We start from the raw sequence: 72,089 nt of genomic DNA, 5'->3' as shown, positions 1-72,089 counted from the left end.
AGTCGGATAACACCCTCCATCAATAATAAAAATGACGGAATTTCTGCGCAAAACTGTTATCACATTTGCACACACTAACATACACTAACATAATAATAGATAAATTCACAATAACAGAAAGTACAAAGTGTCTAAATAACAAGTCAAAGGCAAAGTTCTATAAAAAGTCAAAATAAAATGCATATACAGAAATGAACTACGGCGCTGGCAGACGTAGGCTCATCATGCCATAAAACTGCGCCGTCCGAGGAGTCACCTCTCCACCAGCTCCGGCCTCAGCACCAGCTCCAGTCTCCGTAGGAGGAGGGAAACTCAAAACAGGACCGCTCCAGCCAAGGTCAACCTGAGGCTGAGACCGCGGAGGCTGCTGCGATGACGAGCCAACCTCGTACATCCCACCACCTCTGAAAGCCGAGGTAGCCTCTCCTACCGGTGCAGCAGGAGCATCCTCAGAAGAAGATCCTGAGCCCTCAGCAACATCGGCTCGAGCAGCCTTAGAACGACCACCTCTACCTCCGGACGAAGTGCGACGACGTCTCGAGCTAGACCTCGCCGGCTCTCTCCGCCCCTCAGGCCTCGTACGGGTGTGAGAAGCAATCGGCTGACCCTGCAAAAAGGATTAAATCAGAAACAAGGCAAAAACAAGCGTAGTGCAGAAATAATAAGTAAAGAAAAGTTACCTCTCGGACGGCGTCGTCTCGACGACAGGTAGCCGCATTCCTCATCCGAACGAGTTGGCTCCGGAAGGCATCTATGCATCGTGCCATAGCCGAAACCACTTCGCGTGAGAACTGTCAAGGAAGGTTAAGTCAGTAAAAATGCATGATAACTGAATGCAAAATTCTGAATTAGAACTAGACTTACCCTAGTCTGGTGACGAGGAATCGACCGCTCCACGAAGCGCTCGCCCTCAGGAGCCAGAGAAATCATCTCCTCAGTCGGCCCGTACATCCCCTGGTAGTGGATGGACATACGAGGTGGCACAAACTCAGTGGGACCATCTTGATGAAACAGAAAGAAATCAGCAAAGCATTACTTGGGGGCTACTTAGCGAAAAACAAAAAGTTAAGGATTTTACTCTCACATCCTCGGCCGGCACAGGGGCTGGAGCTAACAAAGGAAGTAGCTCCTCAGCATAACTCCGCCCAAGGATCACATGGGACCGCCAAAGGGAACCAGACTCCTCGGCCATGCTCGATAACTCTCTCTCGTCGAACATGTGACGTGGTGGAGGAGCAGGAACAACAAAAATATCGGAAGAGTGCTGTCTAGCAACTCTCTCTCCTAAGTACACAACCGCTCCGTAGGTCCCCAAAAAGTAGCGACGCTCAGCAGAGTACTGTGTGGCTAATCCAGGGACTGTCCAACCACCCCATGGTCGGTATACTACCTCAGGTCCCTACAAAAGCACCAATCACATAAAAACATGTTTAAGACATCGCAGAAGAGCAAGATAAACGCTAAAAGTCGTACCGAGATGATTCGACTCCGGACACGTGCAGTAGACAGGTCCACATGGTGGCCGCCCCAAGAGGCGCTCACCGGATACCCCCTCGGCGATGGTCTCGCCGGCGCAATGGAAGGAAAGTACTCATAGAACCAGATCTACAAAAAAGGCTAAAGTATGAGTAAATGCTGCCTAACATATAGGGCTAGACTTTATAGGGAATAATGTTTACCTCTACGACTTTCCAGAAAGCAGACAGAGCAACATTCGTTCTAAAGGACCGGTGGCGACACGAGTCCCTCAGCGCGCGAACGAAGTCAGTATAGGCCAAGCTGGCCCAGTCATAAGTCCCGATCCACCGGAGATCGCGAACAGCAGGGAGGTAATAAAGCAACGCCCTACTACCCCTGTCAGGGGAGAATGTCCCTAACAACAACATCAGCACAAAGATGCGCACCCGCTGCTCTCGGGTGGTCGCATTGTCATCAAGAGCCGCTGCCAGCGTCGAGCGGCGAATCCCCCTAGCACTGAACTGAGTTGTCTCGACCTCAGCTCGGGCCCGAACAACAATCGGCCCCAATAGCTCCTCGACCTCTGGAGAAAATACATCGATACTACCGTCGAATGGCAGCGGCACAGAAGAGAACTCCAGTCCTGTGATGAGACTGAAGTCTGTAGGAGTGACCATCATGTCAACCTCTCAGAAATGTGGTGGACAGGGGAAAAGAACAAGGTCTGCTCATCCCACTCTGGGAATTGACCAAGCGAAGTGGACGGTGTAGTGTCGTCCTCCACAGGCTCATGCTCTCGTCTAGTGTTTCGGGACCGTGAACCTGAGCCTCTTTGTCTAGCCATGCTACATTGTGCAGAATCGTCATAAATTGAGGTTCTATAATATCTCAAGGTTCGCCTAGCCGCATGATACTATGTTCGCAAAAAAAAAAACAGAGTACGTAGTACAAAAACAGGGCACAAATTCAGATTGAGCATGACAGCATTTTTTCAAGCAATCAAATAATTTCTTGCAATACTATAGTGATTATTGTGACAAATTGAACAAGAATTGCTAGCAAAAACAACAAGAACGGGTCACATTGTTCTTCACGACCTTAAGAGGTTCAACAATGGTGGATTGCTCATTTCTTCACCAAATTGAGTCAAACAAGTCTCAAATTACTCCCAAGGCAATATACAAACATAAACAAGCAATTTCATGGCATAAAATTTGATAAACAAAGCAAATTGAGCATCATAAGTTTCGAATTTTCATGAAATTCGTGAATGAACATGCCAATAATTCATAAAAACCGGTGTGAGTTGGAGGAAAACTTACATAGATCGGGAATATGGATGAGAAGAGCTTTGATTTGCAACAAATTTGAGCGAATTCGGTTGAGAAACGAATGAGCAACGATCAATTGAAGTTTTCGGACTTTTCTCGGGCTGTTTCGTGACGAACAGAGCACGAAATAAAACGGAAAACCGTTTTTAAAGAAGAATCCGTGCTGGCGCCAGTCCCTAGGCATTGGCGTCACATTCTGTGTTTGACGCCAGACACCAATTTCAGCGCATGGAGCTAGTGCAATAAAGCTGGCGCTGATTGATTTTCAGCGACGCCAAAGCAGCCAGCCACCTGTTGGGGTTGTGCTAGCTTTCTGCAACATATTTTGGGTTCCTTGGTACGCCAGTTAGCCCTTCTAAGAAATTTGACATGATTAAGTGATCGGCTTGATTACATAAAGTGATCGACTTGATGAAAAGATCGTCTCACTTAGCACCGACATACAGGTTCAAGAGCATAAAGCACTGACATACAGGTTCAAAGCAAAGAGCGCCGACGTACAGGCATAACAAAGGCAAGGTTCAGGCGAACTTTTAAAGATCGACAGGCGTGGATCTTCGGTATTTTCCTTTGGGAGATTATCGCATCAAGTGAGGATGACTTCAAGAGAAGATGTCTTCAGCATCATTCCCTAGCTTGCGGAAAGTTGTCACAAACAACTGAAGGTAATTTCAGGGCGAAATTGTCTTCGATCATAATTCCTGAGGCATGGAAGATGATCATAATGCGGATGAGAATTATTTCAAGAGAAAAAATTTTCGATGATATTCCCTTGGACGTGGAATATTATCATAGCGGAGAGGATAGTTTCAGGCGAAGCAATCTTCTAATTGGAAGCAGTTACAAGGCGTAGCGGTTTTCAAGCGGGATGACATTCTCTAGCTTGCAGGAGGTCATCAAAACAAAAACAGCAACAATCGGTTACTTTCAGAGACGTGTGCTCGACGGTGCAAGATACGCGTTTCTTAACTCTTTTATCTGTTTAACTAATGCTAGTTTTGCAGGTATCGGCGTTACAAGATTGATTTAGGATCGCAGAACGTTCTGAATCATTCTCCGTCCCTATCGATACTTTGGCTTTCGTTTTCGAAACTTGCGTTTCTGCAAACTCAGTCAAAGTGGGGGCTTCTGTAGACACCCATTTGTGTCTCCCCAAAACCAAACCCAGTGATGAGTGCCTTTCACGTCGAATCATAATCGAATGAAACGAAAGTGTGGAAAGGTCTAGTGTTGCGGAAAGTTTTATTTCTTTTCTTTTCTCTTCTCTCTGTTTTTGAAAACTTTATTTTTAAGAAAACAGCCAATCCAGTTTGGTTGGTCCATAATATGGGTCCAATAGTGGTGTAGTTGGATGGGGTTTGCAAAGACCTTTCCAACGATATATTATAAGCCCAATTCCGATGAATATTGAGGAAGTTATGGCCAATTTACTAAACTGGGCCCGGTTTGAGCTTTAAGTACGGCCCAATGATCTAGGGGAGGGCCTAATATGATTTATCATTCCTAATGTAATTAGGAATGGTTTTGGTCTTCTAGACCATTCTAGAAGGTTTTATCATTCTTAATTCAATTAGGATTCTTCAGAGTTTTAATTAGATCAAATAGCATTTTCGACTGAAATTATATTATTTTATCTTCCAGTACGGGAAATTTATCAGATTTTTGAAAACGCGTTGAAAGCCGGTTTGGCGTCCAACCCCAGGCCTTGGCGCCTGGAATCAGGATTGGCGCCAGACGCCAGCATTGGCGCCTGGCGCTAGCCATTGGTCCTGGCGCCAATGAGCCAGGGCTGGCGCCAATGTGTTTTTGTGGTCTTCAGACTCTGTTTTGATAAATTATCTTTTTTGGATGATTTTCTCTATAAATATCGTATCAAAAACTCCGGTTTCATGGATGAATATTCACGGATTGTCCATATTCATTCATCTACAATTATCATTCATCAATTTTCAATAACATTCATGCATTCTTTCTTCTTTGCTTTTTAATACAAAATTCCGCATTCGCAAGATCTAGAAATAACTAGCCATATTCGAAGTTGCCTTCGCCCTAGACGTGAAAGGTTTTAATTTCTGAGGGTTTGGTCCCAAATCTCTCTTTCAATTATTTTAATTGCTTTGATTATTATTTTTCCTTGAAGTTACTAACGTGTGTATTTTGTAATTAGAAAGAGGTACGAGGCATCCAAGTAAGTACTTTAATTGGTTTTATTGATTTATGATGTAGATATCATGCTTAGATTGTTATGATTCCTAGTATCATGTCTAGGGTATTTTTAATATTAAATATGATTGCTATGATGCCTCTTATTTTCTTCCTAATATTAATTCATGTTAGTATCATGTTAGGGTTAAAGATTTGATTTTTATTGCTTAGCGACATGCTAGGGTTTGTTATTAATCTTGTTAGTATCATGCCTAAGATATTGCTATGCTTTAACATGATTATGATTATTATGATTATAATTGTTATAATTTATGGTTATTATTATTATGATTATTATTGTTGCTTGATGTTTATTTATTTATTGCTTGATCACCTTTATTGCATGTTTAAAGGGAATTGGTATTTGCAATCACGCTTAATAAGATAATTAATAATCTTGTTAGGTTAATTGTGATTATAATTCAAGTGATCGCCAATAATAGTTTATTTGTGCATTAAATTCAACCAACAAAGATTAAACAGGTTTAGGGTTAATCCTATTGATTGTATGTTAGTCAGAAAGCGCACATGAATACGAGCAGAATAAAGTAGAGGCCTATTATTAGGGCAGGTTCAATCTCTTTTAGGTTGGATTTGTACCATCATCCCCGAACCCTTATTTGGTTCATGACCTTATGGAGTTGACGATCTCTTGGATCGTTAAGGGGTGTAACCTTCACCTCGTGATGGTTTACAAGTTCCTTAAAAACTTGTTGGCGACTCTTTTGCTCTATCTTCTTCCCTTTTGGACGCCACCGTACTTTAGTGTATGATCACAGTGGGGTTCAAGCTAGTGGGATTTTAAAGGCTTGAAATTATTCCCTACAGGTAGGTGGTCTTGCCACACGCTAGGGTGTGTCCCCATTATACACCAGTGAGAACGGAAGGTAAAGAGTTACCGAATGTTTTGTTGTAGAAATTAATCTTACTTCTTCTTTAACTTGGGTATTCGATACCGGTTGTGGTTCTCTCATTGTTAATAACATGCAGGGCCTAGAAGGGAGTAGGAAGTTAGCAAAAGGGGAAGTCACACTTCAAGTAGAAAATGGAGAAAAAGTTGCTGCACTTGCTATTGGAAACTATCATTTGAGACTTCCATCTTGTCTTATTTTGGTGCTTAATAATTGTTATTATGTTCCAACAATTACCAAAAACATTATTTTAGTTCCAGTTTTAGATACTAAAGGTTTTTCTTTTGAAATAAGAGACAAGTGTTGTTTTATTTCCAAAGAAAATATGTTATATGCTAAAGCAAAATTGTTTAATGGTTTGTATGTCTTTGATTATACAAATCATGTCTACAAAATATTTCATGCATATAATTTATTTGTTTATTTTTTTTACAATAGCAAAGTAAAACCCTCTAACTCCTATCCATAATCAGAGAGGGAAAGCTGACATCTCCTTGCCATGTCATTTGCCCTCTTTACCTGATCTAGTTGGACCTTTAAGATTGTGCACCTGATGAAAGAATCGCCTACCTCCCGTATTTCCTTTAAAATCCAAGCGATTAAAATATCCTTACCTTGTCTATCCTTTAGGTTGCTAAGCAGAGAAACCGAGTGTGAGAGAATAAGAATCCCTTGCTTGCCTTTATCCCGAGCCCATTTTATTGCTTCCAAGAATGCCCATGCTTCACAATGCAAAGCTGAAGAAGCTACCCCATGTCTCCCATAATCTTCGCCTGTCCCCGGAACTGCCCAACCTACTCCTGCCCTCTTTGTCTTCTTATCCCATGAGTCGTCCACTTCTACGATGAAGTTGTCATAGCCACCCAATTCTTTTCCCAATTGCACATTATTAAACCCTGGTGGTAAGGTCGGGCCTTCCCTGCTATCACCCTCTACATCCTCATACCTGTCATTTTGGGTATAAGTACTATGATCCTCCATTGATTTGCTGATGAATTCCCTCACCAAGCTTGCAGTCCCAGTTGCCCCATTAAAACTTCTGGCATGTTTGGTTTTCCACAATCCCCAGAGTGTGGATGTAAACAGGACCCCATGAGTCCCTTGTATACCATCCTTGCTATAAAAGAGCGAGATATAATGTTGGATCCAACCACTCAGAGAGTTGAAACCAGTAGAGTCAGAGCAAATTGCTAAGGAGCCATTCTCCCAAACTTCCTTTCCTAGAGTACATAACCTAAACATATGTTGGTTGTCTTCCCATTCCACTCCACAGAAGCCACACGTTGCATCTAAATGTAAGCCCTTGTTAGCTAGATTAAGCTTAACTGCAATCCCATCATGAAAGAGCCTCCATAAGAACAATTTCCATTTGGGTTGGATCTTCATCCTCCAAATAATCTTTACCAACTCTTGCTCGCTGTTATCAATATTGAGCCTTTCTAATCCCTATTCTCTCGAACAAAAGTAGTAACCATTTTTTACTGTATATCTGCCCGACGGGTGGAACTTCCAGTATAGGAAGTCATATTCCTGGGAAGAAGAGATTTCCATTTCCAAGATTGACCTTGCACTATTCCAATCGAAACACTCCTTTACCTTCCCTGCTTTCCACTGTAAAGAGTTACTATCTATAAAATCCAACTGACCTTCCAAGCTAAGGCGGCCCCCAGAGTTTGATTTGAATTAACTAAAGGGGTTTCACCATTAACCCAGGGCATGCTGATGGCCTTTATATCCTTTCCATTGCCAACTTTCCACACAAAACCATCCTTGAAGGTTTCTGTAACCTTCTGAAGGTTTGCCCTTCCCATCGAGGGATTCTCGGTTCTAACATAAGGTCTTGACATATTGCAAATCCCGCTAGCCTAAAACCCATTATATACTCTGGAAAGCAGGAGTTGCGGGTTGAGGTGTATCCTAGTTGCTTGCTTGAACAGAAGAGCATTGTTAAGGTTTGAAGCACCTCTTATACCTAGACCTCCCATGCTTTTGGGAAGTTGAATGACAGCTCTGTTTACCCAGTGCATATAATTATTGAAAACTACTTGTAACTAACAATAACGAATTACAAATAATTAACCACCATTGGATTCATCGTACACTATATATCAATGTTTCATCTTTATACTTGGTCAAATTTACAAAATGGACAACTCAAGAACATAAAATTAAAGGAGTAAAATTCAAACAATTAATTGAATATCCACATCTAGGGATGACAACGGGTCGGATTTGGACCGGATCTGACTGGATCCAGATCCAGATCCGTTTTTTCGCCCTGGATCCAGATCTGATCCGGATCCATCGGGTATGAAAAAGCAGGATCCATATCCGTTGGATCCTACGGATTCGGGTCTAAAACGGATCCTGCACATTGTACCTTATTTTTTAGCAAAAAGACTAGTTTCCAATTTCCATAAGGCTGAAATATATATTAAAAAGAATAACAATTTAAACTAATTTTCATTAACAATTTACAATCAATTTCAAAACTTTTTAAAGCAAGTTCATGTACCTACACAACATAAGTCACATAACCAACATAGCAAACCACAATTTAAAATAATTAAATGACAAAATGAAAATTAAAATGCAAAAGAATTGCAGACTAGTTGCAAATCTTACAATTAGCTAAAACGACAACATGAAAATTAATACTCCGTATATAAATCCACTCATTATACTAAATGAACAGCAAACATATAAATTATTAAGCATGCAACTAGTGACAAAATCAACAGCAAACATATAAATCCACTCATTATACTAACAAATTATTAAATATTTACATGAAAAAAATTAATCGAAGTTAAGAATTTGAAAATTAATTAAACTACTGCTGGAGTGTTTGACTGACGGTCGCCAGAGAGATTAGGCTGACGGAGTTACTTGCGAAGTTGTGAGTTGCAGATTGAAGGTGCCGTTAGAGTTAGAGAGTGTGAAATTATAGAGTTTGGTAGAATTAATCAGAAACTCAAAATCATATCTGATGTGTGCTGGGTTGTATTTTAAAAATATTTTTCTTAAAAATAAAAGGATTTGGATACGGATATTTGGGTCAGACCCATATCCAGATCCGTTTTTCAGGACAGGATCCGTATCCGACCAGGATCCGTCGGGTCCAATTTTACAAGATCCATATCCGTGAAAACGGATATGGATCCACATATCTGGGTCGGATACGGATCTATTGCCATCCCTATCCACATCCATTTGGTAGTCTACTAGTGTATAATTGGCTAAAGATAAGGGGTACACTTGGGTGTGAATAGGAACGTACCAAACTAAGGCCCCGTACTTTAGAGCTGCTCTGCTTTGCTTTGCTCTGCTGTGCCCTGCTCTGCTCTACTTTGCTTAAAAATAATACTTAATATTGAATTATTATTATAATAATAATAAATATATATTTAACATTAATAATAAATAATTAATTTTTAAAACATAGTAATAATTAATATTTCATAATTATAATAAATAATAAATATTTAATAATAATATTATTATTAAAAATTAATATTTAATAATAATAATAATTATTAATAATAATAATTAATATTTAATAATAATAATAACATTAATGATAATGATTCTAATATTAATAATAATAATTAATATTTAATAATAATAATAATAATAATAATAATAATAATAATAATAATAATAATAGTAATAATACTACTTATAATTAATAATATTAATTATAATAATAGTAATAATTGATTTTTTATGATAAAAATTAATATTTAAAGATAAAAACTAATATTTAAAGATAATACTAATTATTAATTTTAATATTAATAATAATAATAATTATATTTATTAATTTTTAATAATAATAAAAATAATAATTAAATAAGATTTAATAATACTACTAATAATAATTATAATTAATATAGTAATAATAACTAATATAATAATAATAATTAATATTTTATAATTAAATTTAATGATTATAATAATAATGTGATAATATTAATAATATTAATAATAGTAGTAGTAGTAATAATAATAATCATAATCATAATAAATAATATTTAATAATAATAAAAAAAAATTACTATTATTATTATAGTAGTAGTAGTAGTAGTAGTAGTAGTAGTAGAGTAGTAGTAGGAGTAGTAGTAGTAGTAGTAGTAGTAGTAGTAGTAGTAGTAGTAGTAGTAGTAGTAGTAGCTCAAAAGAACAGAGCAGATTTCTTTTAAGTAGAGCAGAACAGCTCTAAAGAACGGGGCCGTAGTGAGTTTGGAAAGTCATACACGAAGCATAATGATTCGACGTAGCTAGAAGCTTCTTAATTTGCAATAAAAATAATAATAATAATTCTTTTTAAAAATAAGGCCTTATGTATGTGAGTTATAGTGAATGTGAATGTTGGGTTCGAGACATAGCTCACTATACCAGCTGCAGTGAATTAATCCGTTGAGTTCGGGCCTGTTCTCATTAACTGAAATGAGCTGAACTGAACTGAATTGAAAATAATCTGATGAGAACAAGCCCTTTCTATGAAGTTTTTGTCAAGTATCCTTGTTTGTATACTTTACTTATTAGTTTAAAATTTAATATTAACGTTCAACTCAACCTAACACACTCTGGGATTTGTGACTAATTAAGCTCCAAAATTTGTTCAAGTTAGTTCAATTTCCCTAGCTACCATATCTCTAACATGTTATGATAATATCGGTGTAGGGAATAAATTTCAAGCTTTAATCCCCTAGCTTGAACCCCACGGTGATCATACACTAAAGTACGGTGGCGTCCAAAAGGGAAGAAGATAGAGAAAAAGAGTCGCCAACAAGTTTTAGGAACTTGTAAACCGTTCACAGGGTGAAGGTTACACCCCTTAACGATCCAAGAGATCGTCAACTCCATAAGGTCTAGAACCAAATAAGGGTTCGGGGATGAAGGTACAAATCCAACCTAAAAGAGATTGAACCTGCCCTAATAATAGGCCTCTACCTTATTCTGCTCGTATTCATGTGCGCTTTTTAATTAACATGCAATCAATAGGATTAACCCTAAACCTGCTTAATCTATGTTGGTTGAATATTAATGCACAAATAAAACTATTATTGGCGATCACTTGAAATTATAATCAAAATTAACCCTAAACAAGATTATTAATTATCTTATTAAGCGTGATTACAAGTACCAATTCCCTTTAAACATGCATAAAAGGTGTGATCAAGCAATAAATAAAATATCAAGCAACATAATAATCAATATCATGAATAATAAAATTATAATAATAATCATAATCATCATAAATAAAATAATAATCATCAAAATAATAATAATAATTATAAAATTATAATCATAATCAAAACAATTATAACAATAATCATAAATCATGTTAAAGCATAATAAAAATAGCGAGATCCTAGGCATGATACGTACAAGATTAATAACAAACCCTAGCATGTCACTAAGCATTAAAAATCAAATCTTTAGCAATAACATGATACTAACAATCATAAATATTAGGAAGAGAATAAAAGACATCGCAGCAATCATACTTAATATTAAAATTACCCTAGACATGATACTAGGAATATCACAATAACAACATAAACATGATTTCTACATCATAATATCAATTAATCAATTAAAGTACTTACTTTGATGCCTCGTACCTCTTTCTAATAACAAAATACACACGTTAGTAACTTCAAGGAAAATAATAAACAAACAATTAAATTAAATAATTGAAAGAGAGATTTGGGACCAAACCCTAAGAAATTAAACCTTTCACGTCTAGGGCGAAGGCAACTTCGAATATGGCTAGGTGTTTCTAGATCTTGTGAATGCGGAATTTTGTATATGAAAACAAGGTTTGTTAAGAGAGATGAATGAATTAAGAGAAAATTAAAGAATTAAAGATTGCGAATGAAACTGATTGTAGGTGAGAATTCGTGAGAATTGGTGAATTGTAGATGAATGAAAACGGAGTTTTTACGACGTTGTTTATAGAGAAAATCAGCCAAAAAGATAAAATAAACAAAACAAATTCTGACGCACAAAAAACAGAGCTGGCGCAAACCCTGGCTAACTGGCGCCAGGCACCAACACTAGCGCCAGGCGCCAATGGCTAGCGCCAGGCGTCAGGCCTAGTTCCAGGCGTCAATGCCTTGAGTCAGGCGCCAAGCCTGGTTTTAACGCGTTTTTGAAAATCAGATAAGTTTGCCGTATTGGAGGATAAAATCATATATTTTCCTCGAAAATGCTATTTGATTTTAATTAAAACTCTGAAAAGTCAACAAAAGTCAATTTATCAATGCTAATTGAATTAGGAATGAAAAGAACCTTCTAGAAGAATCTAGAAGACTAAAACTATTCCTAATTGCATTAGGAATGATAAATCATATTAGGCCCTCCTCAAGATCATTGGGCCGCATATAAAGCTCAAACCGGGCCCAGTTTAGTAAATTGGCCATAATTTCCTCAATATTCATCGGAATTGGGCTTATAATATATCGTTGGAAAGTTCTTGTCAAGCCCCATCCAACTACACTACTATTGGACGTGAAAGGTACTCATCACCGGGTTTGGTTTTGGGGAGACACATTTGGGTGTCTACAGAAGCCCCCACTTTGACTGAGTTTGGAGAAACGCACGTTTCGAAAACAAAAGTCAAAGTATCGATAGGGACGGAGAATGATTCAGAACGTTTTGCGATCCTAAACCACTCTTGTAACACCGATACCTGCAAACTAGCGCTAGTTAAACAGATAAAAGAGTTAAGAAACGCGTATCTTGCACCGTCGAGCACACGTCTCTAAAAGTAACCGATTTGCTGCCGCTGTACTGTTCTGATGACCTCCTGCAAGCTAGAGAATGCCATCCCGCTTGAAATCCGCTACGCCCGTAACTGCTTCCAAATTAGAAGATTGCTTCGCCTGAAACGATCCTCCTCCGCTATGATAATATTCCACGTCCAAGGGAATATCATCGAAGATTATTTCTCTTGAAATCACCTTCAGCTGTTTGTGACAACTCTCCGCAAGCTAGGGAATGTCGTCGAAGATATCCTTGCTTGAAGTCATCCTCATTTGATGCGATAATTTTCCTAAAGAAATTACCGAAGACCTCCATCTGTTGATCTTTAAAAGTTCGCTTGAACTTTGCTTCCACTATGCCTGTACGTCGGTGCTTCTGCTGCTTTGAACCTGTATGTCGGTGCTTTTTGCGAATGAACCATTATGTCGGTGCTTTTTTGTTAATGAGCCAATGCTTAGGCGCTTTAAGCTAAGTGAGACGATCTTTCATCAGGTCGATCACTTTACGTAATCAAGCCGATTACTAAATCATGTCAAATTGCTTAGAGGGGCTAACTGGCGTACCAAGGAACCCAAAAATATGTTGCAGAAAGGTAGAACAACCTCACCAAGTGGCTGGGTGTTCTGGCGCCGTTGAAAAACCGTCAGCGCCACATAATTAGCCTTAGCGCCTGGCGCTGAGATTGGCGCCAGGCGCCAAGCCTAATTTTTGACGCCAATGCTTAGGGCTTGGCGCCAGCACGGGTATTTCCTTAAATACCCCTTTCCTCTTCATTTTGCTTCTTGCTCGTCGCGAAACTGCTCGAAAAAAACAGAAAATATCATTTGCTTCGTTCTTGCTCGTTTCTCAACCGAATTCACTCAAATTCGTTGCAAATCAAAGCTCTTTTCATCTACTTTCCCGATCTATGTAAGTTTTCTTCAAACTCACATCAGTTTTCATGAATTTTTGGCATGTTTATTCACGAATTTCATGTAAATTCAAAATTAAAAATGCTCAATTTGCTTTGTTTATCAAGTTTAATGCCATGAAATTGCTTGATTATGTTTATATATTGCCTTGCGAGTAATTTAAGACTTGTTTGACTCAATTTGGTGAAGAAATGAGCAATTCGCCATTGTTGGACCTTCTAAGGTCGTGAAGAACAATGTGACTTGTTCTTGGTGTTTTTGCTAGCAATTCTTGTCCAATTTGTCACAATAATCACTATAGTGTTGCAAGAAATTGTGTGATTGCTTGAAAAATGCCGTATATGCTCAATCTGAATTTGTGCTCTGTTTTAGTACTATGTACTCTGTTTTTTGCGAACATAGTATCATGCGGCTAGGCGAACCTTAGATACTATAGAACCTTAATTTATGATGATTTTGCACAATGTAGTATGGCTAGACAGCGAGGCTCGGGTTCATGGTCCCGAAACACCCGACAGGAGCATGAACCCGTAGAGGATGACGTCACACCTTCTACTTCGCTTGGTCGACTTCCCGAGTGGGATGAGCGGACCCTGTTCTTCGCCCCCGTCCACCACATTTCTGAGAGGGTGAGACGGGGCATCACGGTCGGGAGGACGCGCTATCACGGTTCCGGCTGTGATGGTTTGGGCGATTTGTACAAGATGTACATCGCCAGGGATTGGGAGACGAGACTCCTATGGGAGTCTTGCGGACTGGCTACCCTGTTCGAGACTTCTGAGGCTATGGTTGCCTCTAGTGGGGGTCACCATATAGTGCGTGCTCTGGTGGAGTTCTTCTGGGACACCACCAACACTTTCCACTTCCCCTGGGGCGAGATGATGGTCACCCCTACGGACTTCAGTCTCATTACGGGACTGGAGTTCAACTCTGTGCCACTGCCGTTTGACAATGGAATCGACGTCTTTTCTGCGGAGGTGGAGGAGCTGTTGGGGCCGATCGCTATTCGGGCCCGAGCTGAGGTCGAGACGACTCAGTTTAGTGCTAGGGGGATTCGCCGCTCGACGCTGGCAGCGACTTTTGATGACGATGCGACTACCCGAGAGAAGCGGGTGCGCATCTTTGCACTGATGTTGTTGTCAGGGACATTCTCTCCTGACAAGGGTAGTAGGGCGTTGCTTTACTACCTTCCTGCTGTTCGCGATCTTCACCGGATCGGGACTTATGATTGGGCCAGCTTGGCCTATGCTGACTTCGTTCGTGCACTGAGGGACTCGTGTCGACACCGGTCCTTTAGGACGAATGTTGCTTTGTCTGCTTTTTGGAAGGTCGTAGAGGTAAACATTATTCCCTATAAAGTTTAGCTCTACATATTAGCTAGCATTTTACTCACACTTTTTACTCCTTGCAGATCTGGTTCTACGAGCACTTCCCCTCTGCTGCGCCGGCGAGACCATCGCCGCGCGGATTTCCAGTGAGCGCCTTTTGGGGCGGCCGCCATGTGGATATTTCTACCTCACATTTTCGGAACTGGATCATCGCGGTACGACTTTTTATTATTTATTTACGTTTTCACGATGCTTTAGGTACACTCTCGCCTGATTGATGTTCTTTGTAGAGGCCTGAGGTGGTGTACCGGTCGTGGGGCGGCTGGACAGTCCATGGGTTAGCCTCACAGTATTCTGCTGAGCGTCGTTATTTTCTGGGGACTTATGTGGCGATCGCGTACTTAGGAGAGAGGGTTGCTAGACAGCATTCCTCTGATGTCTTTGTTGTTCCTGCTGCTCCACCACGTCACATGTTCGACGATGCGCGACTATTAAGCATGTCCGAGGGAGCTGGTACCCCTTGGCGGTCCTACGCGATCCCTGGGCAGTGCTATGCTGAGGAGCTACTGCCGTTATTAGCCCCAGCCCCTGTACCGGCTGAGGATGTGAGCGTAAGATTTTTCAGCTTTTACTTTCCATTAGGTAGCCCCCAAGTAATGTTTTACTAACTTTTTGCTTTATCAGGACGGTGCTGCTGAGTTCGTGCCACCCTGTATGTCCATCCATTACCAGGGGACATATGGGCCGACTGAGGAGATGATTCCTCCGGCTCCCGAGGGCGAGCGCTTCGTAGAGCGGTCGATTCCTCGCCACCAGACTCGAGTAAGCCTAGTTATTCACAATTTTTTGTCCATATATCATGCATATTTACTGACTTATTTCTCTGACAGTTTTCGCGCGTGGTGGTTTCAGCGATGGCACGATGTATAGATGCCTTCCGGAGCCAGCTCGTCCGGATGAGGAATGCAGCCACCTGCCGTCGGGACGACGTCATCCGAGAGGTAGTCTTTCTTTATATATTTTTTGCATTACCGCTTCGATTTTGCCTTATTTCTGATTTCATTCTTTTTACAGGGCCAACCTATTGCTTCTCACACCCGCACGAGACCTGAGGTGCGGAGGGATCCGGCGCGGTCTAGCTCGAGACGTCGTCGTACTACGTCAGGGGGTAGAGGTGGTCGCTCTAAGGCTGCTCGTGCTGACGTTGCAGAGGGCTCGGGATCTTCTTCTGAGGGTGCTCATGTTGCACCGATAGGCGAGGGAGAGGCTACCTCAGCTTTCAGAGGTGGTGGGATGTACGAGGTAGGCTCGTCATCGCAGAAGCCTCCGCAGCCTCGGCCTCAGGTTGACCTGGGTGGAGTGGACCTACATTGAGTTTTCCTGCTCCTGCGGAGACTGGAGCTGGAGCTGGAGTTGGAGTTGGCTGAGAGGTGACTCCTCGTACGGCGCAATTTTACGATATGATGGGTATACGTACTCCGGCGCCGTAGTTTGTTCCTATGATTTTTTATTTTAACTTTTTATAGAACTTTGCCTTAGACTCACTATTTTTAGACATATTTGTATATTTATGCGCTATTATGAGTTTATTTTGTTTGCTATTATTATGTGTATGTTTGTGTGTGCAAGAGAAGTGTGACAAACATTTTTTGCGCAAAAATTCCGTCATTTTTTATTATTGATGGAGGGTATCCGACTCTCTCCCCCAAAAAGAAAAAATAAAAAAAGGAAAAAATCCACTATAAGGTTGTGTGTATAAAAATTTGGAAAATAAATCCAAAAAGGACTAATATAATTAATATAATAGCTATTTTAATTAACTTAAAAAAGGATAAAAAAGAAGATGTTTAGAAAAGATAAACAGAGCCGTAAAGTCATTAGCCGACTCGAGTTTAAGATAAAAACGCAATTTAAGCAAGCGCGCCTGATGTGGAAACTTGGCGCTAGCTGGCGCCACGCAATGGCGCATAGCGCCAGGCGCTACACTTGGCGTGTGGCACCAAGCGCCAATTACGGAGTTTGACGCCAATTGACGCTGATTCGGTATTTCATTCTGATTAAAACTTCTCGCAATTTGTGTATAAATAGCCCCCTGCCCAGCCGATTCTTCTCATAATTCCAGCAAGTAAAATAATTCTTTGCCTTAGAAAAAATAATACCATGTCTTTAGTCACCAAAACTTTCACCCAATACACCCACGAATGGTGTCGATCTCTTAATGCTAGAGAAAGAAAAAAATTAGATTTGTTCCACTTGGGGGGAATTTATGGCATCAAAGGGGTAGATCTTGACTTAGATTTCATACATACCGCTCTAGAATTTTGGAATGTTGATACTCATTGCTTTAGAATAGGGTATGATGAGATTAGCCCTTTGCCAGAAGAATTTGGTTCTATTTTAGGGTTCCCTGCAATAGACCTCATAGTAATCCCTAGAGTAGATGCGTATTATTATAAGGATTTTGAGCGCTTCTTTAATTTAAAAGAAAGGGATTTATAAAAAATAGTAGATGGCAACATAGTTAATTTAAAAGAATTTGCACGCCATTATTTTGATAAACCTCTTTCTGAATCTTTTCATATATATAGAAGAAGGGCGTTCTTATTTTGCTTACTTAATCAATTTTTTCTTAGTAGTAGTAAAAATAATGAAGGTCAATCAATTATAACCACCATACTAGAACAAATTGAATCAGGGAGGAATCCTATGCCATTCATAGTTGGAGAGACTATGATTGGTCTTGATGAATTGAAAAGGGACCCAAAAGCACCTTTTCGTGGCTCTCCAATTTTATTACAGGTAGAAAAACAATATTTTTAATTACAGAAATCAAAAATATATTTTTGTATTGTAATAATAATTTATTTGCATTGCAATTTTTTTACAGATGTGGCTAATGGAAAGGCTAGGATTAATTAGCCCTCCGGACATATTGAGAAGTATACCCCCAATTGCTTCGTGAGAAGGAAGAAACGTTTTCCTAAAATTGGGCGCCATGGGTGGAGAAAGTTCTTCGAATCTCGTGATTTTGCTATCAAGTGGGTCGTCCCGTGGTGGAAAATAGAAAGGATGGTTGGTGTCAACAAGCAACCTTTCTGCCGCCTTCCAAGCTTGTCTCGTATGACTTATTAATACCCCTGCAGGGTAAAAAGACAATACGGCTTGCTTTAGAATATTTCTTCCGGGGATCTTCGTCCTCCCTATGAGTATCCTGTTTCTTAAGAAGTAGACAGATTTGATGCTTACAGGAGTGCTAGACCTTTATGGGAAGTGATTACCCAAAAGGTTCCTCTTTCTTTGCCCAATGATGTGAAGAAGTGGTTGCTGAAGAAGCCTTCGAAGGATTCGAAGAAAGATCAGGGTAAAACTGATGTGAAGAGTCGTCTAGGTGACAGGGTAATTCCTGCCAAGGAACGCTTAGGTGCAAGAGTTGAATTCAAAACACCTGCAATGCCTAGGAAGAAAGGTGTCACCAAAGATAAAGGGAAAAGGAAAGCTGACACCACAGATAAGAAGACTTGGGTGGAAAAGAAACACGGAGTACTAGCTGAAGGGGGGACTATCTATTCTGAGATTGAATGTAGGTCCTCTAAAGGATGCCTCATAGCTAAAGTTATGGATGAGGAGGAGGAAACAGACAAAAATTGGAAAAGAGCTAGAAAAGAAAAGAAAGATTATGAGCATTTCTTAGCTTTCAAATTATTAGACTTAGTTTATTTTTCATTTAAAGTTAATTTATTTCAGCTTTATTTAAATTCCACCAATAATGTAATTTTATTTTATTAATGAAATTTCAGCTTTTAATTAAATTATTTACTTTAAATTTATTTTATTAAAGCAATGAAAACCGAAAAAAATTAATTTTATAGAAATTCTTCGAGTACGGAAGTCGAAAATTTTCCGAAAAACACCGAGATTTGCTCAGAATTTATTTTCAAATTGGCGTCGCTTATTTGCAATTGGCGCCTGCTAGTGCGGTCTGGCGCCAGGCGCCAATTTCATCGGCTGGCGCTGATGGTTTTTGGCTGGCGCCAGGTTCTACTCTGCGACGCCGATATTTCGCCGATTTTTTTTTAATTAATTCTGGGACACGGGGATGTCGAAAAATAAGGTGGCCGCACCCGTAAGGGGTTGCCTACGTATCCTTTCTTAAGGAATCAGGCCGAACGTAGCTCTCTTGAATATCCTACTCAAATAATTATGGGTAGTATTTCTTAAGTTGGTCAAGATTTGTCATGTTCGAGAATTCATTGCCATCCATATCAGTTAGTTTTGCTGCACCTCCTGACAAGATTTTTTTGACAATGTAGGGTCAAGACCAATTAGGTCTAAATTTACCCCTCTGATCTAAAATATTTTTCCTTAGTGCTTTTAACACCAAGTCTCCTACTTTGATATTTCTTCTCTTGACCTTCTTATTAAAATGCCTAGCCATACGAGTTTGGTAACACCGAGTGTGATGTAGAGCTTCTAGTCGTTTCTCATCGAGTATAATTAATTCTTCATATCTTGCCCTAGTCCATTCAACTTCATCGAGTTTACTCTCTAATGCAATGCGTAGAGATGGTATTTCTAGTTCGACAGGTTGTACGACATCCATTCCATATACCTAGGAAAATGGCGTATTTCCTGTTGATGTACGGATTGACGTGTAGTAACCCTACAATGCGAAGTGAAGTTTGTCAGGCCAATCCTTATAATTTTCCGTCATTTTTTCGATGATAGTCTTTAAATTTTTATTAGCTGCCTCGACTGCTCCATTTTCTTGAGGTCTATAAGGGGAATAATGATGATGTTGAATGCCGTATTTCTGTAGCAATTCTTCACATTCGGCTTGAAAGTGAGTTCCATTGTCACTTATCATTTCATGTGGGACTCCGTATCGACAAATAATATTTCTCTCGACAAATAGTGCTACATGTTTTGCAGTGAGTTTAGAGTATGATTGCGCTTCGACCCACTTTGTGAAGTAATCGATTGCTACTAGGATATATTCGTGGCCTCCTGTTTCTGGGGGAGTGATTTTGCCTATGATGTCAATTCCCCATGTAGAGAATGGCCATGGCGATGTGTAGGTGTAGAGCAAAGATAAAGGAACATGTTGTAAATTGGCATAAATTTGGCATTTAGGGCATCTTTTTACGTATTGATGGCAATCCCTATTCGTTGTAGTCCAATAATATCCTTCTCGCATTATTTTCTAGACTAACATTTTGCCATTTATATGTGTTCCACAGATTCCTTCGTGGACTATCCTCATTGCACTTTGTGCGTCCTTCTTTCCTACACATAAGAGAGCTCGACCCTTAGGTACCCTTTTATGTAGCTCGTTGTCTATGAGTACATATTGGGAAGCCAAAAGCCTTAATGCTCGTTTTGCTCTTTTGTCAGCATGAGGAGGGTATTCTCCTTTGGTGACATAATTGAGTATGTCCGTGTACCACGGTTCTTCTTCTTCTTCTTCTTCTTCGCCTTGGACTACTTCGTCGTCTTCTATAGTCTGGATGTATGCTGGTTTGTGTCTTTTTTCTATAGTTAGAGGCATTTGCTCGATTTCCGTGGGAATCCTAACCATTGAGGCTAGTCTTGCCAGGGCATCAGCAAATTGGTTTTCTTCCCTAGGTAGATATGTGTATTCTACCTTCTCTAACTGATCGGTAAGAGTTTTCAGATAGGTTTGGTAAGGGGCTAGGCTTTTGCTCCTTACTTTCCACCTTTTAGATATCTGATTGATGATCAAAGAAGAGTCTCTGAATATCCTTAACTTTTTTACTCCCAATGCCAAAGCTGTTTCAAGGCCTACCACGCATGCTTCATATTCGGCAGCATTGTTGGTGACGTCGAAATCAAGCTTTATGGAGATTGGAACATGCTCTTCTTTAGGTGATACTAGTAATACCCCAACGCCACATCCCTTTTGGTTCGAGGCTCCGTCGAAGTACAAGGTCCAAGTATCATCTTCAGTGACCATTAAGTCTTCATCTGGAAATTCATTGTCTTGTATTGGCGTCGAGTCTTTTATTGGAAAATCTGCTAGAAAGTCTGACACCACGGATCCTTTGATAGCTTTTTGTGGCATGAACCTTACATCAAACTGGGCTAGATTGACTATCCATTTCGATATGCGTCCATTGAGTGTAGATTTCTCAAATAGATACTTGAGTGGATCTAATCGGGAGACTACGAAGACGGTATGTACTAGCATGTAATTTCTTAACTTAGTTGTGGCCCACACCAAGGCGAGGCACAACTTCTCGAGCGGTGTATAGCGTGCTTTGTATTCGAGCATCTTCTTGCTTAGGTAGTAGATTGCGTTCTCTTTACCTTCTACTTCTTGTGCTAGCATAGCTCCCATTGTCTCTTTGGTAACCTTCAAATATAACCTAAGAGGTATTCCGGGAAGTGCTGGTGCTAATACGGGAGGATTTGCGAGATAGGCTTTGATCTTTTCAAAGGCTTTTTGACACTCGTCATCCCATATTACTGGTACATTCTTCTTGAGCTTCTTGAATATTGGTTCACATATTGTCGCCAGTTTTGATATGAACCTACTTATGTATTGCAACCGGCCAATAAATCCTCGAATCTGTTTCTCAGTCTTGGGCGGTGGCATTGACATGATTGCTTTGATCTTGGTTGGGTCTACCTCTATTCCTCTAGAGCTTATGACGTAACCCAAGAGCTTGCCTGAGGTGACTCCGAAAGCACACTTAGATGGATTCAACCTCATATTATATTTTCTTAGCCTTTCGAAAAATTTCCTTAAGGCTACTTGATGGCCTGGACGGTCTTTTGACTTTACAATCATGTCGTCGACATATACTTCGACTTCTTTATGCATCATGTCATGGAGTAAGGCAGTTGCTGCACGTTGGTAAGTAGCACCCGCGTTTTTCAACCCGAATGGCATTACCGTGTAGCAGTAAGTGCCCCATGGTGTTATAAAAGTTGTTTTCTCCATGTCTTCTTCTGCCATGAGAATCTGGTTGTAACCTGCGTATCCATCCATGAACGAGAGGAGCGCGTGATTAGCCGTGTTATCTACCAGAATATCGATGTGTGGCAAAGGGAAGTCGTCCTTTGGACTTGCCTTATTTAGATCTCGATAGTCGACACACATTCTTACCCTTCCGTCTTTCTTCGGAACTGGGACGACGTTGGCAACCCATTCGGGGTATTTGGATACCTTGATGAAACCTGGAGTTATTTGTTTTTGAACTTCTTCTTTTATCTTAAGAGCTACGTCAGGTTTCATTCGACGTAACTTTTGTTTTACAGGTTTCATTCCTGGAATTAGTAGTATAGTGTGTTGAGCTATTTCTCTATTAATGCTAGGCATATCTTCATATGACCAAGCAAATACATTGATAAATTCTTTAAGTAAGTTAATTAAATCGGTTCTTTCTTGTTTATTCAATGTTAATTCGATTTTAACTTCTCTTTTATGAGTTGAATCATTTGAGATATCAACCGTTTCAGTTTCTTTAATTACCGGTGTTTTCTTTTCGAGTGTTTCCATTGCTTTAATAATTTCTTTGTCTTTTTCATTGTTAGTTAAGCAATGCTCGTCATCTTGGGTTAGAGAAGAACACGAGAAGTAAGGAGAATGAGAAATATAATTATACTCTGAGATCATTACATCAAAGAGTGATATGTCCTCAGGGACTGGATCACTAACTATCCTAGGAGGAGAAATAGGAGTGGGAGGTGTTACTACTAAAGACTTAGAAGACTCTAGGGGGAAAGACTCAGACTCAGACTCAGACGACTCTTCAAACATCGGTCCTTGCCCTGTCGTGATGGATATCTTCCTTCCGCTTGGAGTAGTCACCTTGATAGTCTTGCGCCACCCTTGTAGGGATCCTTCAGCTGGAGTGATTAACTTCGAGGGATCGAAGCTTTCGCTTTGTAGGACTGTTTGAATGAGCGAGGAGTTATCCTCTTTATAAGTCGGCTCATTCTTTTCTCGCCCAAACAGTAATCCCATGACGTTAAAGTCAAAGCATGGGGGTGCTTTCTCCTTGTATACAGGAGTTGGGATTTCATCAGTGAAGTAGCAATCCAAGAAAATCTCGAATCCTGGTTGTCTTATGCCGTTTACAACAAATGGCTCGGGAAATTCATGGCATGGATAGTCCTCTCCTTCTTTTATAAATTGACCATTAAGCGTAAGAGGGTATTGATCCATTGGGATTGCTTTCTTTTGAATGTGAGCGTCCTTACGTGCTTTTGACTTTTCCTGGGCTCGCTTGAGATCTTTCCGAGTCGGTTCGAAACCAAGTCCGAAAGTGTCTAACTTAGGGAGGCCAGGTGACTCCAGCGGTTTTGCCATTCCTTTCTTCTTTCCTAGGGTCATCCCAGGAAAATGTCCTTGTTTCTTCAGCATGGCATTGACAATCATGTTGGAATGGGGGTCATGGCAAAGAGGGGTCCTTTCATCCTCCTAGATTAAGGAGACTTCTTCATTAAAGCCCCATAAATCTTCATTGTCCTCATCGTGCTCCACATTAATGATCGAATTCTCTATAGATTTGATCCTCATAGGCGAAGCATCGATGGTGATTTGAATTCCCCTAACTATAGCTTTTACTTGTTGGTGGAGAGATGAAGGGACGGCCTTTAGATCATGAAGCCAAGGGCGTCCCAACAACAAGTTGAATGAAGCTTTAATGTCTACTACTTGGAAAGTAGTAGCATGTTCTATTGCTCCTGCCGTTACATTTAGGGTAATCTTGCCAAGAGCTTGACGACGAGTGTTGTCGTAGGCCCTTATTCCTTGTGTAGATAGAGTTAAATCTTCGTCTCTTATGCCGAGCATCCTCGCAGTTCTAAGTGGACAGACGTTGATGGCCGATCCATTGTCTACAAGAGTCATGGGAACATTCATCCTCTTGCAAACTACTGTGAGGTTTAATGCCTTGTAATGTTTGTCACCTTCTGGGGGTAAATCTTTGTCAGAAAAAGTGATCAAATTAATCGGAATAGGAAGGTCACTTGTGAGGAAGTTGGCTAATCCTTCAGGAGCAGTGTCAGAATCTATCCCAATTTTGTCCAAGGCATTCATTACAGCCAATCTATGTTCTCGAGATGTTGCCAGAAGTTTCCATACATTCATCTCAACTTTTGTCTTCTTAAACTGCTTAACAATATCGTTGTCTTCAACGATAGGTATGGGAACTTGTTGTGTGGTTGGCATACGTTGTGTTGAAACGGGAGGTTGCATTCTCCCGGATCTTGTGAGGACGTCTATCGATAAGTCTTCTTCAGCCCAAATGTCATCTGTGGTATATGACACAGAAGGTGAAGGTCCTACTATGTCCTTTAGATAGACATCTTCTTCATCACTGTCCCAAACTCCATTAATTTTTGCATCCTCTTCTTGTTGAGTTTGGACTAGTTTCTTTTCATCAATCATCTTCTGAACCAAATCCTTGAATTTGAAACAGTTTTCTATAGTGTGACCCCCTGATTGATGATACTGACAGTAATATCTATCTGTTCTTTTCAACGATTCAAATGGTCTTGGTTCGAGAGGTTTGACCTCGCCACTCTCGGAGAGCATTTCGAACATTTGTGCGTATGGGATCCCGATTGGAATGTAAATCCTATTGCTCTTCTTGGGTTTTTCAGTGACCTGTAAGGGAAAATTCTTTGCCTCATAAGTCGTTCTCACTGGTGTGAATTCCCTTTTAGGTTCATATTTCGGAAGTGGAACCTCATCACATTTCTTTTGGGATTCCTTTATAGCCTTGAGAGCTTCACGTAGTAGATGCGATACCTCCATCATAGATAGTGTGAGCAATTGTATATCTTCCTTACTTGCCGGTTCTGGAAGGTTATCCTTGACATCGAAAAAGATTTCCTCTTCCTTTTCTGCAGCATGGATTTCTTTGACGGGTCTAATGAGAGATAAGGGGTCAACCTCGTTTTCCTCATCAGAGATAGCCAGGGTATGAGCGAGAGGTGCATTGTCAATGCTTGGCTTCTTACTGGCAGGGGGCAACGGCAGCTTGTTGTTATCGATTAAGTCTTGGATAGACAGTTTTCGGTGAGATGGCCCCTACCTTGGTGATACTTGCAGTGTGCATTAGGGTTCCAATTAACCGACCTCTTCTCAACTGGTGGGTCTCCAAATGGTCCAATAGGAGTTATAAGACCTTTTGCATTTAATCGATCAAATGCGGTGTCATAACTCATGCCAATAGGAGTGAAGTTCCTCCTGAATGGTTTCTTCTGTCCTTGATTGTTCATAGCAAGGACTTCTCCTAAATTAAAAGTGTTAACGTTGTTTGAGTGGGCGGTTTTGGAAGAAGAAGGATTGTCGTTCTTCTTTCCTTTCCAGCCACTGTTGGAGTTATTGTTGGCAGCTTTTAACTTAGCCAAGTCGTCTTCAATATTGATCCCAATGTCATAAACGGCCTTGAAGGTATGGAGATTATTTTGATATTTGAGATGCTTGAAATATTTTTCTTGAAGATTTTTGATGAATAGCCTCACAGATTCTTTTTCACTTGGCACATCAATCATCTTAGCTAAGGTTTCCCTCCATTTGTTAAAGAAAGAGGTGAAGCCTTCATTCTCTTTCTGCTTGAGGATTTCAAGTTCCCTATGGTCAGTCTCGACTTGAATGTTGCACTTATAACTATCAACGAAAGCGTTTGCTATGGACTCCCAGGTAGAGGTCTTTTCTTTCTCGAGAGGAAAGAACCATTGTTGGCAAACGGTCTCGAGAGATAGTGAGAACAGAGAAGGGAAAACCTTCTTATCAATACCCTTAATACTCATTATTGTTTCGAATGCTCTTAAATGAAAGTAAGGGTTGTCAGTTGCTCTGAATTTTGGGATGTCGTTGGCATTGAACTTCTGCGGAAGAAGATCTTTGTCCACCGAGACCCCTTGTGGTGTAAGCCCTTGAAATTTGTAGTCGCTAGACAACTTGCTTAGACTCTCTTGCATGAGGTCCATTTGTTGTTGCTTCACGGGATCATCGATCTTGAGTGCGAGAAGCTTCAGTGTCTCAGTCACGGTAACCAGTTGGTTCCTAAGATCATTGACTTCTTCTTGTGTTGCCATTATAGTCTTAGCTTTCCTCTTACGAGCTATGGGTTTGTCAAAAAGTTGGACTTGTGCGAAAAGGTTGTCTTTGATTAACCGTCCTTCCTTTCTTGACCACGCACTGTAAATTAAACCATTTTGCGTTTTAATTACTTGACTCGAATCAACTTGACTTTACGGTTTATTTTAAGGAAGAAGAATACAGTAAAAAAGGGTGCATATTTTTGGCAAAAATAATGTATATATTTTTAGGAAACTAAGTATAGTTTTTTTTTTATTGGAGGATTAATATCCGACTTACCCCCTTAAAAAAATGACAGAAAAAACGCGCACACAAGACTCTCTTAAACATGGTCAAAGTATGTGTATTGGTGTGTGCGTTGAGTGTAAGTGACATGCTTGGACTCTTGTGTAAGTCCATGGGACTTAGTGCCTAAACTCGATCATCGACTCAAATAAGTACTATTGACAGCAAAACTTAACCGAATTAGTTAGCAAACTGATTAATTAGACTCTAGGTGATGACTCGACCAATAATCCGAACCGTCAGCCAAACGACAGGACTGGCGTCGCACTGTGGAGCTTGGCGCCAGACGACAGAGCTGTCGTCATTGTCAGGCGCTACACTCCATAGTGTAGCGCTACAGCTCAGACCTAGGCGCCAATATTGGAGCTTCGATCTGGAACTGTTTTCGGTGTTATTAGTCAATTGGGGAATGCATAAAGTCGTACTAGGTCAATTCCGATTAAAACATTAGACTTTATTGACTCTAATTAATTAATTAATTAATTAATTAATTAGGCAAAGTTCTTTAAGTCATTAATTTATTTAATCTCAACACAAGTCAAACAAACGGTTAAGAGAAATCATAACATATATGCACGACAAATAATGCACACTTAGTCAAGTAGGCACAATATGATGCAATGCGTTTGCAACCTAACCATGGCTCTAGTTCTCTAAAGTTCGGGATATGGTTTAGTCAATAGAGGGTCCATGGTTAATTGTCCGGAAGCACCGCGCGGAAGCCTAACCGGGAAGGGTTGGCGCGAGTGGATGGGACACCGGGAGTTTAGAAAAACTCGCTTCCATGGTTTGGTGAATTCAACATCTCGGATGTACCCTTTGTTGCACGGAGCGTTCAATCGGGTAGATGGAGCATGAATTCCCAGAGGGTTTTAGAAAAGTGAGAAAAAATTCAATCAGGAAGTAGGATCGAGCAAACAATACGAAAAACCGGTCGAAATTAGAACGCATATTTCTGGCTCGGTATTGGGGGAAATTGACGCCAGCAAACAGAGACTGGCGCCAGCTTTTAACTGTAGCGCCTGGCGCCAATACTGGCGTCTGGCTCTACGAATAAAATGCTGGCGCCAAGCTCTGGCCCCTGACGCTACTTCCCACATGCCTCAGCAGCTTTCTGTGCTTGATAAAATTTTCCAGTTTCGCGCGGTGTTATTTCAGTCCTAGTTGTGAAAGATATTTCTCAAATTTCCTACGTGTAAAATCCTATGTTTTTAACTCAATACGGATGGTCTTTCCAATGGGATCTTTTTTATGCATATGACAATAATGTTAATCAAAATTACGCACATGAAATACTTAGAACGTTTCAAGTCTCATCCACTCATTCTAAATCATTGCCGAAACAAATTCAGGAATTAAAATAGAAATCCTCCCCAGTGGAGTCGCCAAAAACTGTAGGGAATAAATTTCAAGCTTTAATCCCCTAGCTTGAACCCCACGGTGATCATACACTAAAGTACGGTGGCGTCCAAAAGGGAAGAAGATAGAGCAAAAGAGTCGCCAACAAGTTTTAGGAACTTGTAAACCGTTCACAGGGTGAAGGTTACACCCCTTAACGATCCAAGAGATCGTCAACTCCATAAGGTCTTGAACCAAATAAGGGTTCGGGGATTAAGGTACAAATCCAACCTAAAAGAGATTGAACCTGCCCTAATAATAGGCCTCTACTTTATTCTGATCGTATTCATGTGCGCTTTTCAATTAACATGCAATCAATAGGATTAACCCTAAACCTGTTTAATCTATGCTGGTTGAATATTAATGCACAAATAAAACTATTATTGGCGATCACTTGAAATTATAATCAAAATTAACCCTAAACAAGATTATTAATTATCTTATTAAGCGTGATTACAAGTACTAATTCCCTTTAAACATGCATAAAAGGTGTGATCAAGCAATAAATAAAATATCAAGCAACATAATAATCAATATCATGAATAATAAAATTATAATAATAATCATAATCATCATAAATAAAATAATCATCATCAAAATAATAATAATAATTATAAAATTATAATCATAATCAAAACAATTATAACAATAATCATAAATCATGTTAAATCATAATAAAAATAGCGAGATCCTAGGCATGATACTATCAAGATTAATAACAAACCCTAGCATGTCACTAAGCATTAAAAATCAAATCTTTAGCCCTAACATGATACTAACAATCATAAATATTAGGAAGAGAATAAAAGACATTGCATCAATCATACTTAATATTAAAATTACCCTATACATGATAATAGGAATATCACAATAACAACATAAACATGATTTCTACATCATAATATCAATTAATCAATTAAAGTACTTACTTTGATGCCTCGTACCTCTTTCTAATAACAAAATACACACGTTAGTAACTTCAAGGAAAATAATAAACAAACAATTAAATTAAATAATTGAAAGAGAGATTTGGGACCAAACCCTCAGAAATTAAACCTTTCACGTCTAGAGCGAAGGCAACTTCGAATATGGCTAGGTGTCTCTAGATCTTGTGAATGCGGAATTTTGTATATGAAAACAAGGTTTGTTAAGAGAGATGAATGAATTAAGAGAAAATTAAAGAATTAAAGATTGCGAATGAAAACTGGTTGTAGGTGAGAATTCGTGAGAATTGGTGAATTGTAGATGAATGAAAACGGAGTTTTTACGACGTTGTTTATAGAGAAAATCAGCCGAAAAGATAAAATAAACAAAACAGAGTCTGACGCACAAAAAACAGAGCTGGCGCAAACCCTGGCTAACTGGCGCCAGGCACCAACACTAGCGCCAGGCGCCAATGGCTAGCGTCAGGCGTCAGTCCTGGTTCCAGGCGTCAATGCCTGGAGTCAGGCGCCAAGCCTGGTTTTAACGCGTTTTCGAAAATCAGTTAAGTTTGCCGTACTGGAGGATAAAATCATATATTTTCCTCGAAAATGATATTTAATTTTAATTAAAACTCTGAAAAGTCAACAAAAGTCAATTTATCAATGCTAATTGAATTAGGAATGAAAAGAACCTTCTAGAAGAATCTAGAAGACTAAAACCATTCCTAATTGCATTTGGAACGATAAATCATATTAGGCCCTCCTCAAGATCATTGGGCCGCATATAAAGCTCAAACCGGACCCAGTTTAGTAAATTGGCCATAATTTCCTCAATATTCATCGGAATTGGGCTTATAATATATCGTTGGAAAGCTCTTGTCAAGCCCCATCCAACTACACTACTATTGGACCCATACATGGACCAACCAAACTGGATTGGCTATTTTCTTAAAATAAGTTTTCAAAAACAGAGAGAAGAGAAAAGAAATTAAAACTATCCGCAACACTAGATTTTCCACACTTTCGCTTCATTCGATTATGATTCAACGTGAAAGGTACTCATCACCGGGTTTGGTTTTGGGGAGGCACATTTGGGTGTCTACAATCGAAAAACGACTTGTTAACATAACGTGTTAGAGATATGAGATATCGGAAAATATAATTGATATATTTTCTGATATCTCATATATCTCACATACTAGTTAATTATTAAGCCAAGTTCATAACTTTTTTATAATTGTACATTTATTTCTCGTATATTATACTCCGTATATGTGCTTTTGACTTTTGAAAATATAAAAAACTAGGCAAAAAAAAAAAAAAAATCAAAGTCCAATAATTGTAAGATATAATAATATTGTAAATATATTAAGTAATATGTAAACAAGCATCGTGATTTTATTAATCAAAATAAATCACCTTTTTGTAGCTACACAAATACAATAAACGAGTAATTCATGAACGACTTTGTACCTTTATTATTGTTAAAACTCATTTCCTAATCAAGTTTCAAACTTGTTCAGGTTAACTTCAAAATCCTCCATTCTTTTTATAAATGAACATAAAAGAGCTTTAGATAAGCTTGCACTTAATTAATTGAATAGTTCATTGATTGTTTAAACTCATTTTTATCTTTTTATTTTTTTATTTTTTGGTTGATGAGTTTAAAACCTTAAATTCCACTAAAATATTAAGGTTATCTGTGCTAGATAATCTTACAGTTGGAATGTTGGATAGATGAAAGAAAAAAACATACTCTCAAAGTTTTTATTATTTGACGAGTCAATACACCTTTCCAAAACAAATTTTTAGTTAAAAAGAAGAAAAAGAAATAACTTGTCGTTGTCATCATTAAATCGTGAAACCATTATACGTACTATTTCACAAGACAAATAATTCTCTACGTTCAAACTTGCCAAATATACGTACGTAGTATTGACGTGGTATTTCCGAAGTATTATACGTAGATTTTCTACTCATCAACTTACTATAAATAGCTCCTTAAACTTGATCATACACATCATTCAACCAAACAACAAATTATACACTCTCTATATACAAAACCCTAGTAATTAAGCTAAGTGATAATACATCCTTAAAATTTACTACACTTCCCTAGCTACTCTTTTAAACAAAATGGAAAGAGGTGGTTATGGTTCCGAAAACACCGGCTATGGTGCCACTGAAGGCAACCGCTATGGCTCTGGAGGCTATGGTGAGACTGAAGGCAACCGTTATGGCTCTGGTGGTGGTGGTAGTGGCTATGGTGAGTCAGAAGGCAACCGCTATGGCTCTGGAGGTGGTGGTGGTGGCTATGGTGAGTCAGAAGGCAACCGCTATGGCTCTGGTGGTGGTGGTGGCTATGGTGGTGAGACAAAAGGCAACCACTATTGTTCCTCAGACTACAACACTGGTACCGGTGGTGTTGGTGGTGGTGGGTATGGGTCCACTGAGGGTAACCGGTATGGATCCGACAACACCACCGGTGGTGAGACGAAGAAGTATGGAGAGGAAGGTGGCTACAAAAATAGTGATGAGATGAGTAGTGAAGAGCCAGCTAGGGATTATGATAAGGAAGAGAAGAAACATAAGCATCTTGAACAATTTGGTGGCCTTGGTGCTGTTGCTTCCGGTGCCTATGCTATGGTAATTTTTTCTTTACCATGTTTTTTTTTTTTTTTTTAAATTATTTTTTTTAAAAAAAAAATTTCTACAATAACTTCTTTTGGGTTAATATTTTCAATTAAAATGTTATAAATATTTGTGAATGGTATAAATAGATTATGGTTGTGTACATTATCCCGTTGACTTCACCTTAATAAAAAAAATATTTAGTAAAATAAATGTCATTCCACTAAAAATATATCAGTAATAACCTCACCTAAGAAAATTGGTAATCATTACCACTCTTATTAAAAAACGTACTTTTTTTTTTGAGAAATATTAAAAAACGTACTTATTTTAGTTTATTTATTTGAACTTCTGAATTTCTGAATTTTTTATTTTTTTTTTTTGAAGCAACTTAAAAATGTATTTTAGTTTATAATTAAAATTGGTAATTATTATCACTCTTATAAGAAATTTATCAACCTAAGCAAATTTTTCCCGAGTTTATTTGGATTAATAATGTAAATTTATTAACCCTTATAATATCATCGTGATCAAAACAATGATCAAATTAATAGTCATATGTAAGAGGAAAAATTTTAAATTGTCTTATTATGTTATAATTTTAACTAAATATGCTTCCCTATTATCAATAACTAAAAATAATATTTAGTAAAAGGAAATTTTGTCAATAACTACCAAGTAAAGTACGTGTTTTGAAAACAACTACTTATTAATTTTTTTTTAAAGAACTACCACAAAGATATAAAAAGTTTAACTAGCACTACCACTTTAACAATTTTGGCTAAAATCTCCGGTATTTGGGTCTCACTTTTTATCACTTTTTACCTTTATGAAGGGTAATTTAGTTAATTTTGATTATGATTTTATGAGATAAAGGTAAAAAGTAGAACCTACATGCCGAATATTCTAGTTGGAATTATTAAAGTGGTAGTGCTACTTAAACTTTTTACAACTTTGTGTTAGTTCTTTTAATTTTTTTTTTTTTAAATTTATTAACTCTTATATCATCAATTCATCATGATCAAAACAATGATCAAATTAATATTCATATTTAAGAGGTAAAATTAAAAGCTGTCTTATTATGTTATCATTTTAACTAAATATATGCTTCCCTATTATCATGTGATGATTAGTAGTTAAAATATGATTATTGATGCACAAATTAATTATTGTTATATTTGTTTTGGATGAAAATCATAGTATGAGAAGCACCAAGCAAAGAAGGACCCAGAGAATGCACACAAGCACAGGATAGCTGAAGAAGTGGCAGCTGTTGGCGCGGTCGCGTCCGGGGGTTTTGCTTTCCATGAGCATCACGAGAAGAAGGGTGTTAAGGAGGACCGAGAGGAGGCCGAAGAGGCGGAGGGCAAGGAAAAGAAGCACCATTTCTTCTAATTTTAATCAACCCCTTTAAAGTTTAATATACTATGCTTTTTTTATAAAAAAAAAATGTTTTAATTTTCCCTTAAATACACCAACACCCTTTATGTTGTCATGGGGAAAATTAAAACAATTATGTTACTGGTGTATTTAAGTGATAAGCCTCATGTTATTATCTTAATTAGTTACAATATTATTTGTTGTAATTAAGTTTGTGAATGATATGTTTGGCTTGTATCTTAAGTTCCTTATCACCAAACAAGTTATATCCGGTTGATTGTAATTAGTGATGTGTTAATAATATTACTATTGTTATTACTCGTATTTATTATTGAAAGTTACTTGTGGGACATAGGTTTTTTTTTTTTTTTTTTTTTAAATATAGATGTATAATTGTATGTTTGATTAAAAGATTGTGTTTGACAATTTCACTATTTTTTGTGGGACATGTACTCATAAGAAGTAACTCTTAATTTATACTCTTTAAATATTTCAATAATAATAATTTCCTTTCATGCTACAATTACCCAATATATCCGAATTATACAGCTTAAAGTTCATTGTTCACATGATTTTGTGTATTAAATTATTAATTCATTGAAGACTTTGCCAAAACATAATTAAAGCCACGAGTTCTTGATATTTTAGGTACCTTTACTTTTTTCTTCTTTTTTTTTTTGGTCTCGTGACATGATAAAAACCTTAACAATTCTACTTCATGTAAGTTGAACATCTCTACTCCCATTTATGTGGTGATTTTACTTTTAAATTTTAATTGTCACAAACAAGAGTGCCAAAATTCTCAATAATGACCAAGGTCCAAAGTACTAGCATTCTAGCATAATCAAATAGAAGAATGATTGACAAGTATGATTTTACACAATTGCTCTATATTTAATAGTTAGTCAATTTTTATTAGTTATTGAAAATGATCTTTATTTTAAGGGATCTTCAATAATCATGGAACATTGTTCCTAACTTCCAATCACTTAATTTAACTTGCTAGCTCTATCTATACTCCAAACTACAATAATTTCTTTTTTTGGAATTATTCTTACCAATCTTTTAAATTTGCAATCAACAAAATATTTGATTGATAAATTAAAAACCTATTAAGAGTAAACCCTAAACAGTTACCAATTACTTGTATAATTTTAGTACGGAAAACATCAAGATAAGGATATTTAATCCAAGAAAACAGCTATCCAATCCATTTTTATTACATTTAGATATTTCAAATTAGATATTCAAATTTTCAAGATTGAACTTTCCTAAATATAAATATGTTTAGTTATACATCAAATAGTTAGAATCGAATCAGATTAGATCAGATCTGATATTTGTAAGGCCATCATGCATGGCTATAATAGTTAGGGAAAAACTGAAAAATGGCCTTAAGGTACACAACTTAATTGAGGACCTTAGAAAATAAGTTTAATATTTAATTAATTAGTAGGGACTCAGGCCACAAATATTGTACCCGACTACTGGGAGCCAATGGTCCCTTGGATCGGACCCCATACAAATTAAATTAGAGCGAGGTGCACAGAGCACTAATAATAGTCTACTACTATTCGTCAATACTATATTTTCTTTTATAGATAATACCACCTTTTGTTTTTTACTCCGTAGTTGATACTTTTTTTAAACTTTATCACACTTCTTGCTAATGCATAATTTTAACGATTAATATATCTAAATATTAACATTGTAAATTTAAATAATTAAAATAAAAAGTCATATGACTATGTTTTATCATAGTTATAACTCATAAAATCTAGTCAAATTGTTGTTTGTGAATAATGCAGAAGTTAAATTGTCAACTTAAAAAAAGAGGAAGTTAAGTATAAAATGAGATCGAAAAGTTGATAATGCGGAATAAAATAGTAGCCTGAAACAGACCACCAATTAACTAATAAGGCAATAATTTATATCAAATGATGCAAAAGAATGTAATAATTAATAATTAAACAATCATATAATATATATAAATTACAACACATAATCAATCAAATAAAATTATAACATGAATTATACAAATGACCATATAATTAATAATAGATATATATACTATATGTAATATGTGTGTTCATAAGCTAGGGCTTTTAATTTGATATAACTAGTGTTTATGCTGATGGTGCTTGTGTTTCTTAAGTTCTTCCTTGGCTTCCTTCTTCTTGTGATGTTCATGGAATGAAAATCCAGCAGCCCCAACTGCAACCGCGGCGGCAACCCCTTCTTTCACCTTGTGCTTGTGGGCATGCTCCATATCTTTTTTAGCTTGACGCTTCTCATGCTATACATATATTTAAAGGGCAAACACAGTACATTAATTTCTATAAAATAATACAAGTAATATTTCATTTATCCAATATAGGTAATATTTGTTGTAATGAAAAGATTTTTAAAAAAATAAAAAATAAAAAATAATACAGTTTGAAGGTTGATAAAATTATGGAAAATTAATAGCAGTTTAATATCTTACAGAAATCAAATATTCCGGATGATAAAAAGGGTTATTATTATGTATAATCTATCTATATATTATATTATACTAAAAGACAAGCGCCTCAATGTGAGGATGACAAATGTCACTCTCTCATTGGCTTATCTTAAGTATTAAATATATCTATATAATTACTGTTTACATATTCAAACATAGTTATTTTTGTTAAACTTCAAACAATAAAAGCAAGTTTCTATACATGCATAAGATTTTCAAACAAATATTTCGTATTTTGAAAGGCTAATATTGTTTTTTTTTTTATGAAAATTAAATAAAATCGATAAGAATTTAGTTTGACGTCAATTATGAAATCAATACAAACATTTAAAAAAAATCAGATGTACAATAAAAAATTGTGCACCTATTATAAAAGCTACCATGTAATGAATGGAAGTTATTTATGTTTTATTGATAAAAGTTACCCAAAATAGTCTACAAGTTATTCTAAATTCAATTCAAGTAATCGGATGAATACAAAAGTTTTTGATAAAGATACAAAATAGTGTAAAAATTACTTTTATCGTTTGTTGTACTCCTTAACAAATATTGAATGCTGAGCCGAAATGTTGTCTTGGAAAAAAAATACATAATCGTGAACATAAATTTAATTTTAATCGGCTTTTCATTTTCTATACAATGTCTTTTACAATGACCTTTTGTTTTTCTTGCATAAAAAAAAATGAACCAATAACCAATCAAACAAGAAGAATAAAAGTTAAATTGAATTAGACATTTGACGGAAAAGGGATAGATATAAAATGTATTATAACTATTACTCGTGTTTTAAATTGTAATATTCGTATTAACAATGCTATTACTTATGAATTTTTTTTGGAAAAACTAACATTTTATTAACATTATTTGCATGTAATCATTAAATGTGTTGGATGTTGTGTAGCTATGCAATATCCAAAACTTTAGTTGAGCGACTTTGATTTAGTGATTGTACGGTAAAAAGATATTGACTTCGATCTTGAAACCTAATAGTCTAATAAATTCTAAATAGAAAAATTAAAACAAAAGGAAATGAAAATAGTAAATGGCTTTAAATATTGAAATAAACATAACCTTTTAAATCAATTTAGCGAATTCAAGAGACAATTTTAAGGTTTTTAAAATTAAATGGGGGAAAATATATGTAAAAAGAACATTTTTAGATATATAAATGTCCATGCACTATTATAAGAGTTTTGTTAACCATTTTATAATTAAGGTAGGGATAAATCTTAGTAATATATACTCCGTATATTTTACTTATATAAAACTATTAGTATCCATACCTATATACGAAGTATTTGTGTTGTATACTATATTTAATCAGTTGTTGGTTATATATATGGCTATTATATAATATATAGTTTTTGGCACAATGCTTAACTTAGGAAAATATAAGGTTATTATTGTGTCTATAGATTTAATGACTGCGACGGGTAAATAAAACATGTATATATTAGATTGATTGTAGCTACTGATGTGGATGGTATGATAAGAAAATTTTAGTTTTTTCTCAACGGGAGATATAAATAAATTAGTCCACTTCTTATATAGCTATGTGGTGTATTATTCAATTATTTTTCAATTAATAAAATAACATTATAAAAAATTAAAAGAAATTCAAATAACATAAAATACTATTCAAATAACGTTCCTTTAATTTTTTTTTTTTTTTATTGACCATTAGTAACCAAGTCCTTTAATAGTAAATGAATTACCTTTGTTTTTATTTTTATTTTTCCTACGGGTTTAATAGTTTGATTTATAAACCGTGCTTCGCACGGGCAATATGCTAGTTTACATATATAAGTGAAGCGAATGTCATTAAAATAAATTATTAGATGTAGTCTTTAGGTATATCTTATATAAATGAGCAAGCCTAACTATAAAAACCAGATTATATTGATCACCAAAAAAAAAAAATTGAATTTAACTTAATATAATTACGTAGCTAACAATTATTGCTCATTGGCAAATAGATAGCGACACTTACTAGGGCATAAGCACCAACGGCAATGGTAGTAGCTTGGCCGAGATGTTGAAGGTGTTTATGGTGCTTCATTTCCTTCTTCGGGTCTTTAGGTGCCTCCTCCTTGTGATTGTTGTGACGGTGGAGACCAGTCATGTTGCTAATAACAAATTGTTCGTAGAGTAAAGATGGATTGAGAAGTTGAAAGATATAAAGATCGAGTTTAATTTGTTACGATTATAAATGAGAAACAATTATATCTATGTACAATTTTTGTGATCTATATATAGGAAAGAAATATTCATTTTCTTCTCAGCTAAGTATACATTTACGTGTGATATAAAGATGTAAATTCAACAAATTTGGAAGCTAATATAATACTTGACGCGTTGAAAATTACATACGTAAATGTTCATGTTTAAGAAACTACCATGCACCTTCACATGCATAGACAACATTATCCTTAAGTTTTTGTAGAATAATTTTTTTTTTTTTTTTTTTTTTTTTTTTTTTTGACGGGAAGTTTTTGTAGAATAATTAAATGACGTAATTGGTCATCAAATTGTACTCATCTAGATTAAATGTAAATTATCCGCGTGACAGGAGCGAAGTCAGGATTTTCAAGTTTCGAGGGCCGGACTTATTAGACAACAGATTGATGGAAAAAATTAAAGTGTACTAATATTTTATTGTCACAAAAAAACATTAGTTAAATCATACTCGATGATTTTTCAGAGTAGCAAAATCATCAATCAACGATTAAACACCATAATCTACGACAATAAAAAAAATAATAAAAAAAAAATCTAGTGCTAGAAACCCAAGTTGAATAAGAAGTTTTAATAGATTGATGGAAAAAATTAAAGTGTACTATTATTTTATTGTCACCAAAAAACATTAGTTAAATCATACTCGATGATTTTTCATAGTAGCAAAATCATCAATCAAAGATTAAACACTAAAATCTACGACAATAAAAAAAATAAAAATAAAATAAATAAAAATCTAGTGCTAGAAACCCAAGTTGAATAAGAAGTTTTAATTAAAAAGCTTATGGGTGATGGGATTCGAACCCAACCCCCTTGGGAAAATACAACATTACCCAACCAACTTGACAAGCTGTATTTATTTGGAAAATTTAACAATAACAAACAAACCTTTGCTCCATTCTCCCAAAATGAATCAACCTTTAAATCTGCCCAAAATAAACACAAGTTAGCATTTTTTCTCCCGTAGTAAACCCAAATGACTTGTGACCTGAATAACCGGTCACTTTTTTTATTTTCCATTTATTATCTTTTTAAAATAAATAAAATTAAATTAAAATAATTAAAAAAAAAAAAACTCAACCCCTAATCCACTGCCAGCCACCCCTCCTCCCTCCGTCTGCCGGCGGCCGGCGCCCAACCACTCCGGGAGCCAGCAACCCCACCCTCGAACCCTAAATCACCTTCTCGAAACCACCCTCTTACGCCACAATTTACCCCTCAATTGTAAACCAATCACCACCACTTTGCCGCAACACACATCCTTTTCCTTACCACCATTCACCACACATTCCTCTTCCAACCACAGCCCAAAATCGCCACCAATCACACCCCTGTAAGGCTATAATCATCGTTGTTGAATTTGTAATACCTTAACCCATAAACGGAGTAACACCTCAACTCGCAAACCGCAACCTGTCGCCGGCTAGCAACACTATGACTCGTCCCTCAACGTTGTTGATATTGTTGATGAAGAGTTCGATTAGGGTTTGTATGATTGGTGGTGGAGTTGCGTTGGGAATAGACGTAGCAGGGCTGATGGGTGGCGATTGTTGTTGAGGTGAGTCGTGATTTGTGGGTCTTGGCGGTTGTAGGTGTGGGACTGTGGGCTGCTGATGTTGCTTTGTTTGTGCAGCAGGTGGAGAATGTGGTTGTTGGTAAGTAATGTTGGTTTTGGTGGCGAGAAGGGTGAAGGTTAAGGTGTGAGTATAGTCGGCATCGACGACCGGAGGAGGGGGGTTCTGGGCGGGCCAGCACCGGGGGTTGGGGGTCAAGCTTCGAGTGGTTGGTAGTGGGGTGGCTGGCATTTGGAAGGGTGTTTTGCTTTTTTTTTTTTTAATTTCTGTTTTTGTTTGTAAAAATTATCAAAAAAAAAAGAAGCCTTGACCAATGATTTAATGACACGTGGATTTTTACCTAGTATAACAGGTAAGGTGACCTGTTCAGTTCATTTTGGGAGAATAAAAGCAAACTTGTGTTTATTTTGGGTAGATTTAAAGGTTGGTTCATTTTGGGATAATGGAGCAAAGGTTGGTTTATTGTTGTTAAATTTTCCTATTTATTTTTAGGTATGTGTCTTGAATATTATATATACTAATTTTAAGGGGGACCATAAGGTATAATATATGGGTAGCAAATCTGGGCCAGTCCTTCCCTTCGCCCTTGCCGCGTAAAGTAGTTAGAGTTTCTTAAGACTTTTTTTTTAATTTATTTTTGTATCACCTACTCCCTCCATTCTCTTTTAATAGTCCTTTTAGCTCAAAATTTTCACCTCATTTGCTTTTTCCAACAACTATTAATATTGCGAGTAATTTTTTTACCAAAATTCCCTCCAATTTGCAACATTATTTGTGCAAATTTAACTTTTTCATGTAAATTTTGTTTTCCCATGTACTTTTATTACTTTCTATCTCTACTTTTTTGCATACCCAATGTCAATTTACTTTTTCAATGTAGTTTAACCTTTTTTTTTAATTAATTTCCGTGAAAAATGTCCATAAGGACTATCAAAAGGGGACGAAGGGAGTAATTTTTATATCATTGAATGATTCAAATCACAATTCACAACCAAGCCTAATAAATAAGCAAGCCCCTTATTATTGTGCGTGCAAGGTATTGTGGATGATTAACTATATAGCTTAGTTACCTAAAATATTAAGGTCGATTTTGTGTTTAAGATTTGGGATCAAATTATAACTACACTATTCGTCATTGTAGCTCTGTATATTTATAACTCTTAAAAGCCAAATTGATGAAAAAATGGGTATCTTCTTATGAACAGTGTACTGACTATTCTACCCCTAAAAAACTAAAAAAAGTTTATTGACGTCTTTACCCTTTTACTAAATAAGGCAGGCTACTTTGGTTTTCTTTGGATCAGATCAGTCCTTTTCTCTACTCAGTTGCTTTCTCTCTCCTCTCCTTTCTCCATGTTCTCTGATCCTCCATGGAAATAGCTTTTGAGGTTAAATTATTTTCTTTTTAGGGAAATTCTAAGCTGTGCCCTCCTATTTTTTAAGTTTCTCACTTGTACCCACGATTTTACAAAGTTGTACACTGTACCCTCCACCTTTGACACCGTTACAAGATATATCCCTGCCGTTAAGCTGCTGTTAGTTAGTTAAGTAAAATACGAGTATGTTGTAATTTATGTTGGTTAATTACAGCGGGTAGCTTTCCCTCCAAAAGGTAGCAGCTTGTCTAGGGTTTGCGGCAGACCTCTGTTTTCTATTTAATCTCTCCCACCTTGATTTCCCTCTTCAATTACTCTCTCCTCCTTTTTCATATGAGTAAACATGTCTAACTCAAGGAATTCGTTCTCCTCCAATTCAGAATGTTCCTTGGAATTTATCATCCCTAGGTGTGATAGGCCGTCGTCGAGCCTACCAAAGATAAAAACCTAACTTGGTCTCTCTAATGGGTAGAAAGGGCAAGTAAGGGTCGATCCCACAAGGACTAAGGGGAGCACTAACAAGTATCAATTTGTGATAAGCTAAGTCAAGTCTTTTTGGGTTTTGAGTTATAAAGAAAAACTACAAACAATAATAAAAAGGATCTTGGGAAGGTATCCACCAATTAAGTCATTCACAAACTACACTTTAACATAGAAAACATAGAAATTTGGGGATAAATTAGGGGAAGTCATCTAAGGCACCCAACTACTCTCTTAGAGGGATTACTTGAGTTATGAATACAACCTACTCTCGTGGTTACAAAGCATAAAACAAGTGTTAAAGCATAATCACGATGACATAAACATTCCCTTGACTGGAAATTCCTATTCTCATGGCATTTCAAGTCAATTAAGCATAAGGGAGCTAACTCAAGTTCATCTCTCGATCCTTCGTTGAGAAAGCTTAGATAAATAGTTCTAGCAATGGCCATTTACAAGAACTAACAATGAAACCACTTAAGCTCAACTAATTAACATCCCACATTAGCTAAATCAACACATGCAAACAAGTATTTGTGAATTCATCAATGGTTTCAACCATCCCAAGTAAAAGAACTACTCACAAATCATAATAAATTGCAAAGCTAAATAAATAACTAACAACTAAGAACATGAAATCAAACACTAATTTAACATAAACAAGTAATAAAACAAGAAAAGATACAAAAATAAGCAATTAAAGCAATAAAATAAGAGAGAGAGTAAGAAATTCTCATTGATAATGCAAGAAATAATCAAATCTTCAAGTCTCCTTCCTTCAATTCTTCATATTCCAAGCTTTCAACAAGTTTTTCCCACTTTATCACTCTAGAAATTGAGAGTTTCTCTCTCTAAAAACCTAACCTAAGCTAAAACTACACTAAGAAGATCCTCCCTTACAAATGAAGCCAAAGAGGTATTATATAACCCCCAAGTAAAAGGACGGAGAACACGAGGAAACGACCCGTCTACAGGTCGGCACGGACGTGTCAAAGGTTGCACAGACGTGCAGACCTGTTAAAATACAACCAGTAGCTACTTCCTGACCTTGCACGGACGTGCTTCATTTGGCACGGACGTGCAAGGACTTGCACGGACGTGCCACTTATTGGCACGGACGTGCAGCTCTTTTCTGGCGAAACAACTTATTTTTGGAAGGTCATAACTTCTTCGTTACTCATCGGAATAAGGCATGTGACCAGTCGTTGGAAAGATCTTGAGATGAACTTTAATTTCCAATTTGAATCATTTCAAAATGTTGAGTAGAACAAAAGTTATGGTCAGTTGAAGTTGACCTTAGTGCAAAAATCCTTCCAAAACTTTCCAAAAGCTTTTCATTTCTCTTTAAGGTACTCATCCTTCTTCCTTAATTGCTCTATCAACCAATCTTTCCCTTCTCCTTGTTCACTCATGCTTGATCACGTCCATATATAGTGCTAAAAATAGCTACATTACATCAAAAACACAAACAACCCGTGAAGCATGGATGGTACAAAATTTGTATAAAAATATGATAAATAATGAACTTTGATGTCGAATAATCACGAAAACAAGGTTCAAAAGTACCCTAAAATTATACCAAATAACAAGTTATCAAGGTGCTATTGCAATCCCAACAAAGTAGCAAAGTTGAAGATCTCTACCACAAGTCGCAACCCAAGAAAAGGTTTCTTCAAGTGCAACGACTGTGGCTATTTCAAGTGGTTGCTGGAAAGCGATATTCGAGGAAGTAAGGTTGGAGATGAAGAACTAGAGCAACTTCGAGTGCAGATATTAAGCATGAATGAAAAATTGAAAGAATTATCCTGTTACATGATGGTTATTTTAAAATTAGGTTTATTTATGTATGTAATAATGTTAGTTATTATCGTGCTTTTGAGTTGAGTAATGGTCAGAATTAGGAAGAAAAAGTTAACTTTACAAGTTGTGTAAGTAGGCAGTATGGGGTGGAATTAGGTTGGATTTTATTAAATGGTTGTATGTTTATCAATGTGAAACGCAAATATAATTGGTTTCCCCTTGCAAATTATGAGTTAATGAGTACAATCATAGTCATGTATTCAATCATATATTTGGTCATATATAATATTAACTGGACATGTATATATGTATGTTATAATAGTCAAAAAATTACATCACTTGTTCAAAATTCTACCACTTTGCAGTAAAAATGCATGCATGTGTTCAGGTTTGTTCCTAGACCAAAAAGAAGTGCACTGCCACATTGATGTATCCTACCAAAATAAAGTTCAAACATCTAGTTTTAGACCCAAAAATTGACAACATATAACAAACATCTTGCAAAAGCATTGACAACCTATTCATGATTTTCCTAGCTCTTGGACTTAAATTGCCAGCAGGATTTGGTTGGCTTGCTGATGGCCCTGTGTAGGGAATAATTTCAAGCGTTAAACCCTTAGCTTGAACCCCACTGTGATCATACACTAAAGTACGGTGGCATCCAAAAGGGAAGAAGATAGAGCAAAAGATTCGCCAACAAGTTTTTTAGGAACTTGTAAACCGTTCACGAGGTGAAGGTTACACCCCTTAACGATCCAAGAGATCGTCAACTCCATAAGGTCTAGAACCAAATAAGGGTCGGGGATGAAGGTACAAATCCAACCTAAAAGAGATTGAACCTGCCTTAATAATAGGCCTCTACTTTATTCTAATCATATTCATGTGCGCTTTTTAATTAACATGCAATCAATAAGATTAACCCTAAACCTGTTTATCTATGTTGGTTGAATATTAATGCACAAATAAATCTATTATTGGCGATCACTTGAATTATAATCATATTAACCCTAACAAGATTATCAATTATCTTATTAAGCGTGATTACAAGTACTAATTCCCTTTAAACATGCATAAAAGGTGTGATCAAGCAATAAATATAAATATCAAGCAACATAATAACGAACATGATCATGATAATAAAAATATAATCATCATAACAATAATTATCATAATAACAATAATCATATTAACCATAATAATAATCATGTTAATCATAATAATAATAATTATAAAATTGTAATCATAATCAAAACAATAAAAATAATCATAAATCATGTTAAATCATAATAAAAATAGCAAGATACTAGGCATGATACTAACAAGATTAATAATAAACCCTAGCATGTCACTAAGCAATAAAGATCAAATCTTTAACCCTAACATGATACTAGCAATCATAAATATTAGGAAGAAAATAAAAGGCATCGTAACAATCATATTTAATATTAAAATTACCCTAGACATGATACTAGGAATATCATAATAACAATATAAACATGATGTCTACATCATAATATCAATAAAAACATTAAAGTACTTACTTTGATGCTTTGTACCTCTTTCTAATAACAAAATACACACGTTAGTAACTTCAAGGAAAATAATAAACAAACAATTAAATTAAATAATTGAAAGAGAGATTTGGGGCCAAACCCTCAGAAATTAAACCTTTCACGTCTAGGGCGAAGGCAACTTCGAATATGGCTAGGTGTTTCTAGATCTTGTGAATGCGGAATTTCGTATGAAAAAAGCAAGGTTTAAAAAAAAAGAAAGAGAGAGATGATGAATGAGAGAATTAGACAATTAATGATTGCGAATGAAAACTGATTGTTGATGAGAATTCGTGAGAATTGGTGAGAATAGGTTAATGAAAACGGAGTTTTTAATACGTTATTTATAGAGAAAATCAGCCAAAAAGATAAAATATCAAAACAGAGCACTTGGCGCACGCAAAACGAGATTGGCGCACGCAAAACAGAGCTGGCGCCAACCCTGGCTAATTGGCGCCAGGTGCCAAGCCTGGTTTTAGGCGCCAATGCCTGGAGTCAGGCGCCAGGCCTGTTTTTAACGCGTTTTCGAAAATCAAATAAGTTTGCCGTACTGGAGGATAAAATCGTATATTTTCCTCGAAAATGCTTTTTGATTTTAATTAAAACACTGAAAAGTCAAACGTCAATTTATCAATGCTAATTGAATTAGGAATGAAAAGAACCTTCTAGAAGAATATAGAAGACTAAAACCATTCCTAATTGCATTAGGAATGATAAATCATATTAGGCCCTCCTCTAGATCATCGGGCCGCACATAAGGCTCAAACCGGGCCCAGTTTGGTAAATTGGTCATAACTTCCTCAATATTCATCGGAATTGGGCTTATAATATATCGTTGGAAAGCTCTTTGCAAGACCCATCCAACTACACCATTATTGGACCCATATCATGGACCAACCAAACTGGATTGGCTGTTTTCTTAAAATAAGTTTTTAAAAACAGAGAAAAGAGAAAAAGAAATTAAAACTATCCGCAACACTAGACTTTCCACACTTTCACTTCATTCGATTATGATTCGACGCGAAAGGTACTCATCACTGGGTTTGGTTTTGGGGAGTCACAAATGGGTGTCTACACCCTGCCTGGGTTGCTGATGGACTTGGTTGCCTTGATGCTGGCCCTGGCTGAGTTGATGTCCCTGGCTGCCTTGTTGATGTCCTTGGCTGCCTTGTTGATGGCATTGGCTAGCTTGATCTTCCTGGATGCCATGCTAATGTCCCTGGTTGCCTTGCAGTTGGCTCAGGGTGCCTTGCACTTTGCTCAGGCTGGCTTGCAGAAGGTTGGTTGTACTGGCTAAGGTGATATGCTTGGGCAGGAGGTGGCTGAGACAGTGTCACTAATTGATCTATCATGGAATTTGCCTCTCTCTCATTAGTGAAATGCTCCCTGGTCCTTTTCTTCCCTGTTGCAGGTTTATTCCCCTTCTCTTTAGCAGTTGGACCACCCTTACAAATTAGAGTGTTATGTCCATAACTCTGGCATTTTTTGCATTGGACTGTAGCACTCCTTTTGCCCTTCCTTTGCTCTCCTTGTTCTCTTCTTCTGCATCTGGAAGGCCTTCCAATGCTTCTCTTGATAGTAGGAGGAATGAGCTTGGGTGCATCTATCTGAGGCCACCTGTCAGGGTCAGGAATGGCTGAAATGTTCCCACTGTATGCCTGCTTGTATCTAGCAACAGAAAACCAGTCACTGACATACAAGGCTGGTTGTTTTCCATCATGTAATATGGCCCTGATGCCATGCTTACAAGGGATACCTGATATTTGCCACTTCCCACAGGCACATTCCTTGTTGCTAATAGACACAGGTATTATACTCCTTCCAACATGCACTTCAAATTCACCTCTGCCATACCTGAAGGTTGTACATGTCCTGGACTCTTTGGTAAGCACTCTTAGCCTCTCAGTGATATTTGGACAGATTCCATCATCTTTCCACTGTTCAGCTATATGTTGTCTGGTTGCATGTCTAACCATGGCAATTCTTCTTACACCTTTGCATATACAAACAAACACCCAACTATTAGCTATGTAATAAACAAAATGTCAAAAACAGAAATTAATGTTCTTCCCACTAACCTTCAAGTAGAGTTAACACAAGCATACATCTCTCTGTGCTTATGGTGCTGTTAAAGCTTTCAACAAAGTTGTTTGTGTTTTCATCACTCCTCACTGTGGGGTCAAACCTCCACTTTGTCCACTTGTCTAGGGGTCCTAAGTCCTTAAACCACTGAATGGCCCCTAATCCAGCATGTTCTTGCAGTTTTTGTAAAGCTTTCTTGAAGCTGAACATAGAGGTTGCATTTGTGACTGCCCAAAAAAGCTTGTGCATAAGCAGACCAGGGTATTCAGACTTGAAGTTTTTGCACAAGTGTCTTGCACAATACCTTCTTTGGATTTTTGGCCATACCTTATCCAAGGATGGATCAACTCCCTAGCAATCACAGAGTTCATTTAGATAGTCACTGCAAACATATTTTTATAACTTGTAAGAATTGAAAACATTAAACTCATACCTTTTGTCTGTCTGAAATTATGGTCCAATCTTGTCTTCCTGTAGATGTTACAATTTGCTTCAAGTGATGAAAAAACCAAGTCCAACTTGATTTATTCTCATAGTCCACCACAGCTACAGCTACTGGGAAGATTTCATTATTACCATCTAGGCACACAGCTGCCAATAACACCCCTCCATAATTACCCTTGAGGTGGGTGCCATCTACACCAATTAACCCTCTGCAGCCATTGATCAAAACCTTAAATTGTGCTTCAAAACTTATGAAAATAGATCTAAACTGTAGGGTAGGTTGTGGTGATTCCAGCCTTGCCCAAGTACAAAATGCAACAGAGTTAGGATTTCTCTGTTTCAGCGGCTCACAATAAGCAGGCAGAAGGGCATAGGACTCATCATGCCCTCCTTGGATCATCCTAATTGCAATCTTATCAACCCATACCTTTCTTGAAGTAAGGCATTTAGGGACTTAGCTTTAATATCAGGACAGGCCCTAATGTCCTCAAGCAACTTATGTGCTGCCCAATCACATGTGCACATAGGATTGTGTGTCAGATTCAAGTCACAACTATGCCCTGGTTGCCTTATGGATTTGATGGCCCAAGTGAATCCATTTGGGAGTTTACTTGCATGAATCCTCCACTCACACTTTTCATCTGCACACTCAGCTGTGTACCTAAAGTTGTCTGACTTTCTCACAACAACTGAAAACCCTTCTTGAATACAGAAATCCCTAAGAGAATCCTTAAAGTGGTCCTTGTTCACAAACAACATCCATTTCCTCATCTTAATTTTCCCAAAATCATAGTCATCATACACCTCCCCATTCATATACAATTGCTTAAAATAACCCTCATCTTCACCATCCCATTCAACTGACTGGAAAGGTTGCCAACCATCATCAACATAGTTTAAATTTTGCAAATCATTAACATCTTCATCAATTACATCATCACAGTCACCCTCATCACTGTCTTCCTCATCACTTCCTGGTTGAAATTCACTCTCACTATCACTGCCTGACAACTCACTCTCACTCTCATCCTCTTGGTTGTCCTGTTTCTGCCTATTAACCTTCCTCTTAGGAATAGCATTATTAGATGAACCAGCACCATCCTCAACTGTGGCTTTATGTTGGGGGACCCAAATACCTTTGAGTTTGGCTGTTGTTTTTGGGATCTTTCTGACTCTAGGAACACTTGTTTTCACTCCCCTCTTCTTGTTTACAGTAGGAGATATGGTTTGGGTTGTGTCAGGTTGAAGTGACTGGTTGATATGTGGTGGAGAGGGGGGTATTTCTTCTAGTAATCTGGATAGTCTTTGGACTCTAGTAATCTGGGTAGGCTGAGTAAGTTGATTTGGATTTGAAGAATCAGAAGGGCTTAACATTGGGCTCCACATTAAATTAGGAGAAAGAGGTGGTGTTAGGCTAAACCTTGGGCTTCTTCTTACACTTGGTGAAACTGGTGATGTTGGGCTTGACCCTTTTTCTCTCCTAACTGAAAGTTTATGTTGTGGGGCTTCATATAAAGGTTGACTTTGTGGAGTTGGGTTAGGTACAACAGGCTGAATTTTAGGTTGAATAGGGGATGGGTTTGGACTCTTGTTCCTAACTTGTTGAGCCAAAGTCCAAATGAAATTTGGTTTTTCTAAACAACCAACCCATACATCAATTTCTCTCCCCTCTTTCACCTCAAACATTTTCATCAAGGTTTTGTCATCTACCAAAGCATGACTTTTCTTATTATAACAGTAGCTTAATTTAGGATAGGTTGGAAGCTCAAACCCATTGTTATTATAAGCATCACAGAAATCATTCAACACATCAATCAACAAACATCGATCAACATCCTCTATTGGTAAATCTACACAATTACCACTATATCTTATTTTCAATATCCTCTCTGCCATTCTGTTCAACACAAACAAATACAAAGCATATAAATTTCAAACAAATTACAAATAATTCAACACCCACAACACAAACAAAACAACAATTCATCCTTCAACATTCCAACAAATTTATATACAACCCTAAAATCAACGACATAAACATCATTCACATCATCAGGTCAACAAGGTTTCAACTTTTCGTTTTATATTTCCTTACAATTGTACTACATAATCCTGACAAACAAAAATCATAACACACACATTGTTCAAACAAACCCATTCTTTATGTGTATATACTCATGCATTTTCTCGAAATTGCGTAATTCAAAACCATACCTCAACAACCAACGAACACCGATCACAGCTATGCCCTCTGCTATCGTCGTTAACCTTCAACTTCACTCGTACTCGCAATTCCAGAAAATTTTGATCTTAGAATTTTTAGGGGTTTTTTTTTGGTTCGTATAACAGAGCACAATTCAGACAGAATAAATATGAGAATGAATGAAGTACTCTCTTTTTAGAGGGAAAATGGGGAATGATTTGACATAATTAAATGTCGTCTCAACTACCGTCATTAATGAAGCCCATGGACCCCACACAATATATTTTTTGGCTACTTTGAGGGTACAGTGTACAACTTTGTAAAATCGTGGGTACAAGTGAGAAACTTAAAAAATAGGAGGGCACAGCTTAGAATTTCCCTTCTTTTTATTATTAAATTATCGAATATGAGACTTTTTACTCCGTATTTTTTTCTCCATTGAAGCAACTTCCGAGCTTTTTCCGTTCCTCCATTAAAGCAAATTCTGAGGTTTCCCATTTATTGAAGCAGCTTACAAGGTAATGTGTTTTTCAATCATCACGTTTCCATTTTAAAATCGGATTTAATCTTTGTGAATTATTATCAGATTTACTTCGATCTATTTTGAGAAAAAAATGGAAACCAATTTCATTAATATTTGTGGGTTGAATATTTTAGGGTTCAATTTGATCGAAAATTAATGTTGGGACCTCCTGATCAATTTACTCACTTGCATTCTGGGTATGTCAAATTCTGGTTAGTGAAGTTTTCTTAATCTAGGGTTTTAAAAGGGATTTATGGGTTTTATTTTGGATTAATTTTGCTGTTTATAGGGTCAGCCCCTAATTTCTTGTCAATTTTTTTCAGGTATCAAGTTTCAGGAATTATGGCTTGAGTATAAGTCAGTAATCTAGATCTTCAAGTCATTGGACGCAAGCTTGAGTTAATGGTGTCCTTGGCAGGTCCTGATTTTTGAAAAACTGTCTTCTAGGATTTTTTTTAAATAGTTTTTGAATGAATTTTGAACTAGGTTAGTGTTTATTTGGATGTGATTCTAGAATTGAGATTTTAAGTTATTGTTGCTACTGAATAAAACATATGATTAATTTTTTTTTTTTTTTGGAATTGTTGGGATTTGAGTCATCTGGATATTGTTTTGTGTACTAAAACGTGTTTTGACTTTGGTTGTGTGTTGATTTATTGCTGAATTAGTGTAGATTTATGCATTTTCTATGAATTATTGATTATGATTTGGGTGGAAATTTTGGAGAATGTAGAATGGGGGTGATACGTTGCTTATTAGGGGTTTGGGGTTAGAAATAGGATGTTTTTATTGTTTAATTATGTGGGATTTTCACATTTTTATTTTTTGATTGAAATAGTGGTTCATGTCTTCTGCATCATGTTGCAGAAACGTAATTGGGTCAACTTTTGCGTGGAGATGTCTTAAACACTTATTTAAAGAATGCAGTTGCTGAGAAGATGACTTTTTTCTATCAGAGCAAGGGTTTAGAGATGGAGCCCACTATTTCTGCTAATGAGACTCTCTTTGTTTGGAAGCTCCCTTATCTGAATGCAAGGTAATAGTCTTTGATTGTCTTCAGTGAAATTTCCTGTTCTATTGTTTGATTATTGTGCCATTCTTGCTTGGGTGAGAACATTGTTATAGTTTACAGTTTTTTGTGTTTTAGCAAGACCTTGAAGGCTTAGAGATGTCTTCTGTTATTCAATTTTAGTTTCAGATTACTGTGGCGTTCTCAAATTCGACTTGTATAGGTGATTACAATTTGAGTGTTCCATTGTTTCTGGGTTTGTGTAGAGCTTCAAGCTCAGATCTTTAAGTAGTGTTAGTTTCATGATTTTGTTTGGGTATTTCATCTTTGCTTGATTAATTGATCCATTTTTACTGTTGTTTACTTTGATCAATGGATTTTTTGTTTCATGCATGCATCGATTTATGATTTTGTCTTTTTTTTTCAAAGCTTTCGAATTTTTGCATTCTAAGCTCTTATTGTAGTTTTACTTCTTTATATGGCTAATGAGGAGCTCACTTGCTATGCTATGTTGGATTTTAGGCTGAAAGAGGAGGAGATCTAGAAGAATATTGAGGCTCGTGAGTTTCTTCAAAGTCAGAGGAGACTAAACGCTTCTTCCATCTTCTCTTCGCGTAGTTGGGTTGCATCTGTTTTTCAATATTGGAATAGGTAAATGGTCTCTCCTAATCCTCAGAGGAGACTAAACACTTCTTCCAGTTTCTCTTCGCGTAGTTGGACTGCATCTGTTTTTCAATATTGGAATAGGTAAATGGTCTCTCCTAATCCTCAAGCCTTACCATCATTTTCTAAATTTATAAGCCATTACCATTGTTTAGGTAATTAGCATACTGTTTGTACTTCCATTTTTATGCTTAGTCTTGCAGTTAGATAAAGAGCTAACCGTTTTATTACATTGTGCAAGACATTATGAGTTGCCACCTTGAATCGTCTTGTAAAAATTTACTTATTGTGAGGCAGTCTCATGTGAGATGTTGCCTACAGGAATCATGAAATCCAATGCATTCATCTGATTATGTTTTGATAATCTCTATATTCGGTTTGCTTTTGTATGTGAGTTGGCTGTCAACATAAAATTGCTATTTGCTGATCAAGTGGAAATTGCAGCATAAATTTTGATGATATTGTGTAAATGTGTAATGAACTAGATATAGGAGGTAACAATTAGGATTGCACAATGAATCAGCTAAGTGCTTGAGGAAGAAGGCACAGAGTAAGCTAAAAGAAATGTGAAAATCAGGATGTCTATATAAATAGAGGGTAGGAAGAGGGGATCACAAGAAGAATTCAGAAGTTTAACATAGCTTTAATTAGCTTTGTTAGAGGATCAAGTCTCTTGAATACTTGATATTTATTGTAATAAAATTCTCAACCAAATTCACCATTTTCATCTCTTCATCATTTTCTTAAACATGCTGATTTATAACATGTTGTTGCAGGTGCGACCTGTGGTTGAAACAGGATATGAAACTTTGTTGCTTGTGAGGTTGCTGTTGGAAATCAAAATTCCTTCCCTTCGTAAATCTTCAGTGAGTACCAAGGATGCATATTATTCCAGCAATATCTTCATATCATTTATATAACCTCAAGCCATTGAATGATATTTGCCTTTAATTTGGATGAAAGTATGAAATTGTACCTTTTTCCTGAAATTATATGACACTAATTTGATGATTGAATCAACTTTGGTTGCTAATGTGTTGCAGAATTCTTTAGTGCTGGGATGAAATTATGAAATTGCCCTGTATTTATGACCCTAATTTGATGATTGAATTGACTGTAATTTGGTTGCTAATGTGCTGCAGAACTCTTTAATCTTGGGATTGAATTATGAAATTGCCCTAAATTTATGACCCTAATTTGATGACTACATTGACTTTAAATTGGTTGCTAATGTGCTTCAGAAATCTTCGATGTTGGGATGGAACTATGAAATTGCCCTAAAATTGTGACCCTCATTTGATAATTGAACTAAATTTGGTTGTTAATGTGTTGCATAACCTTTTCAGTGTTAATATTGAACTCCATGAATTTAATTGGTCTTGAATATACTTACAAAGGAAAATTACAAACAAACTTTATTATATTGTATGAAAATTCTTTTACTATTTGTTTACCTTTTTAATTGTTGTAAAAAAAAATTTAAAAAGAGATCGCTTATTTCAGATTTCATAACTTCATATGCTGTTAATTAATGTTTGAATTCATGCAGAATGTTCCGTTAGATTTTGCTAAAGCACACTTTGGTTTGTTTCCAAAGTCAGCCAATGTTGTTGTGCATTTTTATGATACTCGGTTTGATGCTCAATTGAAAAATAAGAGACGCGATGACAAACTTATCCAATGTTTTATCAACAATCTTAATGTATTTGTGCTATTGGAAGAATAAGTCCAAAATATTTGGTAAAGTGAATTACATATGATATATAAAATTCTCAGCTTTATATATGAGAAATAAGTTTTTAAGAATATTGATTTGTAAAAAATCCGTACAAATGATTTAAAGTTTATTTCGCACGTTTGTGTAGTTAATAAAATAGAACTCCTTCATTTAATGGACAATAATATTGAATTTGGGTTTGCCACATTTTGCATTGGTTATACTTATATTTAAAATGTTTTTCAATAGGAAATTGACACATTCACTAAATTAAAGGATTGTTCTATAATGTCAAAACATTCAACTTGTAAATTCATAATTGATTTATTTATCCCGATAAACAAAATGATGCGCGCGCGCGTGCACCACAACTAGTCTCATAAAAAAATTATATTATATTGTACAAGGCATTTGGTCACATATTATGGCTTCTCTATCCAATTATATATGTACTACAACTTATTTATTTTTTGTGATTTTACCGGCTACATATTTTTGTGGTCGGAAAAAAAAAGGTTTAGTAGTTTTAAAATCATAAAACATTATTATTGCATGACAATGAAGCCAAATAGATTCATCAAAAAATATTTTTAAAATATTAAGTTTTTATAATTATTACTGATCATAATTATTATTGTGATGTAGTATCAGCAAAGTAATTATATTTTCGAACATTTAAGATATTATGCAGAGTATATATATATATATATATATATATATATATATATATATATATATATATATATATATATATATATATATTATGCAGAGTACTTTAGAGAAAGTGAATTTGTAGAATAAAAAATAATGGAGGGAATTCTATCATTTGGTGTCACCTAAACATTGAGTTAAGATAACAAATGACATGGAGTCCAATTTTTTAATACATATTGTGATTGGGGTCTAAATTCTTGATACATATTATGCTTGGGGTTTAACTTTTTATTACTTTGTGTTTTGGGTATAGCTAGGTAAGAAGTTCTAGTGAGTTAACCTTAGTGTTTTGGTTCTAGGTAAGAAGTTTTGGTGAGTTAACCTTAGTTTAACTCATCATTAACCTTAGTTTAACTCATCGTTAACCTTATTAGATAAAAATAATTTAGACCAAAAAGTTAGACCCCTAAACTAATAAACTATATATACTACACTCGGCCTTTTAACAGTACTTTTAAAATAATTACAATTGTTGACCAAGCAACAACTTATTATCTAATATGTTTAAGTCATAATAAGTGTGGTAGTGTGTTCTATTTAACATGTTTTTTCACTTATTTGAACTTAACATTATCTGAATCCATCAGACCTTATTAAATTTGTTGGGTGTGGCCCAAATTTTATTGGCCCATTAGGGAGCATTTGTGCATATTCTAGCAAAAGTTTCCATAAAAATCAAGCAAGGTTAGTACTTGCTCATGATTTCTCTAGAATTATCTACTTAACATTCGAAAGAATTCTTGTCAGTGAAAGCAATTAGATATATGGTTTATGAACCTCTATTATGACTACAAGAATAATGAAGGAGGTTCAATTCTTGAATCTTCTGGCTATTTAATCTAAGCACCATCTTAATTATATATATACATAGGTCGTTCGTGGTTTATTTGATGATTTTTCTTATGTTAATTATTAAGTGTTTATGTCTTTATTACTCGTAATTACTTATTTTGCCTTTATATACCTATCAATCTTTACGTCTTTAATTTTCTTTCGTCGTGCATTTACCAACCCAAATGAGTTTTAGAGAAAAATTAGCATGGATTTATATGTTAATAAGTATTACCCAAATATATTTTACCGCTAATATAAGAGTTGATAAGCTAGTAGTAATTAAGTTTGGTTATGTTAAGATACGTTCTAATAAGATTATATATTAAATTCAATAAATTAGATTTATAATAAAAAAAAATTAGAATAATCCTCATAAGTTAAAATTAATTGAAATGAACATACGTTAGTGTACATGTGTATCATATAAATGGTGTGTTCCATTTCCTATTAAAGTTTAAAAAAAAATTGAGGTTGTTTCTCGAAAAAAATAAATCTTTTTAACAACTAAGTTTGACAATAGATTTTTAAAACGTTGCAAAACACTAAAAAAGCAACGACATGCTTTTCTCAATGCCTAATTAAAAGCAACATTTTATGGTTTAAGTTTTTAATAATTAATGACTACATTTTTTTTGATTTGTTGCTGTTTAAAACAAATTGTCTTACTAGTTATTACTCGATAGCATCATGTTTTTGTCTTATTGTCATAGTTTATGGCAACAAACTATGAATAATGATATTTTATTTGTATTAAATTAGTAACAGTAAATTTTTGAATACTTGTCATTAGATCAAAACTATTGTTGATAGATTATAACATTCTATAATTTTGTTGCCATTTACCAGTGTCAGTTAATAATATGACACGATATTTTCTTTTGTTGTCATTGGAGATACTCTTCTTATTATTTGTTACTATAATAACATCAAATTCTAATTTTTGCCATTGAAAACAAGTTGTGTTACAGTTTGTTGTTAATTTATATGTAGGTCGTCACATTTAGCTATTACGTATAATATTATTTAGATACACTCTTCTTATTATTTGTTGCTATAGAGACGAATTTCAATTCGGTCTCTATCTAATTTGGAGACAGATTTTTCAATTGTCTCTAATATTTTGTTCACTGATTATCAATTATGTGCATAGAAGTAAACAAATAGTACTTAGTGATAGAGCGTAAAACATATTTTTGGCCTCAACCATCAACGTGACATAGAGGTTACGAGTTCAAATCTCATCCACCCCTCCTTTAAAGTGGAATTAATTTGCGCCGGGTATGGGAGGGTCTGCACTGCGTCCACATTTCAAACTTAAAAGGTTTTTCATGTGAGGGGGAGTGATAGAGTATAAAACCAATTTTTGGGCTTCAACCATCAGCTTAAGCTTTTGGTTGAGATGGTTCTTTTACACTTGGTATAGTTGGTAAGAGTTTCACCCTGTGACTTTGAGGTCACCAAGCCGAGTGACTAAATAAAATGTGCATTAAATTCCTAGCAATTAGCTAATTTAATAATGGTACTTCTAAGAACACATGAATGAGAGCAAAGCATATACTTTATATAATTTTTTTTTTTTTTTTTTTGAAACGATTCGTATAAATCTTTTTGTATTCTCTTTTTAAGACTATTAGAGTTGCGTTATATGATCTCTGATCGAAGTTTTGGAGGTACAAAATTAAAGTCAATTATTACTTAAAGAGCTAACAAAGACGAAATAAAATTCAAAAGGGAGAAAATATACTTTATGCGTTAGTTTTTAGTTGTATCTCCTTCAACAAATCTCCTAACCACAATTCATACCCTTAAATTTATAAAATTTCATATTCTTAGGTTATACCCTTAAAATTTATACACAGGTTTAAAACCTTAAATTAAACATATTCAACACATACTCAACTACTCAAGTAACACGAACACCAATAACTTGCTAGCCTATTAAGGTATCCCTTGAACTCTTACAATTAAATCAAAGGAGCACAAACAATCTATTACTATTATACTACGGGCCTGTTCTCATACGTTGAAATTCAGTTCAGTTCAGTTCAGTTCATTTCAGTTCACTTCAACTTAGTTCAGTTCAGTTCATTTCCTAATTTCCTTCTCTTATAAAATATTCAGTATAGTTCATTTCAGTTTAGTTCAGCTGAGTTCAGTCAATGAGAACAGACCCTACTTCTTTTAATTATCATATGACATATGTTGTTGCGCTGACACACGTCATGATTTGATAGATAATATATATTGAATACTACTTTAAAGTTGATGATACAAATAGAGAATACTCCATAATAGTCACAAAAATAAGACAATAATTGATCACATGGTACAAAAAGAATTTAAATAAATGATCATATATAAAATGAAAAAAAAAAAAATTACAAAGATAACAATGGTTCATACAATCAATCACAAAAAACAATTTATGATAAAAATTCTACACATAATCGTAAAATAGAAAGAAAAAAATTAATAATGGAGACTCATTATAAACTATGTAGACTCATTATAAACTAGTGTTTGTGTTTGTTTTTCTTAAGTTCTTTTTTGGCTTCCTTCTTCTCGTGATGTTCATGGAATGAAAATCCAGCAGCCCCAACTGCAACCGCGGCAGCAACCCCTTCTTTTACCTTGTGCTTGTGGGCATGCTCCGGATCTTTTTTGATCTGATGTTTCTCATGCTGCAAATATTCATGGGTAAAAAAATGGTTAATATTTTAAAATAATAAAATGTTCAATGTAGGTAGAAATAATACTAAAAAGGCTTATAAATCACTAAAGCATAATTATTTTTAAGAGTTGGGATAGAACATTTTATATAATTCTTTGTTATATCAACCATGAACGTACATATTCAATAAATTATAACAAGCTTATTGAAATTATTTATTAATTAGGTATATATTGTACAATTAAATGGTTGTATACAATTATAAAATCCAAATTACTGATCACAAATATTAAATGTAATTAAGTATGCTTAATTAGCCAAAAGATAGCAACACTTACTAGGGCATAAGCACCGGCAGCAATGGTAGTAGCTTTGCCGAGATGTTCAAGGTGTTTATGGTGCTTCATTTCCTTCTTCGGGTCTCTGGGTGCTGCATCCTCCTTGTGATGGCGGTGGAGACCAGTCATGATGCTAATAAGAAGTTGAAAGGTATCAAGAATTTGCTCGAATTTGGTTATGATTATAAATGGAAAATACTTATATCTATAAGCTTGTTTGATGATCTATATATAGACAAGTGATATTAATTTACTTCTTAATTAAGTTTATAATTACGTGTGACAAAGATGAAAATTCAACAATTTTGCAAGCTTAATTATACTTAACGCGTTGAATTTATATTACGTACGTACATGATCGTTTTGGATAAGGTGCCATGCAACTTCACATGCATAGACGACGTCATCAAGTTTTTGTTATTAAACAATAAAAAATGCTAATTGGTCATCAAATTGTAATAATCCTTTTAATTTAATTTGGATTAGATGTACTGTATAAAGTAAATCTTTTGTATTATTATATATTTTCCTGGTCTCTTTTTCAAAAATTAGGAGTATTAAATTTGACCCATGTATACTTTCATACTTTCGATAAAAATAAAAAATAAAAAAAAATAAAAAAAATAAAAAAAGAAAAAAAGAAAAAAAAAAGAAAAGAAAAAGAAAAAGGTGTACTTTCATACTTTCAAATTCAATGTTCATAGTTTTTACATATTGGTGATTAAAGATATTAGTGATAGAGTAAAATAACGATTTGCATCGGCAAGCATAAATTATATAGATCGAGGAAAAAGTGTTATTTTTGGAACATTCTTGCGTAAATAGTTGGAGTTCTTTGGATTTAATTATTATTAGTTTGTCTAGTCAAGTAGCCATTAAAATCAACTAAATTTTTATATCAAATCATAAATTCACAACCAAGCCTAAGAAAGGCCTTTATATGACATCTAATCACAAACATTACCTCTCATATCTAATCACTGAAAACGGAGGGGGTGGTGCACGGTTGTGACAGTGGTAGCAGTGGTGGCGATGGTGGTGGTGGTTGTGGTATTACTCGTGGTGACAATGGTGTGAGGTGGTCTGATTTTGTGGGTTGAAGGTGAATATGGACGAAGAAGTAATAACTATTTAAAATAAGGGTAAGATGGTCATTAACACTGTATTTATGAGTGATATTTTATCGTCAAATAGCAAATCAGTTTAATTAATAATTAAAAATTAGAAAATTAAATTATTTCTTTTTTTTCGGGAAACAGTTAAATTAATTTTTAATCAATATTAACATTTATAAATAATTCCAAAATCATTTAATCTGAACTGTTCAATTTTAAAATTATGTATGTTATTTTTCAAATGACAACCATAGATAGAATCAATGAATCATGGAATGAATGTATTCTCAAATATTTACAAGTGTTAGCTTCTCTATACTAGACTATTTTTTAGAGTTAATACAAATTGAAGGTACTAACGTTTGCCAAAAGTTGCAAAGAGAGTACTAACGTTTCAAAAGTTGCAAAGAGGGTACTGAACCCACTATTCCAGGTTAACAATCCGGTTGCAATTGCTTATAACCGGTTACTTCCTATTTCCCTTTAAAAAAATAAAAATAAAAAGCTTAATTGTCCACTCAGCTGTACTTTGGGAAGTGAAAAGCCATCATTACACTGACAATGACGCGATTTTTGGAAGGTGAAAAGCCTTTTTATTCACTCTTTCACCCCGTTGGCTTCCTCATTACTTCCATTTTCAGATAAAAACCAGAGCATTTCATTCCAAAAAAAAAAACTCGTACTTCCTCTTCAAGAAAATCGCCATCAATGTGGGAGTGTGATTGTCCATCTTCCTGCAAGAAAGCAAAGTTGGCTGAGCTTCAATCTACTCAAGGTATATTCCCTTTTTTTGTCTTCACCTTCTTAATTTCGCCATTAATGGTGTTGTATGCTTGTTCTGTTTTTTTTTATTTGGGCGAATTTTGTTTGAAAGTGATTTTTCTTGTTTTAGTTATCATGATCTTGTATTTTGTTTGCGTAATTCTGTTGTTGTGGGTGATTATCAAAATTGAATTGTGTTATTGTTGGGTAAAATTTCTTGAGAATTATGTCTAGGGTTTTGGCTTACTGAAACAGAGTAGGTTTTTCCATAGAAAATACCTTGTCTAACTCCATTAATTTACCAAGGTATGGACGCTCTTTCCGTTGCTCACCCAATTTTCAGCAACCCCGATTTGCTTGTGGTCCATGTCTTCTCCAAGCTGGACTGGGGTAGTCGGGATAATGTGAAGAAGGTCTGCAGGAAATGGCGTCTGTGGTGGAAGACCCGCCACCTAGCCCGACTCCAACCCTTTTTCGGTCCCAGGGCCTCTGTCGACGAGTGGATCCTCAACGACCTCATCTACAATGATGGCCGTGACTTTCATGCCTGGATCAACAATGACATGACAGTCTATTTTGATGGCTTCCCTCTGCTCTTCAAGGAGGATGTGTAGGCTGTTGTTGTTAGGTTGGGTGGGGGGTATGTGCAGCTAGATGGTTTTTGGGGTTAGGAGCTGCTAGATTTAAGCTTGTTCTTATTTTATTTTTTTTTAAGTTTTAAGATGTGAATTGTAGGAGTGCATTGTCATGGTTAAGTAAGTTTTTGTTGTTAATGTGACAAATCATTTATAATCTTTTGGGATTTGTCACTACCATGACAATGCTTAGGTTGAAATGGATGGCTTGGCTTATATAGCCATTTTGCAATGGAACAAATGTATATGTATGAATGAAGCCACTTCTCTTTGTTGTGTTGTTATTATTATGCACTTATTTTATCATGAATCAAATGTTATGATATGCTTATTAAGAGAGTGCTTATTGTGGCAGAAAATATGGATGAATTAAGACCATGTTTAGTTGTACATGAATTAAGGAGAAGACATGAATTAAGACCACTTTGTATTTCCTGTAATTTTTGTAATTGCTTCTTCTGATTTTTTTTTTTCAATAGATGCAATGTGGAGAAGATGGCTATGGAGATGAGTATATATGGAAGTCAGTTTTTTTGGAGTTGTACCAGCTATAATTTAACTGATAGATTTCTTGAACAATGGCAAACTTTAGTCCCCTCTTTAATAATGTCAGAATTTTAATTTTTCTTTTTGTTTTGTTTGGTTAACCTGTTGTAGAAGGTCAATTATGTGGTGAGTACTCTATCTGCAACGTTTGAAATGTTAGTACCTTATCTGCAACTTTTGGCAAACGTTAGTACCTTCAATTTGTATTAACTCCTATTTTTTGTATGGTAAGAGTTTATTCATGAGCTGTTACCTAAACAACGGATTAATTTTTCAAGTTAAAAATAAGAAATTATTGTATTTTTTTGTCTAAGAAGGATTTATCACTAACTTCTTTGAAAGTGTAGTAAAAAATTGTTTAATTATGGCATTAATTGTTTTAAAATAAATCTTGTAATGGTTCCAGATGAGCTAACAATAATCCATAAATATGCAATAATATAGGGGCTAATCAGGCATTATTGAAAACAATTCTAAGCATAATACATGTGATTTATAAAACAAGTAAGTGAGAGCTAGATTCAATCATACAAGTGCCAAAATTCTCTCAACTAACAAAAAATCACAAACAAATGGTTTCAAACAAAAGGTGCCAATTAAACCGACCAAAATTATAACAAGTATTGAATGATATCCTTTATTGATAGCAACTTAATTAGTGATGTTGATGACTTTCATTAGTTGGGCCAAGTGTCCAAGAAACATTATTGAATTTCAACAGCAAATTAGAAAAAGATAACCACTCCAAGATTATATCATCTCATCTGGCCCCTTGTACATCCTACGAAACCATACATTACTGCCCCTCAATGTCCTCATTTTTTATCTTATTTGCCCTCATTTTCGTCGGTGGATTATGATAGGGGATGTTTTGTCCTTCGTGAAACTGTTATTCCACGGATTTTATCTGATCTGATATGAACCTATTTGAAATATTATGTTATGGGGAATTGAATTAAGGTGAACGAAAGTGATTGTAGCCTAAGGCGGGTTGATCATAGTTGCTTTTAATTTAAATTGTGACAAGTGTATGCTAAGAAGACGTGGACACGTGTTGAACTAAGGTTTTCATCTCATGTGTGAACTCGTCAAATTGGGGTAAATTGGTGCACTAGAGAGATAATAACTTTTTCATCAAAGCTTTAATTAGGCCCTGTTCTTTTGAGTAGAGCAAAGCATATTTCAACATAGCATATTTAGTAGAGTAGAGTAAGGTTCGGCAGAGCATAGCAGTTCAAAAGAACAGGACTCCAATATCTTGTTGGATTTGAAAAAACTTAAAATCAAGAGTTTATTTAGTTGCCATATGTCTAATACTTTAGGATGAGTTTATTTCACCTTACATATATAACCTGAACTTATTTGTATTTGGATAAGGGGTATACAAACTGAAGGAGAATGGAATTCAATGCTTGCCTTTCCATTAGAATTAGGCAGAATATATAATCATTTACAAGCTAGAGTTAGGCCTATAATTAAGGCTTAGAATAGGGAGCTAATTGACTTAGTACGACCTATTAATATGCACAAGATAAATGTATGGTAAGTATAGATATATACAAAGTAACATAATATAATTATCATTATATTCTAACACACCCCCGCAGTCGAAACGGGAGAATCACGAACGCTGAGACTGTCTCGAAAATCTTCAAATAAAACACGAGGTAACCCCTTTGTAAAAATATCTGCAATCTGATATCGAGAGGATATGTGAAGAACTCGTACTTCGCCCTTAGCGACTTTTTCCCTGACAAAATGAATGTCCATTTCAATATGTTTAGTACGTTGATGCTGTACCGGATTCCCTGATAAATATATGGCACTCACATTATCACAATAAACTAGAGTAGCCTTATGAATAGGAAAATGAAGCTCAAGTAATAAGTTTCGGATCCAACATGAATCAGAGACCACATTGGCCACTCCTCTGTACTCGGCCTCTGCACTGGATTTTGATAAAGTTGGTTGCCTTTTGGATGACCAACTAATCAAATTATCACCAAGATAAACACAATAACCGGAAGTAGATCGTCTAGTATCCGGGCATCCTCCCCAATCAGCATCAGTGAAAGAAACAAGCTTAGTCAGAGAGGATGGATATAAGTGAAGACCAAAAGATAAAGTACCCTGTAAATAGCGTAAAATACGCTTGAGAGCATGCATATGCTCGGACCTGGGATCATGCATATAGAGACAAATTTGTTGCACAGCATAGGAGATGTCTGGTCTAGTAAAAGTGAGGTACTGAAGAGCACCCGCCAAACTGCGGTACTTGGAGCGGTCGTCGCAGGGAGAGCCAGCAGAGGAACTAAGTTTCGGTTTTGAAAAACATGTTACATGCTCCCAATTTAATTAAGAATTTAATTTCTGTCCGAAAATTCACCACTGATAATTCAGTTTCTATTGAATTTGACCCTTTTGGCTTTTCTGTTAATGATTTACAGACGGGAGTCAAACTAATGAGATGTGACAGTACCGGTGACCTCTATCCTATCCTATCAAACACACAAGCCAATCCTCAAGTCAATAATTCAGTTTTTACTGCTCTCTCTTCCGACCTTTGGCATAATCGCTTAGGGCATCCCGGTGATGCAGTACTTAGGTCACTTAGTAGTAATAATTTAATTGATTGTAATAAGGCTTGTAAGAGTTTTTGTTCTTCTTGTCCTCTCGGAAAACTTTCAAAGTTTCCGTTTCATGATTCTATGTCAAACACTGTTTCTCCTTTTGATATTATTCATAGTGATCTTTGGACTTCGCCCGTTGTGAGTTCTTCCGGCCATTGTTATTATGTGCTATTTCTTGATGATTATAGTAAATTTTTGTGGACTTTTCCTATTGCTAAGAAATCTCAAGTGAAACATTTATTTAAATCCTTTCATAGCCTCATAAGTACACAATTTAACTGTAAAATTAAGACTTTTCAATGTGACAATGGCACAGAATATATCAATGGCACATTTAAAGAATTTTTTGATCACCATGGTATGCTATTCCGTCTCTCTTGTCCTCATACCTCACCTCAAAATGGAAAAGCAGAAAGACACATAAAATCAATAAACAATATTATACGGACCTTACTTGCTCATGCCTCTTTACCCCTCTCTTTTTGGCATCATGCTCTAGAAATGGCCACATATCTTCTAAACATTCTTCCAACCAAAGTTTTAGGATTTAAGTCTCCCACTCAAATTCTATACCAATGTGATCCCATTTACTCGGAATTACGTACTTTTGGTTGCTTATGTTTTCCCTTATTTCCAACTACTTCTATTCACAAATTGCAACAAAGGTCCGCTCCATGTGTTTATCTTGGTCCAGCTCCAAATCATAGAGGGTCAAAATGCTATGACATGTCTAATGAAAAAATCATCATATGTCGTCATGTAAAGTTCGTTGAACATGAATTCCCCTTTTCTAAGCTTCACACTCCTCGTTCTTCTGATTATAATTTCCTTGATGACAATTTTTTTTTCCATCACATGAGTCAATCTACTGACCCAGGCATGTATCATTCTTGGGCTACCTTATTCAAGGTACTTGTTAGGGTCCATGATTTACATCACCATATAATTCCTCCGACAGAGGCATCGGAAATTGTTGCTTATCAAGCCACCAAGACAGCCGACCCAGCTCTCTGGAAACGCCTTGATGCTGCCGTTTTGAACTGGATTTACGGCAACATTTCCCCTGATCTCCTCAATGCTATTCTCCTCAAAGATAAATGTATGGTAAGTATAGATATATACAAAGTAACATAATATAATTATCATTATATTCTAACACAAACTTTGTTTGGTTGTAATACAATTGTCTGATTAATATATGTGTGATTTGTTGATTCCGATCCTAAAACAATATTGTCATATATTAACTTTTTTTTCCCCCTTGGATTTAAAATAGTTATAACTAGTTTTTACCCCAAGTAATGTACAAATTCATCATAATAAGTCTTATCCATATTATTATTTAGCAGACTAATTAAAAGTTTCAATAAGTGAAATTCTTCTATTAACTTTACTAGATTTACCTAAACTTTTTCATTTTTAACCCTTGCTTTCATCAACTTCATTCAACAACAAAATGAATGGGTTAACTTTATTTGATGTGAAATGTGCACCCGAATTAGATCACATGAAATTTCTTGTAGACCCACTCTTACAAAAATCTAAAATAATGCAACTATTAAACTATATACTTCGTATATACTTGTATAAATCATGACCCACCATTCTAAAAAGGATAACAAAAATGTGAATTTTTATGTCGAATACGGAACCATCATAGAAAACATTTCATTATATATAGTGGTACCAACTACCAACATAATCTCATATTATAACATCAAGTGTTATTGTTACATAGAATTACAAAATCAAAAACACTTGTAGTTTTTTACAACATACCAAGTTAAAAAAAATATATATATAATCATGTCGGAAGAGAAACACCACCACAGCCTCTTTAACCACCACAAGAGTGGTGAAGATGACAACAAGCCCGTAGACTATGAGAAAGAAGAAAAGTCTCACAAGCACAAAGAACACTTGGGTGAGCTTGGTACCGTTGCGGCCGGTGCTTTTGCTCTTGTAAGCCACCTTACTTTGATTATCTAATATCAATGACTAGCTATTATATGTTTATGTGTAGTACGTCTTAAATTACTTGGTACGGTGACATAGTCATATAGGAGAGTCTAGGTTAAATATCGCGATTTGGAGTTTCATCAATCTCTCACACATAACAAGAATAAATTAGCCTTCTTGTGTGGGAGATTAATAAATGATTGGTTATTAAGACGATTTCTTTTACTCTATTTTTATTTGTTTTGAAAAATTTAAGTTTAAATAAGATCTGATAAAATTTAAGTTTAAGAAAAGTATGAGCTACTAAACTTTAAATTACAATTAAAATAAAATCAAGTTAAAAACATTTGATAAGTGAAAATCACATAAATAAGTTAATGCTCTATTATGATTTCTTCATCAATATTAGCATAATATATAATTTTGATTTATAGTATCATAATATAATACTTAACACACTTTTTTTTTGTACTACGTATATAACCTAGATTATTAGTCAAGTAATTAATTCTTGTGGAATCGTATTGTTGTATATAGCATGAGAAGCACAAGGCAAAGAAAGATCCAGAGCATGCACACAAGCACAAACTAGAGGAAGAAATCGCAGCTGCGGCGGCTGTAGGGGCCGGTGGCTATGCCTTCCATGAGCATCATGAGAAGAAGGAAGCCAAGGAAGAGAGGAAAGAACATGATGGAAAGCACCACCTCTTCTAATAAGGCCGTTACTATACCGTATTTCTATACGATGCTTTGCTTGCTTTTCCTACGGCTTGAGAGTTCATGTGTACGTACTTGGTTGTGTAATTAATAAGTATGGAAAATAAGTGATCATCTACTCAGTGTGTGTATTTTGTTTGTATATATTATATATATGTAATTAGTTTTATTTGGGATTGCATCATATTGTGACAACTTTTATTAAAAATAATTATTTATATGGTGTTGTTTGCTTAAGGATTGATGTTTTTTTTTATACAAAATACACCATATGTATTGGTTACTTATTATGTAGAGTAATATATAATTATTAAAGTTTCTTTTCTCTTGTGTTGAAATAATTATTCAGTTTATGCAAACTATGAGATGATAACCCTATGTCTGTAAACGTATATTCAATTCTAGCTTTTTTTGTGAGACAATGACCGTCAAAATAAAAATTATTAGATACATTACATGAGAATATGAGATAATATGGAGTACTTGGAAGCGGGTCTAGCTATACCCTACTCGGGAGCGGATATAGATGTACCATATATCAATAGGGATCACATGATTAATAACTATTACAACTAAATAAGTCGTAATATAATCAATTTATAGATTGCTAATTAACTAGTGGTTGGAGAAGTTAAAGGTCACAAGTTCAAGTCTTTGATTTTAATACCCTTTCCGTTTTTAAATACTTGCTCCATTTCTATTTTTTGCACTATTCATTTGTCCTACTTGGACTAATATTTGTGATTTATACATAAGAAAAAATATAGTCTTGTGGGTACTTGTTGGAATCATCTCAATGAATAGATTATTAATTTTCAATTGTTAGAATTTATACTTATTAATAATTAAAGATATTAGTGATCAAATATTAGCATCGGCATGCGTGTCCAAGAAAAATGGAGCAAGTATTTAAAAACGGATGGAGTATATTGCGCTGCTATCAATAATACTAACTCCGTTTCTAAAAGTTTGACTCACTTACTATTCATGTGGTCAAAATAAAATAATTTTGACCACGTGTTACGATTTATATGATAAAAATAAATTAGCATGAGAGATCTTATTAGATTCACCTTATTATAAAATTTTCAAATATCAACTTTTTATATTTTTTACTTATATATAACCAAAGATATTCATAATCAAATATGTTCATTGGAGACCGTGCAAATGCAAAGTGAGTCGAACTTTTAGGAACGAAAGGAAGCTTTAGAAACTCTATAAAGAGTAAAAGTTTAGTCTATAATGCATATATACAAGTATTAAAGATTTACTATTTCCATTTTACTCGTAATTAATAGGAGTACTTTTTTTTTGACAAATTAATAGGAGTACTTGTATAAGAGTAATGAACATCATTTTGTGAGCCATACAACATACTATAAATTTTTATAAAAATAGGCCTTATGAATAAATACAGTAATCTATGTAAAATCTGGTAAAAACTTGCTAGTCTCAGAAGAAAGAAAGACTCAAATTTTACACAAATTGTAATGTAAAACTCAAGTTTATGTTACGTAATCATGTTAGACTACTACACCATAGGGCCACTCCTTGAATATTTGTCCAATCTTAATATTCAAATTATTACTGGGCCAGCCATTCAATTTAATCTTTAGATTTTTCGCATAGCATAAAAAATCTTTAAAATCTTAGATATTTTGCAGCAATTTATAAATTTGAAAGATTAATTGAACCTAGACATTTTTATAAAATTCACAACCCACAACTCCACAAGTAATCTTAACATCCTTTTCCTTAAAAAAAAAAAAAAAAAAAAAAAAAAAAAAAAAAAGGTAATCTTAACATCCTAGAGTGGCATTGGACCAAGCCGACCCAAAAAAGGACAACACAATACACAGATATGATATAGGAACGACACGTTACTACAGGTCAAGCCTGAGCCATCTTTATTATCTGGGAGAAGTACAACAAGGCATGATACAACTTGATTTGACATAAAATGACGAAGCATTCTAAATCCTGTAAATAACTAAGGCACAAAAGCTCGATACCATGGCGTATGAAATAGGTCAATACAAGGGCGGACTATTTGAAAATTTTGGCACGACACAACACGCAAAATCGTATATTGGGCCGTGATTCAGTCCTAGCTTACCCCAAAGCACATGGACTCGTTATGAGGCACAACCTACATCCACCTTTAAATATGGAGCTTAAAATCTTGATATATGAAAACTAAAAAGCAAGGAGTATATTGTGTGAAGTCCCAAAATTCAAGCAATTAACGAGGAACAAAATATTTGTATGCGTCCTTACATTGTTCAAAAGAATCAAAAATAATGTGTGTTGCAATTAAAATTACTTATGTTATGGAATATTTTAGTGTAAGAGAGTTTTAAAGGAGAAAATGGTGTACACACAATTTGATCAAAGCTATTAAGAAGTAATATTTTCAAAACTTTAACTAAGTATGCCTGTTAACTACCACGCATTGTTATTAATTGGATTGTGCTGGTATATTTTAGTAAGATTGTATGACAATAGTGCACGCATGCCATATGATGTGCTCGGACTAGTACATTATTTGTCAAAGTCATTCACAATTCTACATTTAAAAAGACATTATCTCTCAACCATCACAAGATCTTTTATCTAGAATTTTCCTCGTTTAAGTATTTAGTTTTGTGCAAACGCTTGTTATATAAATTTTATGTCTCACAAACGAAGGTAGTAAAAGTAAAACTTTTTAGTAAATGAGTTAAAATCATACAAGTTCATGTTTAATTTGACTTAAACTCAATGGCTCGTTGAAAGTTCCAAAAAAAAGTGTTTGAATTTTTTTGTACACATATATTTGAATAACTTTTATAAAAATAACTTTTGTGACCAAATATAACAACTTAACAAGATGAACAATTAACTTAACCTAACTGTAGATCCCAATTATAGTCTTCATGTTAATCAACACAATGTACTTCTAATCTTGATTGATCATTGTTAAGCTAAACTAAAAGCTTAAAATTACATAAAAACTAACGAGATATCCTCGATGAAATGATGAACTGAGTCAATTGACCAGCCAGTTAACCAATTCTTTATATAGCATTAAAACTTCAAAATTAGTAACTTATTTACTCCATCTTGAAAACATAATCTTTGAGTTTAATAAACATAATTTTATTTGTCCAACTTATCAAAGCCTTAGCTAGATCAACTTCAAACTCGACTCGATCAGTTGTAACCCTAAACAAATTAAAGAGATCAAACACTAGTCACCCTTACATAACATAAAGGTCTAATATAATTATAGGAAAATTTAAATAGCACAAAATCCCAAAATAATGGACAAACTAATTTAATGATGGTGGTGGTGATGATCATGATGATGACCATGGTGTTGGTTATGATGATCATGATGATGACCATGATGATGGTTATGATGATCATGATGATGACCATGATATTGGTTATGATGATCATAATGGTGACCATGGTGTTGGGAAGAATGTAGCTCATGTTCGGCTTCATTCTTTTTGTGGTGCTCGTACATAGCGAAACCGGCAGCACCAACCGCAACCGCGGCTGCAATCTCTTCATTCACTCTGTGTTGGTGAGCATGCTGTGGGTCTTTCTTTTCTTCATGTCTCTCATACTGTATATCACACATAAAAATTCGTTATAACTCCACTTAAAAATCGATACTTTTTTTATATATTTAGGGCTTGTTCACTTCAGCTTTAATTTCGGTTTAGTTCAGCTCTAATCAGTTTAGTTCAGATACAAATTACATGAAAATCAATCTAATATGTTACTCCGTTCATAGAATAATCCCATAACTATTCATAAAACCTAATCAAATCAGTACTAACAACGTCAAATTATACGTGTGTGTATATATAATATTTCAATTACCTCATATTAGGAATCAAACGTGGATGTATAATTAGCAATTAACCTTAATTAGGAAAAAGAAAAAAAACTTTTCAAATTAAACCCTAGATTATTCACCCATATATATCATTAGAAATCGACAGAATTAAAATATTTAATTTATTTCGTCTTTGATGAATTTGATGAGTCAATATATGCACATAAACGTAACAATAATTCAATTGCTTTAAGAAGATGCCCTTAAATTTAAATATATAAATCTATATAATAAAAAATTAATATATATACTAATTAGAAAATATATAAATTGAATCATTCATGTCAATTTTTGTATCAACCAAAATATACAACAATGAATTAATCCAATAATTGGTGAAATTTCAATATATACAATAATGCACCCTCAAGCCCTTAATAATTAAGGAAACAAATAAAAAGCATACCAAGGCATAAGCAGCAGCAGCAACGGCAGCCGTCTCACCAATACGCTCAAGGGTGTTGTGATGCTTTAGTTGCTTCTCCGCATCGGCGTGCCCGTTCTCATGATGGTGGTGACCGTGGTGATGGTGGTGGTGACCGTGGTGATCCATAGTGTATTAGTTGAGTTTTGAGGACGGTATAATTAGACTAACAATAAAACAAAAATAAATTTTAAGAGAATTATTATGAGCACAATTTATTGGTTAATGAGCTTATTTTTTTAACGTTTATATAGACAACTAGGGTGGAAATACTTATAGGTTAAGAAATATGTTCGTTGTTTGATATATTTGTTAAGAAATAGCGTTATCCGCGTTAATTGGAAGATATTATCCAATTCGCATATACTCCTATATAATAGTATCCAAATTCTTAACTACATTCATTACAATTATGACTAGTTGATATTTTTCTTAATGTGAATATGTGATGGTCCAATGCCTTGTCCCCCCACTGCCACATCACTAGAAGTGTTTAAGAGCAATTTCTTGAGAATAAAAATATACTACAAATAAATCATATATCATATAATTTTCAATATTTATGGTATCTTAATAAATAATTTCCAACCGTTTATCATATCAAATATGTATGAAATATGTATGGTAAGTTCATGTTGCTAATTGCATCTTGTTAAAATTTCGTGCTGTAAGTATTATAAAATCTAGAGGTGATCGCGTGCTAGGCCAGGCTTTACCCACGCCCATTTTAGGTTAAGCCTTTGGGCTAAAAAAGACGTGCCCAACCTTGCTATTTCAGTTTTGAGACGGGCTAAAATTTTAATTAAAATGGATTATTTTGGACTGTCAACCTTTTTTTTTAGGAAAATCAGTTCGACCAGACCCAAAAAATTTATCCATATCTAATTTTTTGGGCCAAGCCAATATTGTACCGGCTTGGTTTGATTAGGCCTAATAAAAATACTTTCATTTTCATTTCTTTTTTAAAGGTAAGAAAAAAGAAAGCATTAAGAACCCCTCCTCAATAGGAAACTTCCTAACGCATTAGAGGAAATAATAGGGTACAAACACGAGGAAGTACAAAGAGTAATATCCATGTTATCACTAACAAGATGACCTACATTCGTGATCCAATCTGCTGCTCTATTTGCTTTTCTGTAAACATGGTTAATATTTCATAGCTGAAACCTTTGAAGAAGATTGAGGATGTCGACGATGATGTGATTGAGTTGCCATGGAACGGACCAAACTCCTTTTACTGCGTTGATTACTAGGAAATTATCCCCTTCAATGACTAAATGTTGAATCCCATATTAAAGAGCAAGAAGGATGCTTTTTGAAAATATGTAGCTTCTACAACAAAAACAGTGGTGTTGCCAAGGTTGAAGGTGCGAGCTACAATAAGGGAACCAATGTTGTCTATACTGATGACACCTACTGCTGCTGAGTTGTTTTTTAGTGAACCGTCGCGTCGAACTTGAGTTTGAAAGAGTTTAAAGGGGGTGTTTTCTAGGAAACCTGCTGCACGCGGAATGGAATGGATGGGTTGGTGGTGGGTATGGGTTTGGGATCTCAATATAGGTGATCCGAGCCTAGAGAGGTGTTTCTGGAAACAGAATGCTCTTGGAAGTCTTAGGATAATAAGGTAGATCAAGGTGTCCTAAAGTTATTTGTTCGAATTCCCCAAATTTTCTTCAGCTCCGCTTAGCAAAGGGATAATGTCTGAGGGCTCTGCTTGCACGTCCGAGAGCTCGGCCTGCAAAATAGGGAAGGTTAGCTGCCCCGGGGTGTGACCGGGAAAGCCCCTCCGATGGTTAAGTTAGCAAGGGTATTCTCTAGAAAGAGTGTGTACTTAGAGAGAGAATTAGGAAAAACTTACCATCAGTAATGATTGGAGTGCTATTTATAGCTGTACTTTCAGGTGGCAGAAGCTGTACTTAATTGGTCAGATTAATGGCCTGATCACATTTACTAAATTTGATAATTTCAGTTCATTTCAGCTCATTTCAGTTCAGTTCAAATCCAATCAGTTCAGTTCAGTTCATCTCCTAATCTCCCTCTCATAAATTATTCATTTCAGCTCATTTCATGTCAGCTCCAAT

At 35.6% G+C, this 72,089-nt stretch overlaps 5 protein-coding genes and 1 long non-coding RNA gene across 8 annotated transcripts; 3 read left to right on the top strand and 3 right to left on the bottom strand.

Moving 5' to 3' along the window:
- Window positions 1-6,364: 6,364 nt before the first annotated feature.
- LOC145640426 (uncharacterized) lies at window positions 6,365-7,752 on the bottom strand. The gene is made up of 2 exons (XM_081691710.1): window positions 7,552-7,752; window positions 6,365-7,351 (listed from the first exon to the last, which is right to left on the bottom strand). Exons 1-2 carry the CDS (start codon window positions 7,750-7,752, stop codon window positions 6,365-6,367), a joined length of 1,188 nt encoding a protein of 395 aa, XP_081547836.1.
- A 22,866-nt stretch (window positions 7,753-30,618) lies between these two features.
- LOC145639132 (uncharacterized) lies at window positions 30,619-32,936 on the top strand. Its single transcript, XM_081690297.1, has 2 exons — window positions 30,619-31,247; window positions 32,433-32,936. The coding sequence occupies exons 1-2, from the start codon at window positions 30,738-30,740 to the stop codon at window positions 32,625-32,627; spliced, it is 705 nt and encodes a 234-aa protein (XP_081546423.1). The 5' UTR covers window positions 30,619-30,737; the 3' UTR covers window positions 32,628-32,936.
- Window positions 32,937-34,565: 1,629 nt separating this feature from the next.
- LOC145638030 (abscisic stress-ripening protein 1-like) lies at window positions 34,566-37,398 on the bottom strand. Its single transcript, XM_081689005.1, has 2 exons — window positions 37,106-37,398; window positions 34,566-34,908 (listed from the first exon to the last, which is right to left on the bottom strand). Exons 1-2 carry the CDS (start codon window positions 37,235-37,237, stop codon window positions 34,732-34,734), a joined length of 309 nt encoding a protein of 102 aa, XP_081545131.1. The 5' UTR covers window positions 37,238-37,398; the 3' UTR covers window positions 34,566-34,731.
- An 11,794-nt stretch (window positions 37,399-49,192) lies between these two features.
- Window positions 49,193-52,438, top strand: LOC145638029 (uncharacterized). 3 transcript variants are annotated; one of them, XR_014114591.1, is made up of 5 exons: window positions 49,193-49,377; window positions 49,706-49,800; window positions 50,250-50,418; window positions 50,914-51,138; window positions 51,831-52,438. It is a non-coding gene; the product is annotated as an uncharacterized LOC145638029 (long non-coding RNA). The 3 variants fall into 3 exon arrangements; XR_014114590.1 differs by lacking the exon at window positions 49,706-49,800; XR_014114592.1 differs by lacking the exons at window positions 49,193-49,377; window positions 49,706-49,800 and adding an exon at window positions 49,505-49,579.
- A 12,194-nt stretch (window positions 52,439-64,632) lies between these two features.
- On the top strand, window positions 64,633-66,033 carry LOC145639131 (abscisic stress-ripening protein 3-like). Its single transcript, XM_081690296.1, has 2 exons — window positions 64,633-64,978; window positions 65,513-66,033. Exons 1-2 carry the CDS (start codon window positions 64,823-64,825, stop codon window positions 65,687-65,689), a joined length of 333 nt encoding a protein of 110 aa, XP_081546422.1. The 5' UTR covers window positions 64,633-64,822; the 3' UTR covers window positions 65,690-66,033.
- Window positions 66,034-68,811: 2,778 nt separating this feature from the next.
- On the bottom strand, window positions 68,812-70,293 carry LOC145639130 (uncharacterized). The gene is made up of 2 exons (XM_081690295.1): window positions 69,991-70,293; window positions 68,812-69,308 (listed from the first exon to the last, which is right to left on the bottom strand). The coding sequence occupies exons 1-2, from the start codon at window positions 70,135-70,137 to the stop codon at window positions 69,012-69,014; spliced, it is 444 nt and encodes a 147-aa protein (XP_081546421.1). The 5' UTR covers window positions 70,138-70,293; the 3' UTR covers window positions 68,812-69,011.
- Window positions 70,294-72,089: the final 1,796 nt, after the last annotated feature.

Source organism: Chenopodium album, chromosome 7 (assembly GCF_948465745.1).
Source record: "Chenopodium album chromosome 7, dcCheAlbu1.1, whole genome shotgun sequence".
Lineage (NCBI taxonomy): Eukaryota > Viridiplantae > Streptophyta > Magnoliopsida > Caryophyllales > Amaranthaceae > Chenopodium > Chenopodium album.
This window is presented reverse-complemented; position numbering and strand designations above follow the sequence as displayed.

Bases quoted from the DNA above. Each gene is read 5' to 3' on its own strand.
- LOC145640426 (XM_081691710.1), bottom strand. From the start codon at position 7,752: ATGTCAAGACCTTATGTTAGAACCGAGAATCCCTCGATGGGAAGGGCA. The intron at 7,352-7,551 runs GTCAGTTGGATT...TCGAGAGAATAG, and splicing joins GGGCCGCCTTAGCTTGGAAG to GGATTAGAAAGGCTCAATAT.
- LOC145639132 (XM_081690297.1), top strand. From the start codon at position 30,738: ATGGAAAGAGGTGGTTATGGTTCCGAAAACACCGGCTATGGTGCCACT. The intron at 31,248-32,432 runs GTAATTTTTTCT...TGAAAATCATAG, and splicing joins CTTCCGGTGCCTATGCTATG to TATGAGAAGCACCAAGCAAA.
- LOC145638030 (XM_081689005.1), bottom strand. From the start codon at position 37,237: ATGACTGGTCTCCACCGTCACAACAATCACAAGGAGGAGGCACCTAAA. The intron at 34,909-37,105 runs GTAAGTGTCGCT...ATATATGTATAG, and splicing joins CCGTTGGTGCTTATGCCCTA to CATGAGAAGCGTCAAGCTAA.
- LOC145639131 (XM_081690296.1), top strand. From the start codon at position 64,823: ATGTCGGAAGAGAAACACCACCACAGCCTCTTTAACCACCACAAGAGT. The intron at 64,979-65,512 runs GTAAGCCACCTT...TGTTGTATATAG, and splicing joins CGGCCGGTGCTTTTGCTCTT to CATGAGAAGCACAAGGCAAA.
- LOC145639130 (XM_081690295.1), bottom strand. From the start codon at position 70,137: ATGGATCACCACGGTCACCACCACCATCACCACGGTCACCACCATCAT. The intron at 69,309-69,990 runs GTATGCTTTTTA...TGTGATATACAG, and splicing joins CTGCTGCTGCTTATGCCTTG to TATGAGAGACATGAAGAAAA.